The following is a 72,089-nucleotide window of genomic DNA, read 5'->3' on the forward strand; positions in this document are numbered from 1 at the left end:
TTACTAGGCAGGGGAGGACACTACAACTGGCAACGAGATAGGGGATAAGTAAACCCAAGATACTCAGTGCATGCTAAGATAGTTTGCCGTGGTCCAGAAAACTGTGTGTGTGTGTCACATGTGCCTCCATCGAAGTGCGGAATTGATGTTTGGAGTATGTAGACTCAAAGGGCACCCCCAGTTCTGCATGATGCATTTGAAGATAGAGAAAGCGTCACTAAGACATTTACACATTGTTTGCCAAGAACCTGCCTGGAAGGCCGCCAAGAGAGGTACTTGGTTACTATGCAACTCAAAGCTGCATATTCTCACAGAGTGATAATGCTGTGAACAGAAGAGCTGTGAGGCAGAGATCATCCAGGTGGCAGACAGTGCAAAGAGACACTTTCACGCAGCAAAATTAAAATACAAGAAACGGTCATCTGCTCACCAGAACTGAGTGAAGAGAGTCATCGAGTCACAGCACTGGGGGAAGTAACCCCAGAGGAAGAACCTGGGATTGTGCTTGCGGAGCTGTCCATACCCAAAGCAGCACACCACCATAGCTGCTGCGTGGTGGATCAGAACAACTTTCAAGGTCTCCTGAAAGCAAAGGGATCTCATGGAAAATGACCCAGGTGCCAGCACAGTACAGGACCGTAGAGATGGTCTGGATGAAGCAAGCCTTTGGAGACAGCAGATGGTGTAGGGAAGAACTCCACGCTCAGTGTCAGCCACTCTCACAAATGGTTACAAAGCTGCATCCTTTTGAAAGCACCACCGCCATTTGATATCACCAAAAAGCTGAATATTGGCAACAGATGGGGTGCCTGGATTGAGACATTTGATGATTTAATTGATGTGATTGAAGAAGCAAATAAGAAGATTATCAAGTACCTTAAGAATCATGAAGGTGTAAAAAAGTCACAAAGAAAATGATGCAAGCTTACAAAATTACATACAGTCAAATCAAAACAGTCTTCAATCTCAAGTTCAATCCAATGCCAAATATAGATTGCGAAAGGTACATCTTCCGTCAGGAACTACAGAAAGCTGGTGAGAACATACGCAATTTCTTGAGACACTGGATACGTTCATCAAACACTGCAAGTTCAGCTAATTTAATGATGAAGCTATACGCCTCATACTGATGGACGGATGCTTGTCAGATTCATTCAGGTGATGAATACTGAGAGAAACTCATAGTCTGGAGAGAGTTCTCATAGTTGCCAGAGCTGAAGAGTGTTCTGATCGACAAGCTACCGACGTGGAAGCCGGAGGTGTTCAGAGTGAGCCAGTCATGATTGTGAAAAGCAAGCCAAAGCACAAGGCCAAAGGACCATAGTGAATTCCCCACAGAAAAAGAAGTTGTGCTTCAGGTGTGGATTTCGGTTCCCCACCAAGAGAAATGGTCCATCATTAGGCAACTTTGCAAAGGCTGTGGAAAGGAGAACCATTTTGTAATGGCTTGCAAAGCAAACAAAAAAGTGAGTGGATCACGTTGTGAAGACAAAATGGCCACCTAAATGTTCTAGAAGTGACATTCTGTGCAGGCCCTAAGACCAAGTGACCACCTCAGCTGAGGCAAATTTACACAGAGTCGATCGACATCTAAATATCCATCAAACAGTTATTCCTCATCAATATCAAGTGAAAGTGGAGAAGATGGTTCTGTCATGTCGATTTTTACCTCAAAGAAATCTGGGATTCTTGCACTGGCCGCATATGAGGAAAAATACTTGTCCAAGAGAAGTTGAAATGACAAAGCACCAAAGTCATTCAAACATTGTCTGAAATCACATTAAAATTCGATGGTTGTTCCATATTTTTTATTATTGATAGTGGTGCATCAATAAATATTATGCCTGAGTAGAAATAAAATGAACTGTCTCCACTACCTCGACTTACACCATCGTCTATTTGTGTGCTGCATCTATGCCATTAAAAATTCAAGGTTCATGTGTAACAATGATGAAAGATTAAAAATCAAAAGTACAAGCACCTACTCATGTACTTTATGGTACTGTGTCAAGCGCCTGTTTACTCAGCTTCAGCACAGCTGCTGATATGGGGCTGATATCCTTCATCTATAACATAAATGCTCATCACAAAATAGTAAGTCAATTTCCATTGTTGTTTCATGGGTTGGGAAAACTCAAGACTACAAAAATCCAATTACACATTAATGAGGACATCCGTCCTGTTGATCAAAGATTCCGACGAATTGCCTTTCACTTACAGGAAGCTGTTGAAAAAGAACGTGAATCTGTACTTAACATAACATCATTAATCCATTGGTCCAACCCCATGGATTTCTCACATAGTGGTAGTACCCAAAAAGGACAATGAAGGAGCTGTATGCATCTGAGGTGGATATGCGCAAAAGGCAATTGGAAAGAGAACAACATCCAAGTTTGCCCATTTCGAACATGATGACACGATTGAATAGTGAGAAAGATTCTCTAACCTTGATCTGAATAAAGAATATCATCATTTGGAACTCGAGGAAAATTGCATTACATTTCAACCTTTTCTACACATGTTGGACTGTTCCATTACAAAGGGCAAAGTTTTGTCTCTTATCAGCTGCAGAGCTATTTCAAGATGTCCTTCGATGTATCATACAGTCTGTCATGAATGCTTTCAATTATAGTGATGACATATTTGTTTTCGGAGCTACCCAGAAGGAGCAATGGAAAGCTCTCACACAAGAGTGTCAGTTGCTTGCTGATGCCGGTTTAACTTTGAATGCTGAGAAATGTGAGTTCCATATGACAACCTTATTTGGCCATCTCTTTTCTGATGGGAGCATGACACCCGATCCAGTGAAGGCGCAAGCGCTGTCAACTGCCAGTACCCCACAAGATGTTTCCATGCTACATTCATTCCTTGACATGGCTAGCTATTGCTCTAGATACATACAAGACTTTGCCATGGTTATTGCGCCATTAAAGACTTGACGAATAAGAATGTTTCTTTTCTCTGGTCACATGAATGTGAGCAATGATTCCAGGAAAATAAAGAAGCTTTTGAGAATGGTATTGAAATGACATACTTTGATCCAAATCTTCACACTGAGATTGTTGTTGACACTAGCCCTGTCGGGTTAGGCGCTATCTTTGCACAGCACAGCAGATACCCAAATGCTCAAAGAAAAATTGTGACATATGCAAGCTGAAGTTTGCCCCAAACCAAACGTGCTTATTCACAACCTGAGAAAGAAAATTTAGTAGTGGTGTGGGCTTGTGAACATTTGCATCTTTTCTTGTATGGGAAGCTTGCTTCCCATACAGGAAAAGATGCAAATGTCAACCATGCAAAACGTGCAAATGTCAACCATGCTTGTGACGGATCATCAAGCATGGTTGACTATCTTTGACAATCGAAAGGTAAAAATGCCTTTGCGTATTGAACGATGGGGACTACCATTTGCAAGAATACAATTACACCATTGTGCATCATTCAGGGAAAGATCATAACAGTGCTGACTACTCCTCAAGAGTGCCTCTACTGTGCCTTGGAATCCATTCTTAGAGGACTGGAGCCTACATGAATTTCAAAGCGAAATCAAGCAACCCACCTGCCATTTTGTTTGAACCAATAGTCACTGCCATGAGTCACAATAGTGACATGGTAAAACTGGAAGATATTGTCTTGGTACCATCACCCTCAATCCCTTGCCAGTAACAGTAAATACCAAAAGTTTAAAAATGTTGAAGATGAACTGTCCATTACTCAGGAAAGTATTATTCAAAGAGCTTCAAGAATTGTAATTCCAGAGAGTCTGCAACATTAGATAATTGAAGTGGCCCATGAAGGACATCGTGGAGTTGTTGCCACCAAACGAGGTCTCCGAGACCGAGTCTGGTTTTCACATCTTGACAAGAGAGTCGAAAGAGGATTGAAGTCTTGTCATTTATGGAACAGCCTGTCATCTCAAACCACTCTACACACCTTAAGAATGTCAGAGTTGCCAACACATGCATCAGAAAGAATTGCCATTGGCTTCTTTGGTCCTCTGGACAACGGACATCACCTGATAGTGATCGTTGATGAATGCTCCCATTTTCCACTGATAGAAGATCTCTCACTTATCACTCAAGAGTGAGTCATTGACAAATCACACTGCATCTTCACTGCCAGGGGTGTTCTGCAATTTTAAAGTCTGACAACGGCCCACCATTCAACAGTTGAGAATTCACATATTTTCTTAGTCTTCTTAATGTGAGGAATCAGAGGAGCACACCTCTTTGACTACAGGCCAATGGCCTTGTCAAACACTTCATGAGTAATCTTAAGAAAACTGTCCAGCGTGCTGTACTAGAAAAGCTTGACATTTAGACTGTCTTAAAATTCAACTCTTCGAGCTTACTGTTCAACACCTCACTCAACCACAGGCGAAAGCCCGGCAACCTTAATGTACGGGACAGTGATGATGACCAAGTTACCTCAATGAACCAACAGAAGATCACACATTGAGGAAGAGACGAGCATAAAATATTTGGCATGTAAGAGGAATATGAAGTCCTATGCAGACAAGTGATGACATGTCAAAGACATTACGTTCGCTAGAGGAAATCAAGTGCTTTTTCGTCAACAGAGAACAGGAAAGTCTAATGCTCCTTTTGATGCATGGCATTTCATGTTGTGACCAGATAAGGATGCATGGTGAATGCCCAACATCCTAGGAAGTCTATTCCACTAAATGTCTCGCATTTACGGCATGTGGCTCATCGCTCATTAGAAATTGATGTTAATGTAGAGACTGGGTCTAAAAGGTCGAGTGAAGACCCGATTACTGCAGACACAGTCAGGGTGTTTGATCAAAGTGGCACCAAGCCTCATTGAAGAGCTGCGATTGTGTATATACTTCTAAGAAAAGTATTTTTTATTTAACCGAAGGGGAGATTTAATGTTGTGTGAGTTTGTAATGAAGGACGCGTTGTGGATCCTGATGGACTCCATAGAACTGTGACTTAAGCATTTAGAGCTAAGTAAAGTGAATGCAGTTTAAAATGTTGTGTCCACAGTTACACACAGAAGAAAAAAGATGTGTTTTACTAAGCTCCGTGTGTGGTGTAGTCATTGGAAAGTACCCAGGCTGGGGGGTAAAGCTACACAGACGGTCCATGTGACTAATTGGTGATTCTTTGTCTGCCCATCGCCTAGAGGTTGGATCACCCAGGCATAGATTCCATGCGTTCCAATATAATGTATGCAATCTACTACATAAAAATCAGAATGCTGCCGTAAGATAGATGGAAAGATGGCACCCAGATTGAATGATTCACGGTCCCTTGGAAAATGACAGTGAGGAGGCAGATTTTTGTTCTCCCTTGAACTTCCACTTCTTGAATCAATTTGCTGGTCTAGCAGAACTGGTTTACTGCACCTCAAAGGAAAAGAGAAAACTCATTACATACATAGTAGAATCCACTGCTCAGAATCATCCTGGAAGACAAAATCATGATGACCAACAGGTGAATTGTGTAACCTCTTCCTGCTTTCTCATAATAAGAATGCTCTGCAAGATCTTCAAGTGACTCCCAACCAATACATGACGCATGGTGACCAAGGTCCTCATAACCAGCAGGCTGGACTACAGCAATGCAGTCTATGCCGGCATCTCCAACCAATTCACTCAAAGACTCCAGACGACCCAGGTCACAACTTTACACACACCACTCCCCACATCAAAGAACTACACTGGCGACCCATCCAGAAATGGTGCCAATTGAAGTGACTTATACACGTCTAAAAAGCCCTCCACACTAGCCTACCTCAACCACCTCCTTTACTTCTACCATGCAACCAGATAACTACGCTCAGCCTCTCCCTCATTCACTCATATCCCTCTGATTCACAGAAGCAAAACAGGAGGCAGATACTTCTCCTACATCACTGCCAAGTCCTGGAATGACCTTCTAGTGCACACAAGGACCTACCCCTCTCTACTCAACATCCACACAAATGTGGAGACCTGGCAGTTCAATTGGAGCTCCACTTGGCCTACAGCCCTGTTTCAGAGGATGGATACCCTCACGGATGATAAGTTGTGGTCTATAAATTGACAATATAACACAACAAAACTGCTTTAGATTTGTTCCACTGAAGTCTGCGGTAAAAGGAGGGTGTTATGGCATTTCTTTCTTTATGTGAAATCCTACAAGGTGAACTTTGCTATGCAGATTCTTGAGGTACAGAAATCCAAGGTCAGGTCAGTTGGGTCTGGACTCTGCTATTGTCAGCATCTTGTTGGTATTCCTTTTTTATAATAAACTTTGGAACTTTTTCTGTTTGTCAGAATATTTCTTGAAGGGAGAACGAAACAGAGGGTCCTGAACATAACAGGATTCGCTGCTTAAAAGAAAACCATCAAGTCCCGGGAGAATGGTATGTTTGTCTGTCGTCCTGAAGAACGGGCTGAGATGTGTTTTTCCCACAAGAGCTTGTGCCTGTTCTCTTCTTCCCTGAGAAACTGTAACCTTGGGGTCATCAGCTAAGTCGTTATATTTTAACATTATCTTTTAAAACATGGACTCCTTCTGTAATTGGGTAAAACAGTGTTTTGAGGACAGAAGTCATTTTCCTACAAATTGAACTGCTCTAAAAAAAAAGTTTCTAGGGTATTTTTCTTTGTTTCAGGAAGAATCATTTTTAAGAAACAAGCATTGATAGCGGCCATGCAAGGTGCTCATAAGTGTATGATGTATGTATGATTTGGTTCTGCAATAAAAATGGTTTTACAAAAAAAAAAAAAAGAATCATTTTTACCCTCTGTGTTCCCTTTTCAAAAGGCCATCAGAGTCATAGTCGTATTGAAACTTACACAATAGAAGATGCTATAAATGGAAATGAATTTCGAACCCTTCTGTAGCCTATCTTCATCACTACATCATATGTCCCGCATTGTTGCGCTATTCAGCTCAATAAAGTGATCGTTGTTTAACTAAATTATTTTTGGGCCTTTTATCATGTGTATTTCATAACTTTAATATTGTGTTTATATGACCTGGCAGACTAGGTCGCAATCTTTGAAAGCAAGCCTCTCATTTAACTCTGTAACATGTTAATAATTACGTTTTGTGTAACTTAATGGGCACCACACAAAGTAAACGGGGTTTAGAGAATCTTGCCTATGTGTTTGTTAACGTAAGTAACTCGAGGGGCTTTCTAAAATGGTTGCTAATGGGAAATCTACACTGCGCATGTGTCAAACTGCATCTACGCAGTATGACGCGCTATCAATTGGAGGGAAATTCTTGCGCATGAGCAGAAAATGCTAATATGGCTTCTTGGAGACTCATGTGCTTTGCATCTGCTTGCTTGAAACTAAATGAAGCTATTTTTCTAATACTAATGTGGAGAAGTTAATAATAAGCAAAGGGAAATAGAGTAGAGATGGGTAGTATTCAGTGAAACCATTTATTTTTTAAAATAACATTTGTCTTTCTGACTTTATTATTAGTGCGCATTTGGACCTCTCATGTGTGTCTGGGGTGAGCTAAATCATGTGGACTCTGCACATGACCAAATGGAAGTTAGCCCGGAAGGATGACGTGAAGTTCTAGAAGAGTGCATGGCCACAGCCTGCCTAAAGACTGGGAAACCACCAATACAAGACCTGAATGAATAAAGATGACATATTAAAGTTTACATTTGTATTGAATGTAATGTGAATGCGGGTGGGAAAATAAAAATGAATAAAAATTAAGGGGATGGGTCTATTAACAATGTGCTAACTGAAAGGAATGATATTTAAGCATGGTGCGATGATCTTCCCCCCCCTTGCCCGGCCAATCAGAGTTAGTGTTTTTCGATATTGAAACATTACTGGGTGGTACATGAGAAAAGAAAAGGTATAACTGAGGTAGTTTTAGTTAGTTAGAGAGACGTCGATGCTGAGATGCTGTGAGCCAAGGGTGCTGTCGGAGTGACGAGAGATGGTGATGAAGAAACAAATGCAGAGCTTAATATCCTAATTATTAGGCTTAGAAAGAAGATTGCAGAAGAATCTCAAGGAGAAAGAGAGTTTCAGAGTGGGGTGCGACACGACCGACAGTGTTAGAGAGGTCATCAATCCTGTCCTGAATCTTATCCTGAAGTCTTTGTCACCTGATCTATCCCAGGGGGACCCCTACCAGCCCTTTGGCCAGGGGGTTGGTCTTCAGACCATCCTAGGTAAATATACATTTTCTTGAATGTGCATGTGCTCCTTTCTCTCTGTCCTCTCCTTTCTGAGCATAAGTCATTGCAAGTTTGAAGTAAATGTTAGTGATTTGATTAATTGAATCTACTCTTCTATGAGTGACGGTGACTGTATTGTGCTTTGAAGTGGTTCACTAGAAATAATTTAGATAAAGTCTTAAAGCTTCACCGAGTCTGTGGTTATTTATTTTAAATTGTAAAGGTTAGAATTAAGTTACAATTTTCACCATCAACTAGTTAAACTAACGGTCCATTGACCAGAGGAAAGAACTTTTCGATCAGTAAAATGTTGATTAGGAATAAAAGATATTCAATCTTGAAGTATGAAAAATTAATAAACTTTGACTCCAGTGGTTTACTCAGATATTGTGTCTGTTTACGGGCCCAGGTGAGTACATGGTATTGGAGAATCTGTTGCTGGTACGCCGCTGGATCAGTAGCATGGGAACGCCCTTGTACTGCCCATGGATCACCCTCTAGACATCCTCTTGAAGTAGGGTAACTCAAAGGAGAGCTTTGCTCTGGTTTGTGTTAAATTTTCTTGCAAACCAACACATATACGTGTTGGTTTGTAAATCCCCAAAAATATTTTACTTCGGATCTGCGTTAAAAAGTGATGCAAACCTGCGCAAAACCTTTCTAAATCTGGGCCTTAATTTCATGAATTTATGTAGGCAAATAACCAATGAAACAAAAGAGAGGGGCCCCATAAGTCAAGGGGAGGCAGCACCGTATTAAACAGGAAAATAAAATATCCCCTTTTGAAATCAAAGTTTTACACTCATGTTCTACAAACAATTATTCAAGCACTATGCTGGATTACACAACACAACCTGTCTTTTCAAGGAAAACCAATACCACAACTATATATTGTGGTACTTGTTTTTCTTAAAAAGGCTGCAGTGATGTGTAAGTCTGAATGGTGCTTGAATAAGCATTTGTGGAACATGAGTGAAAAACGTTGATTTCCCAAGGGTGCGATATTATTTTACTGGTAAATAAACAATTCAATTTTTCAGATGTAGTGACATTGTACTTTATTAAAACAAACGCGAGAGATCCTGAACTCTTGCGTTTGAAATTTTTCTCATAAGTGATAATGAAGGAAATGAAGGCTCAGTGAAATAACATTTTGCTGCAGGATAGCGCATGAGATTAGACAGTGAGTGACAGACAGAATTCACATGAAAGCTCGTCTGGTTTTGCACTCGAAGGTCCAAGAGAATCCAGTCACGGCCGGCATGGCTCATGGGTGGCAGGGTTGAGGGTGGCAGGTGTCATGCAGGGGCAGGGAGTGGGGATTGGAAATAAAAACATTACAAAAACTTACCTCGAAGCCGGGTCCCGCATCTTCTCAGCTCTTTCTCTCCTGCATCCAACAGGAACAGGAAGCAGGCAGCCAGGCTCCCTCCCCTAAGCCAATCACAATGCTGCAATGCAGCGTTGTGATTAGGTCTGAGCGCTGTGACAGGGCACTTAGCTAGGGGCTTGAGGGGTGTGCATGTTCTCCATGCAGGCTGTAATGTACAGAGAACAAGTGCGCATGAGTGGTTTGGGTGGTCCGAGAGGGCTGACCAAACAGTCATTGCTCACTTAGTAGTGGATAAACCACTCCTCAACTGCCCTGCTCCGAGAACCGAGCAGCCCCGCCCACCTGCCCACTGCAAAGCTGCAGGACAGGAAACATAAAATGACAATAATTCTAAGTTATTGTCATTTTATGTTTCACACTGCTTAAAAGCAGTGGGGCGACGCTCCAACGCCATAGCGGAGGAGCTGCCCCTTGGCTCGAGCCTAGCTCAAGTACCCAGTAGCTCACCCACCTCTGATATGTACACACCAAACTATTGTGCTTTTTTCAATTATACAATCTTTGAACGTTCACACTTTTAGCACATATCATTTTATGTTATGCATGCTTGGTTGTACTGTATTATAATGAACAATGCTATATTATTGCAGAAAACTTGCAACAAGCTCAGGTCCTTCTCTCTGTGAAGGATTGGATACATTCATGAGGTCTCCATTATTTTTGTCTCCCTCCATAAAACCAAAGGAGGCAAATGTCAAATGGGTATTCTTGGTGATTTATTAGCTCCAAGTTGTAATTTTCTTTAAGAGTTTTGTCTACATGAATAAAGGCACCTTACCATGCTGCATGTGTGTCCCATTTTACTCATAAATTGAGAACTGTTATATTCTCAATGTAACACAGGACCACATTTTTACAAAAAGGCCTGGAAGGATACTAGTCCTGAGGAGGGTTGTTCCTCTCTTTTTTTCTTTTATTTAGCACAAACTCGACCCGAAGGTATCAGAGCACTTCACATGAGCATCGTTTGTAGACCTCACTCATTTAGTAGTGCAATCATTTATCAAAACTCCTGTCATTCTAGTGACCCTATATTGAAACTAGCAGCACCGCTGCTCATAACTGATCTAAATATTGACTAAAAAGAGATTGGGACCCTGTCTTCACCAACTGGCCTCTAACATCTTACCAGACCTCCCTGTTGGGTAGACTCTGGCACATCATTAGAGCTTTGAGGTAACTAAATGTGAGTTGCAGTGCTCTGCAAAACACCATTACTAATAAATCATCCTAAAAACATCCTATTGCAAAACGTAGGCTCCAAATGTGTTTTTTGACTCGTTATCATTTGCGAAAATGAAAGGTCTGTCCTAGAACCGTATGCAGAAGGCGCGTTTTTTAGCTCTCCCATATTCTGCACATCTCAGGGCACCTAACATTTTGTCGAATAGACTTCCCCGAAGCGATAAACTAAAATCAAACACCAGATGAGGAGACAGCACCGATGCCAGTAAACAGTGCAGCTAAAAATACACAATGAATATGCATGAAAATCACAGATGAGCAATGCCAGCAGACGCCAGAGACAATAAGACAAGGAAGGTGCACATGACATATAAACCCCTAGAACATCCCACCGGAGCATCTTAGCTTTGGCATCTTCACTTTGGAGGAAGTGTTTCTGAGATAGTCACATAATTACAACACACCATTTACATCTGTAAAGATGGCATCAGGGCTGACTGTGAAGGAGCTATATGACAGACATTTTGATGCAAAAACCGTTCTTTCACAATATTTCGTCCCGGAAGCGGGGTTAAAGCAGGATATAGTCACCGAGCGAGGTGAGCGCTTAGCCAGCTTCTTCAGTTCGGGTAAGTTCAGTGTTTTTCACATTTTTACTGCTTGTGATCAATGATATGATGTGCACAGCAAGTGCCTACACTGTTTGAAATAAAATGATCTGTATTGAAAAATATATTAATGGATAACGTCAATAACTATCAGATATTAAAGCCACAAGTGCTTCTAGTTTTACACCTCAGTGTTCTGCAGACCACGCTTATGGTCTCTCACCTCTGGCCTTGGTTCCTAGAACTACCACAGCAGGCAACACTTTGTTACCGAAGAGTCCTTTTGTGGGCCATCTCATTTTATCTGTTTGCAGTCTCACTAAACCTGTCTTCGGCTCATGTGAGCCTCCCTTCTTATGACAGTGAGCTCCCCTTTGCTGATTGCCATAGCATTTTTACCTCCTTAGCTAGCCATTAACAATTTTTGCTGACTTCAGTCCTGAGTTTCTCGAACCCTTTCAGCATCCTTAACAGACAGCACTCCTTGTCACCCATTGACCTTCCAACCTCTCTACCAAGTTCCAGTCCCTCGCCATATGTCCCACTTTCAAACTACTGTGCCAGCATCAGACAACATCTGCTGTAACTCAAAAGCTACGGCTTTTTATTAAATTTGCATGTACAGATTTTTCAGCAAGTACTTACCAGTTCTATAAATTGAAAAAGGGAAAGGTTTCTAGGGGTTGTCAGTATAAGATGCACGAAAAAGAACAATTTACAAAAGTGATATTCTTATGCATGGGACCTAGAATCATATACATGCCCTCCTGGTCTTTAACCTTCTCCTCCTCATCCTTCTATGCATTATGGTGTTTGTTTTCCACATGGTCCTATATCAAGTACTTCTTGTCCAGGTTGATTTGGACATCTTGGCCTTTATCCTGGCTCTGGTCCAACTAGCTCTGTTCACCCTTGTACTGGTGGTTTTCTGAATCTGGTACTCCTGGTTCTAGTCCTTCCATGTTCTAGGTCTGGCATTCACAGTCCTCTTGGTTAGGCTTATCATGACCATCCTCACCCTGAACCTTTTCCTCAATGTCCACTTGGTACTGCTTCCACTAATCTTGGTCCACCTTACTAGGTCCTCTTGGCCTGGGCCTGGTCAGTTTTGTCCTGCTCTGGTCCAATTCTCATGATTATGGATGGCATGCCATCCCTGGTCCTCATAAACGTGCTATCCCTGTTCCTGGTCCTCCTGCTTCACTTGCTATTTCATGTTTTGGTTACTTTACATCTTGACCCCCTGGTCCTCCTAGCCATGTTCCTGCTTCTCTCAATCCTTTAGTGCACCTTCTCTATCTGGTCCCTGGTTCTAATTACTCTTGTTCATATTCTCCTCATCTGACTAGTTCTACTGCTCCTCTTCCTTTTTCTCACACGTTTGACCCTCTTGCTCCTTGTCATACTGGTTCTGCACTAAGGTTTCCACTTAGCCCTTATCTTCCTTGCTAAGGTCATACTATTCTTAGCTACCCAGCTGGATCAACTCAGCTCCTGTCATCCTGCCCTCTATGTCTGATCTCCTTTTTTCGCCTCGTCCTAATTTTCTGTGCTTTGGTATGTTAGATCTTTATTGTCCTGGTCTCTGTAATTTGATCTTCCAGGTCCATTGGTTGTGGTCCTATTGTTTCTTCTTGAACTGGTCCTCTTAGTTTTAGTTCTCCTGTCTGTGGTTGCCTGGGCATCTGCTCCCAAGCTCAGAGTCCTAGTCCTAGATCCTGATCTTCTTTGGCCCCTTTTTCCTGTTCCAGTGCAGTGGTCATCATCCTTTTAGTACACATGGTCCTTGTTGCTCTGGTCTTCTGTGTACCCTTGGTCCTGGACCCCTGTTCCTCCTAGTTAGTTGCTGGCTTATCCTTGTCTTTTGGTGCTATTGGCATTTGCCATCTTGCTCTTGATCTTCGTAGTCCTCTTCAATCTGGTCCTGATCCTCCTGGCCCTAGTCCTCCAGCACATTTTTCTGATGTTTCAGCAATAACATGTCTTGGTCCACGAAAGATTATACTAGTCTTCCCTAGTTCTGTTGATGCAGGACCTCCAGTTCATGCTAGCTTTAGACCTTCCTGGCCCTGCACATCCTGGTATGTCTGGTCATAATTTTCATCTATTCCTGTCACTTGTCCTTTGGATCCTGAGTCTTCTGTTTCACAGGCTCCCAGTCCTGGACCTTTTCCTCTTCCTCACTCTAACTCTGGGTCCTAATTCTTCTGCTCCTGGTCAACAGTCCATATAATCGCAACTATAGTTCTGGTACTTCCTTGTCTGGTCCTCATGAATTGAGTTTTTGGGTGCTGGTCCCACTGGCTTTGGTTTTCCTAGCCCTCCTAGTCCCTTGGTCCTCTTGTCACATCCCACTTCTACTAGTCCTTCTAGTCTCCTTGTTTGTCTTTTCCTCCTTGGTTTTGTCCATCTGACCCTTTTCCACTCTGTTATTGTACTCCTGGGTCTTGGCTTCATTATCTCTATGGCATTGGTCCTCCTAGTTCCCTTGTTGTGAGTCAACCAGGTTTATGTAGTCCTAGTCACCATGGCTTCTTCCTGTCCAGCTAAATAGGTGTGACCTTCAGGGACCTTCTGACCCTGCTCTTACTTGCCTTGACTTCCAGGTCCTTTATATTCCTCCTTGTCCTGCTGATCTAAGGTCTCCTGTTCCTGCAAGCCCTGATCCTTTCCGATTGTGGTCTTCCCGGTCCATTTGTTTTTGAGCCCTTGGTGCTTCATGATCTTATCTCTGTGGTAATTGTACTCCTGTATCTGGTCCTTCATTCCATTGTTCAACTGGTACTGGTCCTCTTTGGTCTGTCCCCCTAGGTCAGCTTCCTGCCCCTGATCATGTTCGTTCCTTTGGCCCTATTTGGTGCAATTGGGCTCCCCTAAATCTCCACGTCATACTGGTCCAGGGTCTTCTGTTCCTTCAACGCCTGTTCATTCTGTTCCCCAAGTCCTCACCCATTGTGTCCTGATTCGTCTGATCCATATCCTCCTGGCCCTCTTGAACCTGCTCAATCTGGTCCTGCTACCCCTAATCCTGTTTTACCTTCGCCTTTTTCACCTCAACTGCTTGTTCTTGGTCCCCTCTGATCTTGGTAGCATTGCCCCCCGTGAATTAGATCTTCTTTGTCCTCATGGCTCTGCTCATCCTAACCTCCTAGTGGTCCACCTTCTGGTCCTTATTCTTCCTACAGGTCCACTGCCTTTTAACCACCAGCTTCCCTCCACAATGACATGAGTCAGGTAGAGGTTAGAAGCCTGTTTCATTTTTTTTTGGCTTCCAGATTTCTTTTGCTGAGACAACATTGTTAAGAACATAAATGAGGGTAGTGTAGAGACAGGACCTTACACACTTAAAAACACTGCTTAGCATGTTAAAAATTAAACTGCCATTTCCAAGATACATTGGGCGAGTGACTAAAATGTCAGTGTGGCTGTAGGAGCCACTCATGACATGGGACCAATAAGCATCTATGTTTGAAACCCACTCCTCAGGGTGAATTGCATAAGAAAATTGTTTACTAAACTAGTAGCTGAATGCATCCACACGGTATACAACCTTTATAACGCAACTTTTACAACGCACTACCATTACAACGAAACTTTTACAACGCAAAAACTATTACAACGCATGTATTTACAACGCATGTTTTTACAACGTAGGCACCTTTACAACGCATACCATTACAACGTAAGTATTGGTAAGTATATAATTATATTTAAAATGTTATATGTTTGGGTTTTTTAATTTTTAGGGTTCAGGGTCAGTTTTAGGTTTTTGGGTAAAGGGGTATTTTTAGGGTTCAGGCTCAGTTTTGGGTTTTGGGGTAAAGGGTTAATTTTAGGGTTCAGGGTCAGTTTTTGGTTTTTGGGTAAAGGGGTATTTTCAGGGTTCAGGGTCAGTTTTGGGTTTTTAGGTAAAGGGGTATTTTTAGGGTTCAGGGTCAGTTTTGGGTTTTTGGGTAAAGGGGTATTTTTAGGGTTCAGGGTCAGTTTTGGGTTTTTGGGTAAAGGGTTATTTTTAGGGTTCAGGGTCAGTTTTGGGTTTTTGGGTAAAGGGGTATTTTTAGGGTTCAGGGTCAGTTTTGGGTTTTTGGGTAAAGGGGTATTTTTAGGGTTCAGGGTCAGTTTGGGGTTTTTGGGTAAAGGGTTATTTTTAGGGTTCAGGGTCAGTTTTGGGTTTTTGGGTAAAGGGGTATTTTTAGGGTTCAGGGTCAGTTTTGGGTTTTTGGGTAAAGGGTTATTTTTAGGGTTCAGGGTCAGTTTTGGGTTTTTGGGTAAAGGGTATTTTTAGGGTTCAGGGTCAGTTTTGAATTTTTGCGGTACAGGGTAAAAATAAAGTAAAATGTAAATTAAATTAATTAAATGAAATTAAATTAAATTAAATTACATTACATTTAATTATATTAATTTCAATTAATTTACAATTAAAAAATTAATATATACTTACCAATACTTACGTTGTAATGGTATGCATTGTAAAGGTACCTGCGATGTAAAAACATGCGTTGTAAATACATGCGTTGTAACAGTATTTGCGTTGTAAAAATTTCGTTGTAAAGGTATGCGTTGTAAAGGTATGCGTTGTAACGTCATACATCCCATCCACACTCTAGTGAATTATCCAGATGCATTGCATTTCTGTCTCTTCCCTTTACTTTCCTTGCTCCATAGAAGCCCCATTACTGTGTCTCACTCAATTTAGCTCCTGTTAGTGCTCCAAAGCAATGTGCCCCAAAGCACCAGTTGCTTGCTTTAACTGTCCCTCCCTCTGTGGAACAGAGACCACCTCTCTCTGCATTTCCTGTTTGCTGTTGCTTGTCGATTGCTGCTGTGCTGCCAGGTCTGAAATATTAAGCAAGCACAATCTGCCTTAAAAAAATAACGTAGAACCTGCACAAGACCTTTCATAAGAATCCCAAAATTACCCCAACCCTCAAAAAACATCAAAAGGAAGATTGTGACCATTAAAAAACCAATGTATTCACATAAGTGAAGACAACATTTATGTAACATGATTTAAAAACATAATCATTCTTTGCCTAAAGTTGAATACTCTTGTACTGCACTCCAAAGTATTTGTGTGCAATATCCTAAAACATTTGAAACAGACGTTTGAGTTATACATTTCTTATTTTAATATTAGCGTGAATGTTTTTATTTAAAATAAATTTTATTGTTCTTTCATCTGTAAAACATGTACCTTAATTCATACACATACCTTTGTACGTATTTAAGTACATTTATATACGTATTAACTTTCAAATGCTTTGGACATGATGCATGTGCATTGAGTCCCTTTTCTCTCCATGTTTACCTAAATAAGGACCTCTTTCACTCTAATAATCTGGACACTTAACAAATAGTACATGATTTCTACTTTTTAGCCTGTGCCAGATAAAAAGTGAAGCTTCAGATATTTAGCTGGCCTCTGGCTAAATAGCAGAGAATATATACTATGTGTCCATTGGTCTGAGACATAACTACAGCACAGACACTGGCATGATATATAACAACTTTTAATGCTTACTCATCAGCTACCCTTAAAAGCAAACATCAGCACCAAAATTACAGCAGTAGAATACCAACATAGCCCATATAAACCCTCAGATGTAGCATTGATTACAACACTCTATGACAGTGTTATACACATGAAGTCACAAGTTACCTTGATATGATTGTATAAAAATATGCACATTGATGTTCTGCTGAGCTTAAATACTTATAAAGATGGCAGTCGAGATGAGAACATTTTCCAACGAGAAAGTGGGAGATTTTGAAAACATATCATGGATTGTATTTTCTCCATTAGCCTATATTGAGACAAAAGCAGTTTTATGCAGGAGATAGCTGAAATAAAGCCATTTTTGTTTAAAAGTCAGGAGTATACCATATGAATCAGATATATTGGCATATATGAGTATTTCCAAAATCCTTGAATAAAAGCCAAAGTTTAAAATGAATTTTGTTTTGTTCCATTTTATGTGATTGAAGCATTGACAATGGTGCCTACTATGTATGCATTCAGGGATATTTTTTTCTGTCCGTGGTCACTTTAAAAGCACTGTTATAAAATAAATATTAAAGACAAAAATGCAACATATTCAATCTGTTGTGTTTTACTTTTAATCAGGTAACGTGAAAGGGGATATCATGATCAAGTATGGTGGATCATTCGTACCTTCTTCACTTTTACCAGCCTGTGAATCCTTCAACACATTCATCATAATTGATTTTGTGGACAGTAATCTAAAGATTTTTGATCAATGGTATAAACAGGAGCCTGGATCTTTCATTCCATGTGAACTTGAAAAGTACAGGTATGATTACTGTGTGAACAGTGTTTGTTTCTGGCTTTCTTCTGGGTTTACTTAACTTAGTTGCAGAATACGGTGGGCTGCTATGAGTCCAATGTAGCAATCCTGGGAAGTATTACTGCTGTTTACTATTTATACTTTCTCTCATCAACTTCCGGTATTTATGGAGAAAATACAAAAAACAAAGATTACACAGCTTATTTCCCAAGGTGGGCTTTCACATGAAAATCAGGACTTTCAGAAGCAATTTTTAAGGAAAGTGTTAATTATGTTGCGTTACTCACTACTAAAGCATAAGGAAGTTGTGTACTCACATGCAAAATGTTTGAGATCACAAAGCACCAACTATTGCTCACAGAAGCAAATATTGCAACAGCACATGAGATTAGTAAAATGGAAAGCTCCATGAACTATGGTTAAACCAATAATTTGGAAATACATGGGAATATGTTTACATAATGAAAACTTCACACATCCAAATACACGAACAATAATGGTAAACCAATAGAGCATACGTTTTTGGGAAAATTTTATAAAAATAATCTTAACCCCTTAAGTGTGAACAGTCTGCACATAAGGCTGCATTTCTCTGTTGTATACTTATTTAACCCATTAGTTTGCTTAATTGACCCAAATAGAGTGCCTTGGAGGTAGCGAACCTCAAGACTTTTTCCTAAATTCGAACTGGTTAGGCCTGGTTACATGATTGCTGACACATTTATAGGAGACCCATACCTCCAGTTTTAGATTCAGCTGATTTACTGCTCTAATATAACCAGTCAGTCATTTAAAACCTCACTGCAAATCTCCTGCAAGATGTAAAAATCAACATTACTAAGCCTGAATTCGCAGGAGTTGTTTCACGATCAGTCAAATAAAACGTAAAAAACATCATCAAGAGAATGGAGGAAGAAACAATTTGAATGAAGTCAGGATAGGGGAATGCAGCAGAAAGTTTAAGTGAGTATATTTTTAATATGAATCTTGTGATTTAATGTTTTCCCATTGGGTAGGTGTTTGAATCTTCCTGTACATATCCCATTTCCTGTGTGTTTTCAAGCCAGCCTCTCCTGTTTTTTTGCTCCCCTTTTCTCTTTCACATTGTTAAGTGTTGGAAAGACCATCTTTTGTGTGAATTTCCCCCTGATTTTTGCATTGATAGTTTTTATTGGGCATACAGCTCTGTGCACTTTACCCCTGCTAACTCGTGGCAAAGTGCTCTGCATCCCCTTTAAACATAATGAAATTGGCATACACCTGATTGGTAAATTTGACTTAGGTATAAGTCCCAGGTATTTGGTACTGTAAGTTAAATGTCACACAGGGTTAGCCTTGGGAACCTTTACTCCATTGGTTAGTGAATCCCCAGAGCTCTGTCACAACCTACACTATAGCTCGTGTACATAGCGCTAAACCCCATCATGTTCCTGGAGATTGGACTACATAGAAGCATGCCTGGAAAAACTGCGCATATAAAGGAACACTATTTTCACTTAGAAGCATAGATGTGGTGTAGACTTTTGGTGCACCACATCTGTTGGAGGAAAGTGCTTTGTGTGCCACATCTGTTATACGAGGAGCTTCATTCTCCACATAAAGAGAGCCCAAAGACAAAGAGAAAACCAAATCACGCAGGAAGCAGCCTTTTTGGAACGAACTCTATAAAGGCCATGCCCTGTGGACTGCATCTTGCTTGGCAACAGCCTCCAATCCTTCAGCAGCTGCCAGCCAGATCTTCTATGCTTACTTCTGAGTATCCAAAGAATCCATGTCCGGTTCTTCATCTGTGGCTTCATCACTCCTCAGTACAGAAGACTCTCTTCCCAACGCATCCATCACAATGTTCGGTAACCTAGAAGACAAAATGAGAAAAAGCCCAGCAGATGAGAACAAATTTGGGTGATTGACACAAAGTTATTTCATTTGAAGACACACAGCAAAAAAAGCATTGTGACTCGAGGAGAAAGACCAGCTCAGTGCTTAGGAACTTAAAGAGAATATGAACTGTGCGAAGTTCACTCTGAGTGTCAGCTATTGAGCTGGAGCCTAAGCCAAAGGTTGTCCAAAACAACTGCCAAAAACAATCCCACTTGCAAGGCAACAGGATCCTACAAAAAGGTATATTTTTGACCTTGTTTGATGTTATGTTTAGTCTTCGGAGAATTATTAGATATGCCAGAGTAATTGGAGTAATTCCAGTAATTACGCAATACTCTTCTGATGCAATATCACACTAGTACTCCAGCTTGATTAATTAAGTGTAATTTGGGGCACAAATCCTACAGCAGGAGTAGAGGCACTACAAACTATAAGAGAGGGAGTGGCTGCTGGCTACTGCTGTACGTGTAGTGTAGCATTGAGTGCAATTTTCTTCGCACAAAAGGCATCCTCAGGCCCATTTTGGACACAAGGATGCATTTTGCACTAGGAAAATAATGCTAAATGCTGGATTACACTTCTCACACAATTATGCATAATTACATGTAACTTTGCGGTAATTGCAAGTAATTAAGCTAGAGAGAATTATGCAAGTAACACACACAACAAGTTTAAAAACGTGTGAATAAACAATCTAGATTCCTTATTCCTCCCGTAGAACCCCCAGTACGGAAGATGTCTTTTTTCTTTCTCATCCCATTACCCTCTATCACGTTATACTTTTCTTTGAGCAACTGTATCAATATTCACCTGCTCGCAGCCATCGCTCCTCCTGGGCCAGAAACTTAAGGTTAGTGGAATTGTTTCCGTCATAGTCTGACAGGCTCATTCCCACCTGTTGTGAGGTTACGGTTCACTGATAGAATATCAATGTAACAAACATCGATGTTCTAAATATCCAAGTGAAGCTATAGAATACAACATTTTGACTCCCTATATTTAAACAGGTAAATCGAATAAAAAATATCGAAGTAAAAAATATGGATGTACAAAATATAGAGTAGAAAATATATATGATATAAAATAAATGTATTAAATATTATTAATATTTTTAACAAAATAAATTACATTTAATATACATGTTAACTAAATATAACATATAAACTTAATTAAAAAAATATAAACACACAAACATAAAAATGTGTACATATACATATATTTACTAATGTATTATTAATGCATTATTTAATGTATTAACTATTATCTTTATTACATTTTTAAACTTTTTTAATATATAAAATTAAATATATAAGTATAAGTATAAGTATAAACCATTTTATAACACGCTCCGTTACTGGAGAGTATCCTGGCGCGGGGAAAATAAAAGCAGATAGCAGAGCATGGGAAAGAATCTTAGTTTACACTATTGAACAGATGTGTTTTCAAGTGTTTTTTAAAAGCAGCAACTGTAGGTGTGGAGCGCAGATGAAAAGGAAGAGCGTTCCAGGCGCGAGCCACCACCACCGAGATCGACTGGCCACCAAGTCTGGCACGTTTAAAGCGGGGGAGGGTCAGTTTAAACAGAGTAGAGGATCTCAGGGTGCGTGCAGGGGCATAGCTAATAAATCTTTTTCTCAGATACTGGGGGCCGAGATTATGGGTAGCACCAAACGCCAGAACCAGAGATTTAAACAAGATGCGCTGTGCAACAGGGAGCCAGTGGAGTGTGCGCATCTCAGCGCGAACGCTCTTCCATCTAGGGATGTTAAATAGTAGACGGACAGCCGCGTTCTGGATAATTTGCAGGCGTTTTACCAGGTAAGCAGGGATACCACTGAACAATGCGTTTGCATAGTCTAGCCTGGCCAGTATGAGCGCTCGAGCAACAGACTCCCTGGCCTCTTTTGGGAGCAGGGGAAAAAATTTGCGAAGCATTTTTAAAGTAGAAAAGCAGGTGCCAGTAAGTTTTTTAATGTGATGTTCAAATTTTAAATCCTCTGCGAACCAGATGCCCACATTTTTTGCAGGTCTCCCCATCTCCTTCGGGCTGGGAATGTCGGGAGGCCATAAGGAGCTCTTGAACGAGGGGGGAAAGGAACCATAAAAAAGCACTTCCGATTTGTCCTCATTGCACTTCAACTGTGCCTTGGCCAGCCAGCGAAATACAGAGGACAAACACAAATGGACCGTAGATGTATCAAGGTTATCATCTGGCCAGGTGAACAGCAGTTGGGTATGATCTGCATACCCTATGATCTTAGCCCCGAACTGTTCCGCTAGATAGACCTGGGGGGTGATGTAAACGTTGAACAGTAGGGGGCTGAGAGTTGATCCCTGCGGGACACCTGTAAGCAGCGGTTTAGGCTCAGAGGCATGGGGAGGCAGCCAGACCTGCTGAGTCCTGTCAGAAAGGAAGGAGGACAGCCAGTCTAACACAGTCCCCCCAATGCCTATGTCAGCCAGCCGGCCAAGGAGGAGCTCATGCGGGACGGTATCGAATGCGGCAGAGAGGTCCAATAAAATTAGGACCGCTCTGCCACCTCCGTCTAGACAGTCCCGGATGGCCTCGCTCATCTCCAGCAGGGCCGTCTCGGTGCTGTAAGTAGCCCTAAAGCCCGATTGGGCAGGATGGAGGGCATTGGAAGTTTCGACAAAGCTCTCTAATTGTCGAAATGCCACCTTTTCACAAATTTTCGTCAGTGCCGGCAAAAGGGAAATGGGTCGATAATTCCCAGGGGCCGCCCAGTCCAGTCCGGGTTTCTTCAGAAGTGGCAGAAGCTTAGCCTGCTTCCAGACAGGCGGAACCTCGCCCGTAGCCAGAGAGAGGTTCACTATCTGCGTAATTTCAGTGCAGACTATTTCTGCCACATCCGAAAGCACCCGGGCCGGGCATGGATCGGCTGGAGAGCCAGATTTCAGGGACTGGAGTAAAGGAAGAGTAACATCCTCCCAAATATGCTCAAAGTTCGTGAGCTGCTGTTCAGGACTAGGGCATAGGGAGGGACACAAATCAGCTATTAGACAATCGGCGGGGAGAGCTGCTAAGAGGTCTTGTTGGATCCTTGTTATTTTAGTAACAAAAAAGGAAGACAGCTCCTCGCACCATTGCATCGAGGATGGGTGGGAGACTGCCTCAGCGACGGGTGCCACAAAGCTTTTAACAATGGCAAAGATCTCTCTGCTGTTATTGTCTGCCATGGCAATTCGCCCAGCATAGTAGTTCCCCTTAGCAATCTTGATAGCTGCGTAGTAATTTTTTTGGGCAAGCCGTAGCGTGGATTTAGCCTCAGGGCTGTAACTGCGTCTCCACTCACGTTCATGCTTTTTACACCCCAGTTTTAATTCCCTCAATTCAGGGGAAAACCAAGGTTGGGAGGGAAAACGTCTGGATCTGGTCATCGTGGTCTGCTTAGTGGAGGCGGTAACCGCCTGCTGTACCCACTCATTAAATTCGCACACCGCATCGGCCAGAGGCAGCTTAGAATTTGGGCGAGTTTTAGCCAAAGCCTGTCTAAACGCTGGCAGATTGATCTTTTGGGATTGACATATAGATGACGGTGGACAGCGCTCCGCAATCTCCCACTTAAATCTGATCAAATCATGGTCAGACCAGGTCGTTTTTTCAATAGCCACGGACTGGATGGGGAAATTGGAGCATACCAGATCAAGCAGATGGTCACCCGTATGCGTCGGGGCAGTCACCCATTGCTTGAGCTGAGCAAGCTCCAGAATTTCACCAAGCCTGTGGGCTTCAGGGGAGTCAGGAACATCCATGTGAATATTTAGGTCCCCAACCAATAGAAACCTAGGAAACCTAGGGCCCTCGGGACCAAATATTCTTCTAGGGAGTCCAAAAAGTGGGTGGCCGGACCCGGGGGTCTGTAAATCAGAGAACCTCCTAAGGTAAAATGAGGAGAAGTTTTAATAGAAAAGTGGAGAACTTCACCCCCTACATCCGCGATCGGAGGCTCAGAAGCAAAGCTCCACTCTTCCTTAAAAACAATTGCTAATCCACCCCCTCTACCCAAGGCTCGGTCCACTCTGACGATCTTAAATCCCCTGGGGACAGCGAGTTCTACGCTAGGTGCGGAGGTGCTGGTCATCCATGTCTCCGTGAGGAACAGCACCTCCAGCTGGCCGTCCACCAGAAGTTCAAAGATCTCAGCGGCATGCCTAACCGCAGATCTAGCGTTGATCAGTCCCGCCCGGATGTTAGCAACCGAGACGTTGCTAACAGAGCGGGGGGGGGGAGTGGTTGGGGCAGAAAATCACAGGTGGGGCATTTGAGCATATCACAGTTCAAATCCGCACGTGTGCAAAGCACACTATTGTCTGGGGGAGCAAGTCTCAAGAGGTCTACATATATCAATAATTAAAAATTAAAAAATAACCATCTTACAATTAATTCAAACATTTAACAACAAAAAATGTAAACATACATTTTGTAATAAAATAAATACAACGGTAGGGAAAGTGCAGGATAGCGGAGGGGTAAAAAACTAAAACTCACTATTCCCACTCCAGTGAGTGCCACAAGAGGGAAAGTGCCAGATAGAGGATGAGTAAACTCTTACTATTCTCACTCCAGTTAATGCAAATGTAGGGAAAGTGCTGGATAGCGGAGGGGTCAAAATTACTATTCCCACTCTAGTGAGTGCAACAGTAGGGAAAGTGCAGGATAGTGGATGAGTAAAAATTACTATTCTCACTCCAGTTAATACAACAGTAGGGAAAGAGCTGGATAGTGGAGGGGTAAAAATTACTATTCCCACTCCAGTGAGTGCAACAGTAGGGAAAGTGCTGGATAGCGGAGGGGTAAAAATTATTATTCCAACTCCTGTGAGTGCAACAGTAGGGAAAGTGCTGGATAGCGGAGGGGTAAAAATTACTATTCCCACTCTAGTGAATGCAACAGTAGGGAAAGTGCAGGATAGTGGAGGGTTCAAAATTACTATTCCCACTCCAGTGAGTGTTACAGTAAGGAAATTGTTGGATAGCAGAGAAACAAAAATGTATAATTACATTTAAATATTCAAAAAAATGTAAACAATATAAAAATAAATAAACAATATTTAATAAATAGCTGATTAAATATATTAAACATTAACAATAAAAATAGTATTGAGTGCAACAGCAGGGAAAGTGCTGGATAGCAGAGGGGTACATTTACTATTCCCACTCCAGTGAGTGCAACAGTAGGGAAAGTGCTGGATAGCGGAGGGGTAAAAATTACAATTCCCACTCCAGTGGATGCAACAGTAGGAAATTGCAGGATAGTGGATAGTGGAGGGCTCAAAATTACTATTCACACTCCAGAGAGTGTAACCGTAAGGAAATAGTTGAATAGCAGAGAAACAACAATTAATATTCACATTTAAATATTTGATTTTTTTAAAATAGAAATAAAAATAAACTAACAATATTTGAAATATAGAAGATTAAATATATAAAAACTTAACAATAACAATAATATATACAGATATTAAGAAGGTAGAACTATTATCTAAAATAAATAAATGTATAAACAGTATTTATTTAAAATAAGCAAATATTAACAAACATTTTTTTAAACAATATTATATTTATTTATTTTCCTAGCCTATAACACCACACCAATAAAAATAAACGCCTACATTTTCATTATAATGTATTTCCATACTTAACATAATTATTAATCATTTGGCAAATTATTCATAATAAAAATAATTAATAAACATTGATTTAATATGCATCTTTAACACTATAATATTCACAACACACACCTAAAATGAAGAACACAAATACCATAATTAATTACTAATTCATAATTTGTAATTATGTAGCTAATATTTATTATTAAATTACTTCCCACCATTTTAACCTATAAACACCAGAACACACCTATAATTGTTGCACAATTAACATAATTAATTGGCAATTAATTAATTTTAAAAAATCAGCAACTAACTATTAAATCATCAACTAAAAACTAAGGGCCCCATTAGGATGGCGGGCGGACTTTAGTCTGCCTGCCTCCCTAGCAGTGTTGGGACCGGCTGCCAACAGTGCAGCAATCCCGTATCGCAAATTAGGATGCGACCGCCACCGTTGCAGTCGCAGTCCCTATCTCTGACATTGCGGCGGGTGCTGCTGTAAGCAGCACACACCGCAATGCCAAAGAGGCACGTCATGCATTGCCATGCACAAAGTGGAAGGCACCGGGAGGTGACTGCCACCTTGAGCATGGCAATGTGGGGGGTACCATAGGTACCCTCCAAGTGCAGCCCCCCACCCCTCGGGGGCCCACAACGGGCACCCAAAGAAATTCCCGCCAGCCTTTCGGAAAGGCCTTTGCATTCTCCCATGCACATATGGATGGCGGTGCCTGGTATGCACTGCCACCATATTAGTGTCCCATTCTGCCCAGCCGACAATTGTAATGATTGCCGGCGGGCGGAAAAGTGGGAGACTAATGGTCCGTCTGCCGCGAACCCCACGCCATTGTAATATAGCGGGGGTTTCACTCGTTACGATGTAGTAATGAGCCCCTTAATTACTTCCCACCATTTTCACCATTTTCACCTATAAACAGCACAATACAGACATGAAAATATTTACACAATTAATATAATTAATTGCCAATTAATTAAAATTAATGAACAATTAATTATGACATAATTGATCAAAAATAATTTACACATTTACCACTATAACATCTCAATTCAACAATTATTAACACATTAAAATTATTCTATACATTTTATATAATTAAATTACTAACCACCCTATTCCCCAATAAACCCACAACCAGCTACTGTACTAAAAACACAAAATTCAAATAAAAAAAATTAATAACTACTCAGAAAATTCAATACATTTTATATAATTAAATTACTTCCCACCCTCTTACCCTATAAACCCACAACCTACTACGGAACTAAAAACATAAAATTCTTTATAATAACTACTAAAAAATGTACACATATAATAAAAATATAAAAAATAATGCACCACACACATATAAAATATATACTAACATACATACCATTAATACAAAATTTATATTTTCAACATCTATATTTTTGCAAACTGTATTAAACACTTCGATATTTTTTACATCGATATTACTCACCCAAAGTTGATATTCTGCACCACAATAAACTGTCGATATTCTTGAGCTACAAGACTCAGGCAAGTCGATATTTGTGATTCGATATTTAGTCTCTGCACCGTTATGCACATTACACAATAATGTACTTAGAAATAATTCAGCATGAAGCACATTTCTTAGTAAGCTTTATTAACACGTTACATGTACACTCTGTCCAAGGCTAGGAACATTGTAATCCGTGCCCTTGCATTTGGTGTCCATTGCAGACAGCTCTAAGGTTCAAGACTAACCATCACATCAGCTCTGCAACATTGACACAGTGCCATTAGAACAGTGCTTCTATTCTATAAATTGCATCTGAGCCAAATGGATCAGAAGGACACTTTTTCTGACATTATCCTGGAACACAGTGCACTGTGACAGAGATGCGACAGAGATGCAGCTCTGCTGACTCTATCCTTCATCTTGAAAAGGATGATAGCCTACTCTACACCAGATCGGCTTCCTGACACATCATACACAGATATGGGGAGTTAGGGTATCCCAAAGGATCTGGCAGAGGGTATTCACACTATGCTCTCACTAAGGGTGGGCGTAGTTCGTGAAGTAGCGCTACGCGAAGCTACGCGAAGTGCACTTCGCACTATGCGAACTTCACGTAGCACTACGTGAGCTGCGTAGTAGCATGTTCGCACTGTGCAAGATGCATTTTTAATGATTGCACAGTGCGAACAAGCATCGGGCACTGTGCAATCATTGAAAACTGCATCTTGCACAGTGCGAGCTGTAGTTTTCTGCCGCTCGAGTAGATTTTTACTCGAGCGGCAGCTTTCTCAACGCGAACTGGTAGTTTCTCATCACGAGCGGTCGCGAGCATGCACGACCACTCGCAATGAGAAACCTGACGTCCCCGCGTTGAGAGTCTTGCCGGGATGTTATTTTGCTTGCTCGCGGTCGCGAACATGACGTTGAGGACCGCGAACAAGCAAAAAATGACCGCTGCACTACGCTACGCTGTGCTACGCGTGTTCGCACTGTGCTACGTGCAGCTCGCGTAGTGCGAAGTTGCGCAAACTTCGCAAACTACACGAGCGTAGCGTAGTACTTCACCCACGGTTAGCTCTCACTAGTGTAGGTAATATTATATAGGAGTATAAGTATAGTCATAAACACATTAAAAAAAATGTTAAATGTCTTTGCATATCTTTCTTGTGTTTCCCTTGGGCATGCAAAAGTAAACAAATAAAGAGTAGATCTGTGTTAGACCTGTCAGCCTTAGGGTGGTCTTCCCTCAAACATTTTGCCTGATTACCTACTCTGTTTGCTTATTTTTTTTATTGGCCTTAGGACTCTGAGCACTTTACCGCTGCTGACCAGTGCATGTATTTCTCCCCTAAACATGGAAACATTGCTCTGTGTACAATTGGCATATTTCATTTACTTGTAAGTCATTTTTCAAGTGGTATAGCATATGCCCAGGATATGTAAATTAAATGCTACCAGTGGGCCTGCAGCTCTGATTATGCCACCCACACAAGTAGCCTTTCTAACTTGTCTCAGGCCTGTCACTGCACAGCCTGTGTGTGCAGTCTTACTGCCACTTTGACATGGAATTTAAAATCCTTTGCCAAGCCTTAAACTTCCATTGCGTTACCCCTAAGGTAGGCCCTAAGTAGCCCATAGGACAGGGTGCTTAGTAAGTAAAAAGCAGGACTTGTACTTTTAAGCTTTACATGTCCTAGTGGTGAAAAACACCTACATTTTTTTCACTACTGTGAGGCCTACTTCCCTCGTTGGTTACCATTTGGAATTCTTCAACAAACTTCTAAGCTGTAATTCCTGATTAGAAAGGAGGAGCTGTGTCATGTTGCATAACTTTGGATTGGTAATGATGAATCCTCTTAACTGGTAAAGTTTGATTTAGAATTACTATTTCAGAAATGTCACTTTTAGCATTTCTCTGCTCTTACAGCTCTGTGAGTCTGCAGCCTGTCTCCAATACACATCTGTGGTGGGTGGCAGCTACACTTTGTGTATTCCTTCTAGACATCCACACACACGGTCAGTCAGTCAGTCAAATATCTTTATTTTGGTTAATAAAAACCATAAAAGCCACACACACAGGAAGGCTAGGTGTCTCTGAGTACTCATCTGCATGTTGATGGCTCTTCTTGGGTAGCAATGGGGGGGAGGGCTGACACTTACACCTGACTAAGCAGTCCAGTGTCCCCACACAAAGGGCTGATTACTTCCTACTGATAGTCTGGAGCCAGGGCTGGGAAGAAAGGACCTTTTTTGCACTTCAAAGGCCCTTCTTTGAAGTCACCCCCACTTCAAAGGCAGAGCTGGGTATAAGTATTGGGTCTCTGACCTCACCAAATCAGACACTTCTGGACCTGTAACTGAACTCTGTCAGTTGAATTGCTGTGCTGAATCAAGGATTGACACTCGGGCCATTGAACTCAGTACTGCTGCATTACATCTGCTGCCACTGCATGGGGAAGATCAACGCATTGATTCTTCAGTATGGATTAACCTGGTGCATTGCATTCGACCACCGCACTTAGAACCGTTGCTTCACTCAACAGACCTGATGCATCGCCAGCACTGCGGGAAGAAAATTGATGCATCATCTCAACCGAGGGCTTGACATCGATGCATCGCTTATCTGCACCCTGCATCTTGCTGTTATCCAGAATCAAGGTACTCTGTTCACTGGGCCTGCCTAGCTCTTGTCCCCGGCCCGCACTCCATCGTGGTCGGCTTGAACTGTTGACCTTGTCCAGGTCTAGTATGTTCATATAACCCCCATAGGCTCCTAATGGTCTAAGCACTAGAAGCACTATTATTCTTTTAAAATTCATAACCCCAGTTCAACTTATTGGATTTTTGTTGGTTTGGTCTTATTTTATTTATAAAATCATGATCTATTTTTTCATCCTTACTACACAGGAGTCTTTTTGTGGTGTTTTAATTGTGTTACTGTGTGCTGCACGAATAATTTACACATTGCCTCTTAAATTCAGCCTAATTACTCTATGCCAATTTACCCGAAGGGGAGCACAGGTTAAATTTTAGTGTGCATCTTACATACCCTGATTAGGATTGTGGTTCCTGCTTGGACAGAGTGCATACCTCTGCCCATCAGAAACCCAATTTCTAATAATCCATTTTGACCATTTCCCTGGGGAATTAGAGTCGCCATGTTCTGAGGTTGCAGGTACCACTAGCCTGGTAAGGTTAGGGGTTCAGATGGGGCACTGTGAGCTAGCTATGATTTGGGCCAACATACTATGATAAGATGTGTGAACTCACTCCCCATATTTTGAGGGTTATGTACACAGTCCTACTTAATTCATGGTCCAGTCTTTTAATGAATATTTACATTATTTGCACTTGAATGGATTCAAGCACTCCAAAGGAAACACTATCAAGCATAAATTGCTTTGCAGAAAGGTTGCACATCTTAAAGAATGCTTGCCACAAGCTCATATAATTCATACTTTGAGTCACCAGCATATTGGAATACACATGGCGGTGAATTCACTGGGTAATGAAGCCGCAATAGCAGAAGTTCATTTTTCTGTAGTAGCTGCAATTACTCATTCACATACGAGTGTGAATGGTGACATCATGGTTGCTGTCAATGCTTCACTCAGTTTATGAAAAAAGCAAGGACCCCCTGTTATGGATAAATATCCTGGGACAGGGCAAACAATATATGTGAGATAACAATCCCAGGCATACAATATAAAAAAAAGTGGCACACTAGATTAAGGCAAACACACAACTAATTCAATATGAAAAAATACATGTTTAATATGATAGAGACATATAATAAAAATCAATACATTGATCCAAATTGATAAAGTAACATTGTATTAATACATATGTTGTCACAATAAAAAATTGTTATTAGAAGAATTGATGGTTTCCTGTCGACGCGTTTCGACATACACACTATGCCTTCATCAGGACTCTAACCATCATATTTCTTATATTAAAAAGATTTTTTGTATGATGAACATGTTATTAGGCTGGTATAGGGTAAGATGAACAAAATTCAAACTTCCAAAAATGGTCTCTTGAACATCATTATTTTCAAGTCGGTTCTTATTAATGTGGGAAAGCGGAAGACCGATATCTTCAAGTTTAAAATATAATTGTCCTCGACGATTTCTAAAAAATGAAATATTTTTTCGTGATGGTTTCAATTCAGGCTAAAGGCATCCAGCTCAGACGACTTAATCGTTCGCTCAAGCACAAAGGGCTTGTGCACGATGTCTCGATAGTATCGCGCAAAATGGATGTGTCAGAGCCGGTGATTACTTTGTTAGTTTTCCGCAGCTACCAACACCTACATATGGCGCATCGTGGAAAGCGGAAGCGATAGATGATATACGTGGACACGCCGCATCTTTATACTTTGACCGATGCGCCATATGTAGGTGTTGGTAGCTGCGGAAAACTAACAAAGTAATCACCGAAGTGAAGGTACAACCAGCAACTTCTGGCGGCTGGATTCCTTAAGTTGGGGATCTAGTTTGAGAGAAGATTACTGAAGACAAGGAGTTTGGCCAATCATACAGAGCACCAGTGCCAGTCCTTGGCATTCAAGAACCAGAACTGTGAATTTTCCACTGCTTGCTAGTTGTAGAAACAAACTGTTTGTTTCCATAGATCTCATCAAATCACTGTGGCCAGTCCTACACAGTGGCCCAAAAGGACTCCTGGGTAGTTACCTGTCTCTTCTCACTACAGTACAGGGAATTCCTTTGCTAGCATTAAATTATACAGAAATTGCTACTCCCCGGCTCAGGAGTTCGATGCTGATGTTTTACCACTTAATGTTACTACTACATACACAAAATGCACTCTGACTGTGAGTTTACAGTCTTTTACTGCTATTCTAACAAATACATTTTTTATTATCAACCACTTTTGGAGGTGTCTACATGCTACTTTACCATGTTATGTTATGTTAGGTTGGTTTTATAAGGTGCACAGCTACCCAACAAGGGTTTCCCATCGCCGGCCTGAAAGGACAGAAAGGAACAGAAAAGTGAAGAATATTTGTTAAACAAGCAATTTTTTAAAAGTTTACGAAAGTTTGCATATATTGTTTCACTGTGAAGCTCAAAGGGGAGAGAGTTCCATAGGGAAGGACCCACGTATCAAACAAGGGACCTCCCATTCTAGTAAGTTTGACTCTGGGAACCGTGAATTTTTCTTGGGTAGTGGAGCGTAACAAACGGGAGGGTAGATAGGGATGAACGAGATTTCGCAGATATTGAGGAGCAGTGCCAGCCTTGATCTTGAACATATATACCAAGGATTTAAACTTGGTACGGCTTTCACCCCTAAGCCAATGCAGATCTCTCAGGGCTCTAGAGGTGAAAGATGTTTTAGGAATCTGGCAAAGCAATCTTGCGGTTGAATTTTGAACCATCTGTAGCTTCCGTATTACTTCCTTATTTGCCCCCAGATAAAGGCTGTTCCCGTAATCCAGTCTGGAGGTCACAAGTGCCTGGACTACGTTTTTTTGGGTATGGCTGGGGAGCATCCAGATTATTTTTTTTAACCATTTCAGGATTTGATTTTAGATTTATAAAGCGCAGTGATTGCCCAAGGGCGTCTTGGCGCTGAGGGCTTGGCCGGACGTATGTAAAAATGGATACGCTTTCACTAGCAGGTCTTATCGGTCAGTTTGAAAAAAGCCATGTTTTTAATGATTTTCTAAAGAGACTAAGTGACATGCTTTTTTGATCGTCAGTGGCAGGAGGTACCAGATTTTCACAGTTCCCTGCAAAAAACTTCTGTATCTGGTGAATTTGAAGCAGTTTTAACTGAGCGGATCTCAAGTTTCTAGAAGGCACATAGTATTTCAGAGTTGGTTTTCAATACAAAGGGCCTGTGCCCTGGACCGCTGTGAATGCAATACATTGTGATTTGAAAATTATTATTTTTCTTACTGGCAGCCAGTGAAGCGCTCCTAATTGGTGTGAGACTGATTCGTATTTGGGAATGTCCAATATCAGTCTGGCTGCTGTGTTCTGCAAGCATTGCAGTTTCTGTAGATATTGGGTCTGAATCCCCACGTAAAGGGCATTGCAATAATCCAATCTAGATATCTCAAGGGTACTTACTAGTGTTTTTAGAGCATCCGGGGGAATAAAGGAGCGAATCTTCCAAATCATTTTAAAAATGCCCCAAAAACTAGCTGAGAGATTATTGATTTGGCTGTCAAAAGTCAGTCTATTATCAAAAATCACCCCTAAGTTTTTTGCTTTGGTAACTGGTGTTGGACATTGTTGGCGTTGGACCAGGATGGTGAAGCACGTGGCTGCTAATTTGTCATCGATAATAAACCCAAATTGCGAACTTGATGGGTGGGCTAGGGTAGGGTACCCATTTCTATAGGCCAGGGCTGGGGGCCCAAGATGTTAAGGACCTCAGTCCGTTAAGTTTGATTACATTAGCCTACATCTAAGATGCAATGCTACTCAAACCGGCCTGAAGAATTGATGGTCCGGGCAACGTTTCAGATGAAAGGAAAAAGATAATTTGGGTATCGTCCGCGTAAGAAAAAAGGGACAGCCCAGCCTCTTCTGCGATCACTGCCAGAGGTTTAATACATATATATTAAACAGAAGGGGGCTTAAAATGGAGCCCTGGGGTACCCCGTGCGGAGAGAAATAGATTTTAGAAGTCGCCTTTGATGAGAAGTCTTGAAATGTCCGCTTGGCGAGAAAACATGAAAACCAACCAAGTGTCGGGCCAGAAATGCCAAGGACTGAAGGGATTTATTTAACACGGTGTGAGATACCGTGTCAAACACTGTGCTCAAATTGAGCAATATAAGAGACACCCTGTCCCCAGAATCCAGACGTTGTCGTACCATTTTTTTAACTCCAAGGAGAGTTGTCTCGGTCGAAAAACTGGCTCTAACGCCGGATTGAGAGGGATGGAAATAGTTGGAGGATTCAATAAACTGAGTTAGTTGTAGGTTTATGTGCTTTTCAAGAATTTTAGAGTAAATAGGGAGCAAAGAAATTGGCCTAAAATTTGATGGCTTGGCAGAATTGGCATTAGCCTTCTTCAAGAGGGGAGAGCCATGGCATGATTCCAGGCGGATGCAACCGTAGCCTCTTGTAAGGAAGCATTGAGTAGTTTTACGATTAATATCATTGATGGTAAATCAAGCTGCTGTAGTATTGAAACAGGAAGAAGATCACATGGGAAACCTGATTTAATACTGCCTAGGATCTTTTTAAAAGAATTAATATCAAGAGGCACCCAGGATTCTAACTTAGTGATCGGTTCAACCGTACAGGTTAATGCTCTGACAGAGGTCAGTGGAAAAGGGACTGTTAACTGGGTTTTGCAAAGTGACAAATGTATTTGTTCGACTTTATTTACAAAAATGTTGGCAAGATTGTCGCCATGTGAGGTTTCTTTTATTGCAGATAGTGCCTCAGACTACTTTGCAGACATTGATGATTTTTCTTCAGATTTGTCACATGCTTCACTCCACGGGATTAGTGCATTTTACAGAACAATCTGCTGTTGAACTGGTAGCTGAGACACTGAAGCCTCGTTATTCTACACATTATGGGGTCTATTACAATGTCGGGCAGATGGCCACTGCCCGCATCACAGTGGCGATCTACCCTACATTATTCCCTCCCCGCCTCCCATTTCCCTCGCCATATTATGATGGAAGGGGGTATCACGGCAGACGGGAAAACCGTCCACCGCTTTTCTGCCCGGTTGATGAGTCGGCCTAGCTGAAAAGGGTTGAATATGGTGGCGTCTGCTAGACACCGACATCCATATTACTATGCATGCGGGATTCAGCCTCAACGCCACTACAGAAAGGCATGCAGATTTTGCAGTTGGGACCCAGGATATTGGGTACATGGGGGGGGAACATGGGGGGTACCTATGGTACCCCCTGCATTTGCATGCACAACCTGGTAGGCACCGCTCGGTGCCTGCTACGTTGTGCATGCAAATGCGCAGTGTGCAGCCACAGCAATGCGTCGGGCGGTGCTGTGTGCACCGCCAGCTACAATGATGTGGATATGGGATGCCACTGCCACTATTGCGGTGGCCTCCTAATTGCCGGTACCGGACCGACACACCACTGGTGGCCGGTCCCAGCACTCCTAGGGCGGTGGGTGGACATAAGTCCGCCCGCCATCTAATAGGCCCCAAAGTGTGAAGAGACCTGTCCCTTGTGAAAATTTCTGCATTTCCTGTCCCTAATGTAGTTGTTTGGGATAAGGTCCCATTTGATATTTTTGGTCCTCCAGAAACATTACAGATTCGTTGTGTGCTAAAAGTATCTATGGATGACATCATCCATCCTTGTAGTATTTCTGATAGCTGGGATAGGACCACTGTCAAAATCATGCTTTCTTACACAGTATTGCAAAACTGAAGATTTGTAGTTAAATTCTGCAAAATATGGTGACATTTATTGTTATTTTCTCTATGCACACCATTAGTTACACAGAGGTAGTACTCCACGTGCAGTTTTCAATTGCACACAGTGGGAACATTGCTCAAAGCCACCAGTGGGTAGTTCAAAAGACATTCTTGAAAAAGTTTGCACATTTTTCTATTAATGAACCTTTAGAGCTAGTTTCATATTACTATAAGCTTACCCCTTCCACAGTGAAAAAAAAATATGTGACACAACAAAATTACTCTATTCAAAGTCATTTATTTCCCAGATGGCCATGCACTGCAATGAATATTGGAAGTAAAACATTGAGTTAAAATCAATTTGTGGAACCATACACTGGCAAGTCCAGTGCAATGATGCTTTATTTAGAGTTTGTGTAATCCCTAGACAAATGATTTTTCTGAACAAGACAGTGAAGCAAACTACATGCTTGGGTTTAGCTAAAATCAAAAACATGAATACACCTAATGTTCCCTATTTTGCACGTTTTTCAAATTAGCAATACCTTTCAAAATTTATAGAACAAACAGCTAAATAATATGGTTCGTAATGGTACATATAATTCTCCACTTTCAGGGTCAGTCAGGTGCTTAGTGTGGCCAGTTGACACTAATGGCTGTCATACACGTTTTTACACACCTCATTGGGTTTTAAAGCCAGCAGATCAGATCCCCGACATGTGCAGACAGAACAATCAGGAGTGGTTGCTACATACAGCATAGGAAAGTAATACTGTCAATGTTTACAGCATTCACCTTTATCTGCAGTTAAGGAACATCTGTCTCTCCTTTCTGACAACATGCATATACAATATTTCTTGCTGGGTCCTAGGGCAGCATGTTCGAAACTATTCATTAAGCATGAGCGTAAAATCCGTTCCGCTCGCAGATTTTGCGGATTTTCGGTAAATTCGCAATCCGCGAACTCTCGCGAACTTGCCGAAAATCCGTAAATCAGTGTGAAGCGGATTTTTTGCTTGGTCGCACTTGCCAACTAGAATACTATACCATTTCGCGGGAGTAAACACTTGCGAACACGTAGATGCGGCGAGCAGCGACAATCTCGCAATTGCGAGATTGCAAAATTTGCAATTTCGCACAAGAAATCCACCAGCAGGCAGCATAAACCTTGAAAATTATGATTTTTATCAGAATAACTCCTCAGGTTGACATTTGCCTGCACTTTCTTTTGCAAGAGTCCATTTTGGGGGGGGGGGTGGGAGGAAGGGAGTGCCCCACAGTCTCCAACTTCCTGTTCCTGTCCAGCAGGCTCCTCCCAGTGCTTTCTTCATGTGCTGGTCCCTTTGATTTGGATCTTGACCTGGAAGGATTACTTTTTGTGGATGCTGCTGGATATTTGGATTTTTGCAAAACTGAAAGCACTCAGCAGGTGCAAAAGTTCAATCTTATCATTAGTAACCATTCCCTGTAGTGCTTCCTGAGGGGCCCCTTCAGAGTTCAGTTGCCTACTTGCAACTATTCTATGACCCTGCTCTGACCCTCACAGAAGGCTCAGAGAATAGCTACAAGTATACCACGAAGGTCCTGTTAAAAAAATTACACTGCAACAGAAAGCAATTACAGATAAGGAAGCAGGTGCCAGCCTGGAAGTTCAAATTCAGTGACACATTAATCAGCCCCTAATTCATTCATGTCAGTTGAGAAAGGGCAGGTGTGCTTTTCCACCCATAATCTACAGTGATGAACTAGAGGGTGGCATGGGTGAGCCAGAGGGTGGCATGGGTGAGCCAGAGGGTGGCAGTGGTGAAACAGAGGGTGGCAGTGGTGAAACAGAGGGTGCTGTGATGAACCAGACGTAGAAACAACATGTTCGCGACCATTGCTACCCGACAAGTAAGTTCGCGTTTGCGAACTGGTAAAAAACCCTCGCGAAATGGCAAAAACACTTGCGAACACAAAAAAAAAAAGGAATCCGCAAAACTCGCGAGAGTTCACGGATTTTGCGGATTGCGAATCCGTAAATACGCAATTTCGCGGATTGCCAATTCGCAAAATCCGCCCATGCTTACTATTCATATGCGCCCAAAAAAAAAGGAATCCGCAAAACTCGCGAGAGTTCGCGGATTTTGCGGATTGCGAATCCGTAAATACGCAATTTCGCGGATTGCCAATTCGCAATATCCGCCCATGCTTACTATTCATATACGCCATATACAAGGAACTTTGAACATCTTATTAGCAGGATGCTGCTGAACTCATGAGAGAAAATGACAGGGCAAATTAGGGAAAAGCATGGCTGATGTAGATAACACTACATTGTTCACTCAAATGTATTCATTAAATAATATTTATCATCTGCATTCAAATTCCAGCATGGGCAAAGTCAGCTGAGATTGAATATGCAATTGAGCTGGACATTGCAGGTTTTGAAATCAAACAATGAGTCATGGAGATATGTAAGTGCAACTGAGTTGTTTTTGCATTATAATTTAACACAAAGACTAATGGCAAAGAAACATGCAATTTCCATAATGTTAAACATAGAACATTTAGAAGAAATACCCTTTACAGTAGCGGAAACACCATCAGCTGTATGGTGGATCCATGGGTTTATTTCTTTGTCCATATCAAAGTTTCATTTTACATCCTATTTGAAACACTTTTAACTTTTCAAAAGATGTAGCCTTACGGCTAGAGCAGTCGACCTCGAAGCTGGGGAACCAGGGCCAGAAATGCCAAGGACTGAAGGGATTTATTTAACACGGTGTGAGATACCGTGTAAAACACTGTGCTCAAATTGAGCAATATAAGAGACACCCTGTCCCCAGAATCCAGACGTTGTCGTACCATTTTTTTAACTCCAAGGAGAGTTGTCTCGGTCGAAAAACTGGCTCTAACGCCGGATTGAGAGGGATGGAAATAGTTGGAGGATTCAATAAACTGAGTTAGTTGTAGGTTTATGTGCTTTTCAAGAATTTTAGAGTAAATAGGGAGCAAAGAAATTGGCCTAAAATTTGATGGCTTGGCAGAATAGGCATTAGCCTTCTTCAAGAGGGGAGAGCCATGGCATGATTCCAGGCGGATGCAACCGTAGCCTCTTGTAAGGAAGCATTGAGTAGTTTTACGATTAATATCATTGATGGTAAATCAAGCTGCTGTAGTATTGAAACAGGAAGAATATCACATGGGAAACCTGATTTAATACTGCCTAGGATCTTTTTAAAAGAATTAATATCAAGAGGCACCCAGGATTCTAACTTAGTGATCGGTTCAACCGTACAGGTTAATGCTCTGACAGAGGTCAGTGGAAAAGGGACTGTTAACTGGGTTTTGCAAAGTGACAAATGTATTTGTTCGACTTTATTTACAAAAATGTTGGCAAGATTGTCGCCATGTGAGGTTTCTTTTATTGCAGATAGTGCCTCAGACTACTTTGCAGACATTGATGATTTTTCTTCAGATTTGTCACATGCTTCACTCCACGGGATTAGTGCATTTTACAGAACAATCTGCTGTTGAACTGGTAGCTGAGGCACTGAAGCCTCGTTATTCTACACATTATGGGGTCTATTACAATGTCGGGCAGATGGCCACTGCCCGCATCACAGTGGCGATCTACCCTACATTATTCCCTCCCCGCCTCCCATTTCCCTCGCCATATTATGATGGAAGGGGGTATCACGGCAGACGGGAAAACCGTCCACCGCTTTTCTGCCCGGTTGATGAGTCGGCCTAGCTGAAAAGGGTTGAATATGGTGGCGTCTGCTAGACACCGACATCCATATTACTATGCATGCGGGATTCAGCCTCAACGCCACTACAGAAAGGCATGCAGATTTTGCAGTTGGGACCCAGGATATTGGGTACATGGGGGGGGGAACATGGGGGGTACCTATGGTACCCCCTGCATTTGCATGCACAACCTGGTAGGCACCGCTCGGTGCCTGCTACGTTGTGCATGCAAATGCGCAGTGTGCAGCCACAGCAATGCGTCGGGCGGTGCTGTGTGCACCGCCAGCTACAATGATGTGGATATGGGATGCCACTGCCACTATTGCGGTGGCCTCCTAATTGCCGGTACCGGACCGACACACCACTGGTGGCCGGTCCCAGCACTCCTAGGGCGGTGGGTGGACATAAGTCCGCCCGCCATCTAATAGGCCCCAAAGTGTGAAGAGACCTGTCCCTTGTGAAAATTTCTGCATTTCCTGTCCCTAATGTAGTTGTTTGGGATAAGGTCCCATTTGATATTTTTGGTCCTCCAGAAACATTACAGATTCGTTGTGTGCTAAAAGTATCTATGGATGACATCATCCATCCTTGTAGTATTTCTGATAGCTGGGATAGGACCACTGTCAAAATCATGCTTTCTTACACAGTATTGCAAAACTGAAGATTTGTAGTTAAATTCTGCAAAATATGGTGACATTTATTGTTATTTTCTCTATGCACACCATTAGTTACACAGAGGTAGTACTCCACGTGCAGTTTTCAATTGCACACAGTGGGAACATTGCTCAAAGCCACCAGTGGGTAGTTCAAAAGACATTCTTGAAAAAGTTTGCACATTTTTCTATTAATGAACCTTTAGAGCTAGTTTCATATTACTATAAGCTTACCCCTTCCACAGTGAAAAAAAAATATGTGACACAACAAAATTACTCTATTCAAAGTCATTTATTTCCCAGATGGTCATGCACTGCAATGAATATTGGAAGTAAAACATTGAGTTAAAATCAATTTGTGGAACCATACACTGGCAAGTCCAGTGCAATGATGCTTTATTTAGAGTTTGTGTAATCCCTAGACAAATGATTTTTCTGAACAAGACAGTGAAGCAAACTACATGCTTGGGTTTAGCTAAAATCAAAAACATGAATACACCTAATGTTCCCTATTTTGCACGTTTTTCAAATTAGCAATACCTTTCAAAATTTATAGAACAAACAGCTAAATAATATGGTTCGTAATGGTACATATAATTCTCCACTTTCAGGGTCAGTCAGGTGCTTAGTGTGGCCAGTTGACACTAATGGCTGTCATACACGTTTTTACACACCTCATTGGGTTTTAAAGCCAGCAGATCAGATCCCCGACATGTGCAGACAGAACAATCAGGAGTGGTTGCTACATACAGCATAGGAAAGTAATACTGTCAATGTTTACAGCATTCACCTTTATCTGCAGTTAAGGAACATCTGTCTCTCCTTTCTGACAACATGCATATACAATATTTCTTGCTGGGTCCTAGGGCAGCATGTTCGAAACTATTCATTAAGCATGAGCGTAAAATCCGTTCCGCTCGCGGATTTTGCGGATTTTCGGTAAATTCGCAATCCGCGAACTCTCGCGAACTTGCCGAAAATCCGTAAATCAGTGTGAAGCGGATTTTTTGCTTGGTCGCACTTGCCAACTAGAATACTATACCATTTCGCGGGAGTAAACACTTGCGAACACGTAGATGCGGCGAGCAGCGACAATCTCGCAATTGCGAGATTGCAAAATTTGCAATTTCGCACAAGCAATCCACCAGCAGGCAGCATAAACCTTGAAAATTATGATTTTTATCAGAATAACTCCTCAGGTTGACATTTGCCTGCACTTTCTTTTGCAAGAGTCCATTTTGGGGGGGGGGGGGTGGGAGGAAGGGAGTGCCCCACAGTCTCCAACTTCCTGTTCCTGTCCAGCAGGCTCCTCCCAGTGCTTTCTTCATGTGCTGGTCCCTTTGATTTGGATCTTGACCTGGAAGGATTACTTTTTGTGGATGCTGCTGGATATTTGGATTTTTGCAAAACTGAAAGCACTCAGCAGGTGCAAAAGTTCAATCTTATCATTAGTAACCATTCCCTGTAGTGCTTCCTGAGGGGCCCCTTCAGAGTTCAGTTGCCTACTTGCAACTATTCTATGACCCTGCTCTGACCCTCACAGAAGGCTCAGAGAATAGCTACAAGTATACCACGAAGGTCCTGTTAAAAAAATTACACTGCAACAGAAAGCAATTACAGATAAGGAAGCAGGTGCCAGCCTGGAAGTTCAAATTCAGTGACACATTAATCAGCCCCTAATTCATTCATGTCAGTTGAGAAAGGGCAGGTGTGCTTTTCCACCCATAATCTACAGTGATGAACTAGAGGGTGGCATGGGTGAGCCAGAGGGTGGCATGGGTGAGCCAGAGGGTGGCAGTGGTGAAACAGAGGGTGGCAGTGGTGAAACAGAGGGTGCTGTGATGAACCAGACGTAGAAACAACATGTTCGCGACCATTGCTACCCGACAAGTAAGTTCGCGTTTGCGAACTGGTAAAAAACCCTCGCGAAATGGCAAAAACACTTGCGAACACAAAAAAAAAAGGAATCCGCAAAACTCGCGAGATTTCGCGGATTTTGCGGATTGGGAATCCGTAAATACGCAATTTCGCGGATTGCCAATTCGCAAAATCCACCCATGCTTACTATTCATATGCGCCCAAAAAAAAAAGGAATCCGCAAAACTCGCGAGAGTTCGCGGATTTTGCGGATTGCGAATCCGTAAATACGCAATTTCGCGGATTGCCAATTCGCAATATCCGCCCATGCTTACTATTCATATACGCCATATACAAGGAACTTTGAACATCTTATTAGCAGGATGCTGCTGAACTCATGAGAGAAAATGACAGGGCAAATTAGGGAAAAGCATGGCTGATGTAGATAACACTACATTGTTCACTCAAATGTATTCATTAAATAATATTTATCATCTGCATTCAAATTCCAGCATGGGCAAAGTCAGCTGAGATTGAATATGCAATTGAGCTGGACATTGCAGGTTTTGAAATCAAACAATGAGTCATGGAGATATGTAAGTGCAACTGAGTTGTTTTTGCATTATAATTTAACACAAAGACTAATGGCAAAGAAACATGCAATTTCCATAATGTTAAACATAGAACATTTAGAAGAAATACCCTTTACAGTAGCGGAAACACCATCAGCTGTATGGTGGATCCATGGGTTTATTTCTTTGTCCATATCAAAGTTTCATTTTACATCCTATTTGAAACACTTTTAACTTTTCAAAAGATGTAGCCTTACGGCTAGAGCAGTCGACCTCGAAGCTGGGGAACCATGTTCGAGTCTTGGCAACGACGGTTAACATCCTGTGATTCTGGGAAAATCACTTAAACTTCCTGTGCCTAACAAAAATGAATATGTCCTCGTGTAACGAAACTGGTGCTATGTAAAGCGCTCTGATAACTGAGATCTTTGGGTCTAGTTCACACTGTATAAAACTCTACAAAAAATAAATAAATCAAAAACTATGCAGATATGAAGCTTTGGGGAGAGTGTTCACATAAGACATGATTTTTGCCTTTTGATTACAGGTGTCTGGGTAGGGAAACCAAAGCCTTTTGAAGCTGAAATGAATGTGAAGCTTCGATTGGCCATTTATTAGTCTGAAAAGAGGTGACACTTCATGGGCTTGCAATGCATTCATGGCCAATTTGGCATGTTATCTGAAGGGTGTCAAAGCTGCCTTGGTTCGGCCAATGTACAGATTGCTTTCAAATGGAAGTTATTTGATCCTGAATGACCAAGGTAGTTGTGGAATGATACCCCGAGTGCCATATGTGGTGACAGTTTCCAGGGTCATTACCTATTGTAATAACATGTTATTTTTATCCACACACACACACACACACGACTAGGAACATTACCTTCTGGCCTTCAATTCCTATTTTTAACATCAACTTTAATAAGCTAAGCTGACTAAAAGCCTTATTGCTTCAAAAGGACGCAGCATTAACATCTGCCCATGAAACTTTTGATCTTCAAGTTGCAAGGTCTTGTTCTGAAATACAATCACTCCTGTGCTCAAACCTGCTGCAGAATTTTGGAGAACTTGTGAACTGAGTATTTAATTCTTCAAATACCGCAGGAGTGGTACACTTTTTAAGGCAATTAGGTTTGACTTTGATAGCATGTTGTAGACTGTATTCAGAGTGATTACCTCCTTTTTATATTATTTGGTTTCCAATGTATTCTGAGGCATAACACTAGTATTATTCCAGATTGAAAGAATGTTGGTACTATTTTTGCTACTCCGCAATGGATGATGGATGTTCAACCTCAAGGCCGAATGGTGATGGAATCGCCACATGTCCTGCTATGTTGTGAATGTATGATACAGTACTTTGGAGTGTATCTTACACTAAGGGTCCAGGGGCAGCATGCACTAGCCAATCTGTACTGTGCCACTTACGAAATATCTATACTCACACCTTATACAGGGTTACAAAGAATGGCAGTGTGAGAAGTTGGCCTGATAGGTGATGTTTCCAATTCTGGAACCACCTGTTATCAGACCAAACAATCCCTTATTGTGTCTGGTTGTAAGTCAACCTTATTAGACAAGCTATCCTAGGGGTAGCATGGACTAAGCAGCCTAAAGGCTTAACTTAAGAGGTTGTGTTAAGCGAGCTGTTTTACCACATACAATCCTGTAATATCAAATGAAAGGACACCACACAAGTATATATTATAAAAATATATGTATTTATTACTAAAAACAATCCCCAGTATTCTTTATGAATAAAGGGGCACAAGCGTTAAATCAAAAGCACAGTTTAAACATACAAAGTTGCACAATTATGGATGAGGGCGGGGGGCCACTCAAACCATATACTAAACAAGTGGTATAAGAGATACCAATCGAACAGTGGTTAGGCCTAGGGCCTAGGGAATCGCTGGGAGCAGTCAGGACAAGCAGTGCTGAAGTCGGGAAAAGCCCGCGGGATTCGGGTGCAGTGCGGAAAGCGCACGCATGCACCAATGTTAACCAATGGTGCGTAAAAGTTGTAAAGTTAAAGTTTAAGGACACTTCCGCTGAACCTAGAGGAACAAAACTTAAGACACAGACCCTAGAGATGTGTACCAGTGTGGGAACACCGGCGGAGCAAAGTTACCTCACCCACAGGAAGCGGGTGCACAGGGTCGAAGTTGAGTCGGGTTTCGTCACGCAGGCTCTTGGTGCTTGAAGCTGAAAGGGCTGCAGGCGGGGTGAAAGAGAAGTGTCCAGTGGAGTCCAAGGGTGGACTCAAGTCGAAAAGTACCTGAAAGCAGAGGGGACAGAGTCTGGGTTACTCAGCAGTGACCAGGGTGGAACCAGGACGGAACCAGGCAATGTCGGGCGCAATCAGGTGGTCATCGAGGAGCTTCTCTCTGCTGTCACGTGGGCTCTGGGGCATCTGCGACGTCCAGGAGCGGGTCACAATCTGTCCCACGAGGGCTCTCACCGTCGGCGCAGTCGGCTTCAAGTTTGGAGCAAACAACACTTGGCAAGAGCAATCCACGCGGAACCGGGAGATTGCTTCTCACTCGAACCAGGAGGGTCAGAGTGGGGGCTCCTTTTCAGGGGAGCTGGTGCAAATCTGGAGCAACCAGAATCACAAGTTGTATTTGTAGTTTCGTCGGCACAGGGACCACTAGCCAGCTGGCAAGTGACCGGGCCAATGCGTTGAGCCAAATGGAGCAGAAGGGCCCCACGCAGCACTCGTCGAGTGTGGAGGGCTGAACTTCGGTGCAAGAGTGGCTCAGGGTGGGGGCTTCTCAAACCCCGGTGTGCAGCTTCAAGGGTCACTTGTGGGCTGCACGGTCAGCGTCTCGTGGTCAATTCAAGATGGCGTGCCCCACGCTTCCGGTCGCCTCCACGGGTCTCAGCTCTGCAGGGACTGTGGATCGGGCTGTTGGAAGGCAGGCAAGCTTGATCTCGTTGATCTCTGTCGCTCGAGTTCCGGCGGGAACTGCAACAAAGCAGACGTTGATGGCTGGATGGTGCCTGTTTGCACAGGGTGGTCACTCCTTGACCACAAGGGAGATTCTTCAGTCTTCTATGTTGAGTAGGATGTCGAAGGGTCCAGAGTTTCATTTCTTATGTTTCATCAGGAAATCTGAAGTGCATTGGCACTGCTCCCAGTCTTATACTAATTTTGGGGGCTGGATTACCTGCTAGGTCCCCTCCTATGGGTGGGACCCAGGAAGTGGGTGGATACACCCCCTTCCTTTGATCCAGGCCGCCCTGGCACGAGGGCTGGAGTGCCCCAGAACCGGTTTGGCCGGATTATGCAAGGGGCAGCCTTGTGCGCCCCAAGCAGTGTCTGGTTTCTTTCAAACCTCCCTGCTACAATCCACTATCTCCTGTCTGGAGGGTGATAACACCCCCCTGCGACAGGAAACCCTTTGTCCAGGCCCCATTTGGCTGAGTTTCGGTCAGCTGCAGGGGGTCAGACTCTTGTCTGTGGCAGAGGCATCCATTTTGTGGATCTAAGGCCTTTTTAGAAATTAACCGCATTTAAGTAAAGTAACATGTCTTACCCCTCTAGAGGGGTGGAATTCTATCCCCGTCGCCAGAACTGGCGAGGGGATAGTATTCCAAATCGTATGACACCTTACACGACATGTTTTGATAAAGCCAAACCAAAGTTGCTATATAACCGCGAGGATTATAAGGCACTTAAGAGTATATGGCATGGCCTTATCCTGAAACAGCTTAGGGAGTTGTTCCCGACGGCTGTAGACAGGCTCAGCTCATGCTAGAGCTCCATCTCACATAAAACCAAGCACTCTGCCTCCAGGATTGATGATGCCTTCCATAGGAGTGGCTCACAGGTTTATATGTGTCCAGATATAGGTTTAGATATAGGTATACTATACCTAAGCAAGGGGTGATTACACCACCTTACCCCAGCTGAGTGATCAGCCAGTTGTGTCAATTTAAGAACCAGCCAGGGGTGGCAAAAGATATGCTGCAGCCCCTGGTAGGCCTTGGTGGCCCCTATGCCCTGGGCACCTATAGTGCATTATACAGGGGCTGACAAGGAGTCCATTTCCAATTGGGGTATGTACCTAGGGTACATGGAATCCATTTTACAGAGAGAGCAGATGGCCTGGGGCCCTGATTAGCAGGGAACCAGGTCAACTAAGTCAAAAAACCAGCTAAACACAGGCAAAAAATCTGGGGTAACCATAGTCAGGTAGCCACCTTCCTACAGGCAGAGAAAAGGGAAAAGGGACAGGTGGGGCACTGCATGTGTTTGGATGAGAACCTTCACTCACCCTATGGTGACATGCTTCATCCTCGGGTCCCCTCCGCACACTGGGACTGCAAGGTATGCGTTATTACCACGTTGCCTGAATGCTCTGTCCAAGGCTAGGAACATTGTACTTGATGCCCTTGCATTTGGTTGTCTAGTTGGAAAGAGCTCTAAGGCTCCAGGCTAACAGTCATACCAGCTCTTTACCTTTGACACAGTGTGATTGGAACAGTGCTTGTAATCTATAAACTGCTTGTGAGCCAAATTCAGCAGAGGAGCCGTTTGCTGGGATTGTCTTAGAGCGTTGTGCACTGTGACGAAGATGCAGCCCTGCTGACTCTAACCTTCATCCTGTAAGCCTACTCTACAGAAGATTGTCTTCTTGACATATCATACACAGGTATGGGAGTTGGCCTGTCCAAAAGTATCTGGCAGACGGTACTCCCACTATGCACTCAGTGTAGATAGTATTAGATAGGGTGTATGCGTATAATCATAATCACACAACAGGAACTGTTTATCCTGGTCATCATTCTTGTAATGCTGGCTATAATGCTGTTTCATCCTACTCATAATTGCAGCTAACACTTTTTATACAAGAATACTATTGTTTAAATACATGTTTGAAAAGCCAATTCATATCTTTCTTGTGTTCTTGGGCATGCAAAAGTAGACAACAAAAGATCAGATCTATTTCGACGATATCCTTGGGGAATTAGAATGGTCGTATTCTGAGGTTGCAGATATCATCTGGTGCCCTGGTAAGGTTAGGGGTTCAGATAGGGCACTTTGAACTAGCTAGGAATTGGGCCAACATACTTTGATAGTATGTGTGACCTCAAACTCCAAATTCTGATAGTTATGTGGTACAGATACACAGCCCTCCTTAATTTGTAGAAATCATATGACACACTCACTAGCTCTTGCCAGGCATAATGTGGTATCTCCAGACACCAACTTTATAAGACTCCTGGGCCAGTGGAAGATCAGAAGAGGACTGAACCTCCTGTCTGAGATCTGAGAAGATAATTGAAATTGGACATGCTCTCTAGCTTGTTCCCAGGACAAAGAGGTGACCTGAAAGGGCCATACGGCTGACCTTCTGTTTAAGGTACAAGGACACACCAAGCTACAAGAGGCTTTTTATGCAACTGTCCAGCTGATCATTGGCAAGTGGACATGGACTGGACCTTCCTGTTGGCACATGCCAGACACCCTATGAGTGAGTGCATCCCTGAAGTACTGGGAGGCTTTAAAAGTCTACTTCTGTTGTGGATTGGGTTTTAAAGGACTAAAATCAGATGATAAAATCTTTGAGCAGGATGTACCTGGTTTGTGTATCCAACCCACACTGCATCACAGTCATTGTCAAATTGGACTAGACCTTGTTCTACAGCGACTATCAGCTATCATTGGCACTTTGTGCTTCTTGGTGCTATTCCTACTTAACAATTTAAAAAATCATAATGCTAGCTCCTCTTATTGTATTTTTATCATTTGTGTGTAATTTTGTTAATTCAATGTTATGATACATTTCTAATTCATGTACAGATTGTTATTGTTTTGCATTTCAACATTATTTGTTTTAGTACTGCATAAATACGTTACCTCTAAGTTACACCTGTATGGTCTGTGCCATAGCTACCTGGGGATTGAGCTCCAGATTAATATAGTGTCTTTAAGGGTTTACCATGACAAAGATTTTGGTTATTATTTGAGGTAAAACTAATTTCTTACATTATATAATTTACAGTACACATCCTTTTATGGGGATCTTCTCTGAACTCATGCTCAGAACCTTGAGTGTTAATCATCCAGATTAGAAGGTTGGTGATGGCATCTAGTGGCTATGGTTTTACATCAGGGTCCATGTGCCTAATCAGAATTCCTTTTTGGTTCACTGGCTACTTGCTTTATTTAATTTCTATATATAATAGCTAAGTGAGTTTAGGGATATTATCTTGTCTCTTTATGATCCCAAAAGTTATGGACTGGCAAAGCTTTATTCACTATGTTCATGAGAGTTTCTGCATTGAAAAAAAAAGAAAAGGCTAAGAGAAAGTACGATGCTATTAAGAAGGTAAGAACTTCTCACTTTGGGGTAGGTGATTGGGTCAGCTTTAGAATCAAAGTTGCAGGATTTGCAGACAAGTATGGCTTTAACTTCATTAATTACAAAAAGGTGATGGGTTTTAATTAGGGAATTGTCCACACAGTGGATGGTAAATTTTGAAATGTAAGGAGAGTTGCAAAATGCCCTGTATTAAGGAAGAAGAATGTACCAGACAGAGTTAATGGTAATGATTATTGGCACATTTTTACAGCTTTTACCTGAATTCCTCTCATGCCATTGATAGAAGTTTGAAGCCTCCTCAATCAGACTCAAATTTGGAAGAACACTACTTTTGCTCGCAGATTTTCTGGAGCAATATCAGTGAGCAAGCAGAAGGCTTACACAATGAGCATGATTGTGCACAGTAATTTTGTAATATTTTGATATAATGTCCAAGAGGCAAACTTGTTCTCTACTATTGCATATAAGGCAAACATTTCTGTATTGGATGCTTATAATATGGAGAAATTCTAAATGGTTAATTTTGTATTACAGGTTAAAATAAAAAGTTAATTTCTTGCACCTAAACCGCGAATGTCAGCAGGCAAGATGCATGTATTTAATGTTTTCAATGAATTGATCTTCTGAAGAGCTGCAACTGGTGGTTCACTAAAACGCTCCAGAAGTAGGATCATCTATAGAATGTATTTTTGTGGCTGTGCAGGAGAGCTATTATTAACATAAAACTGATGGGGCAACTAGCAGTCTCTCTCTCTCTCGCGCGCTCTCTCTCTCTTTCCTCAATCTCTCTCTCTACATCAGCTCCTTACTGGAACGTTTTTATGTCATCCATCAAGCAGGCACTGAAAAAAGAGGGGTCCTAAAATGTAATCTACCTATTTCTTTTTTCCATAGGAAACAGCTGTTCAGGGAAAGCGTCTAAATGAAATTACACCTAAATTGTCAGAAAGCTAGATCTTGGCCCAGAAAGCATGATTTGATTAGAATATGTTAAGATGTTTTTGAGAAATTAAGGTTTAAAAACTTTGTATATCTGGAGCAAAGGGTTTTCACAAACAGGTGGTTTTCCGAATGGCCTTCAGCCTTGCACAGCAAAGCATTTGGTGTCTGCAGTCAATTCCCACACCACCCACACCTGAAGGCCATTCCTGGCGGGGGGAGTTGGCTGCCCATAGGTGGTTGGATGTAAGGCCTGGCAGTTAATCAGCTCTGCGGACAAACCCACACAGTGCACGGCCTAAGGTCATGAATGATGGGGGACAGGCTGCCCACGGGGGGTTGGCTGCCTGCCTGGGGGTTGGACATAGGGCCTGACCACATCTACTGGTTGGCATGATGCCTATTACAAAAAACTGCAGCAGTGAAACAGAACAACCAGCACTAAACCCCTTAACAAATTGTGGTCAATAAGTGAACTTCTCATTTGCTACACTAGACAACACTCCTGCTGCAAAATAGTGCAGAATTGGACATTACCCAAAAACAATGCCATACACACAACATCCAAAACCAGTCTGGAGCACCCAAAAATTTTGAATTGTGTAATATAACTTTCTGTCATCAAAGTGCCTATTAAAAACACTATTTCATTAGACATAAATGACTATAAGAATGGCAGTACATATATCATCTTAGCCACGTCTAGTGTGTTTTCACATGAACAAGACAAAGATGTTAACAGTATGTTGTTCAATCCAAACACAGCCTTGTACAGTATGTAATTAAATCCGAGCACAGACAGCTAATTTAGCTGCCCTATCAAACATTGTAGTAATTTGTCCACACGGATTGATGTCAATACGATTATTGAAGCCATTCGACTTAACAACCTGTGTGCGGATATATCCAGGTTAAAAGTTCACAAATTTAAGGTTCTACAAGACATTTACAATACACTAATTTTAAATAGGGCTGCTGGGCAAGCTCGGTAGGCTTCCGGTGGGGTGAGTCAATGGCCGATACAGTGCATATATTCAACACGTAATGAGATCGCTCTTTACTGGAAAATGGTATTTGGGGAAATGTCCATGGTAATCCAAGGATCAATATATCCTAATCCACAAATAATTATTTTTGGCACTTAAGGCCAGTTCCCATAGAGTTTAGGGGTATAGGGCCATATGTATCAAGGATTTTTCGATTCGCAAAGGCCGGAATTCGGCGAATTCCGGCCTTTGCGAATCGCAAAAGGCTGTTTTGCATTTATTGATATGTATTAAAAAATCGCATCGTAAGGAATCGCATAAATCTGAGATTTCTTATTTTGCTATAGCATTTAAGGAATCGCATTTTTGCGATTACTTAAATGCTATGTATGAAGCATTTTACTATAGCGAATTAAGCTTAAGAAATCGCAATTTACCACCAACTTTCAATTGGTGGTAATTTGTGATTTCTTTTAAAAATGCACAAATTGGCATTTGTGAATGTGGCATGTGACGCACATACATGCCCATAGGGCATGTATGTGCGCCATATGCACACACATGCTGATTTCAGGGGTGCAGCAGGGTGTCCTTGAGACACCCCTGCACCCTTAAAATCAATCTCATTTTGCGAATAGCAGTTTGCGAATCGCAAAATGAAATGCATTTCACAATCATTCCTATGGGCCTCCTGGCCCATAGGAATGAATGGGAAATTATTCCTTATTTGCGAATTCGCAACTTGCGAATCCGCAAATAAAGAAGATTAAGGAATCGCAAAAAAAATACGATTTTTTACATACATACCGTTTTGCGAATTCTAAATAGCGATTCCTTAAAAATCGCTATTTAGAATTCGCAAAACGGAACTATGATACATATGGCCCATAGTGTTTTTCATGATGATCAACGCTAGGATACAGGCAGCACGGTTCTGGCTTGCACCAAATCCTCCATGGGCAGCTAAGTGGTAGGAAGAGTATATAGATATTAGTACGTTAGGGCTATATCTTCTCATGGGAAATCTGGAAAAAAGATATATTTGTGACAAGCGTGGACTCCAGTTTAGTAGGATCGGGCCTTATGTTTTTGAAAGGTTGCTGTATTGGCTTATGGGGTCAAATATGAATTTTGAAGTTTGACTTTGGGTTGATCGCAACGTAACTGCTATTATTAACAACAATATAGAGCATGGTGGGGTTCGCGAGTTATAGTTTTTGAAATCCACTAGCCTTCACCATTATCCATAAAAGAAAAATATTAAAGAAAGAAAAATAACCAATATATAACGTTTCTAATTCCAATCAGTGTCTCTTTTTAGCTGTACTTTGAAAAAATATGTGTTACCACATATCATGGTCCAGTATTGTCATCGCTGTTTTATGTATTATACAGGTTCAATGTATATTCTTATATATTGTTTCTATTTATCATTTTTTTTGGTTCATGTTTATATCCATTTTCTGAATTATTTAGAGTTTTATGTATTATGGTCCTGTATTGCCATCTTAGTTTTCTTTTGACCTTAATGGACCACTTGGTCTTCAGCCCTGTGTATACTCATACCAAAGAATTCAGATAGACAGATAGATAGATAGATAGATAGATAGATAGATAGATAGATAGATAGATAGATAGATAGATAGATAGATAGATAGATAGATAGATAGATAGATAGATAGATAGCTAGATAGATAGATAGATAGATAGATAGATAGATGGATTTCCCTACAGATGACTACTTTGCATCAATGAGGCTTCATGTTCAAGATATATACAATTCCAAGCTGCGACTAAGGTGCTTCTTTCACAACAATGTTTGGAAGCTTGTGTATGAATGCAAGCATTTAGCAGGATAAATTATTTGCTTCAGAATTGTGCATGACTAAAGACAAATTTCTTCTCCTGAAGGTACATTGTTAACCAGTGCTTCGTACCCTGAAAGCAGCCAGGGTTTTAAAGGACAGCCTGTGAATATAGCCTTTCAGCCTGCCGTAGCAGGCTATACCGGGTCATTAAAGGCCCGCTCCAGCATTATGAAGCCAAAGGCGGGACCTTTAGCAAGGGGGAAGGCCTTACCTGGCCAGTATAGCCCATCTACAGTGGGCTATATGGCTATTAGAAAATTCTACCACTAGAGGGCAGAATGTTCTAACAAATAAAAGAAAGGCCTCAGTGAGCCCGAGGGGATTTAAATCCTCCTGGTCTCCATGAGACCGTTGTTCACAACAACAGCTGTGAATGACAAAAATTAGAATACTGGGAGCTCTGGGCTTTTACCAGCCATTAGAAGCCTGGAGCAATTCATTGTCTTCAATGGAGGCCCAGGCTCCAAAAGCCCCATCTGGTAACATTATAGTGGGATGAGGCCGTAGTCTGTACATGGCGACTCTCCTCGGTGGCCTTAATGAAAAAAACAATAACTCTGGTGTAAATTATGAATAAACAATGGCATGACTATATTGATAGCATGTATTTGTTTTTTTGCAGGAAAATGTGGATTGAGAAAGAAGGAAAGATAAGAAAAGCTATAAAAGAAGTTATCACAGCCGAAATTTGCGAACCTCACTTGGTAGCCCCAGTACTTCCTGCTCAAGCTGACTGCATTTTGAGTGAATTTTGTCTGGAGTTTCTGAACAAGGATCAAGAGTGCTACGGCAAGGCCCTGAAAAGTATGGCATCACTGCTAAAACCAGGTGGTTGTCTCATAATACATGCTTTTCTTGATTGCACCTTTTACAAACTTGGCAGTCTCAAGTTCCCAGTCATACGCTTGAGTGAGGAATGTGTGAGAAAGGCTGTAATAAGCTCAGGCTTCACCATTAAAGAATTACATGTCACTCAAAGAGCTAATAAAACTTTATATTCGATGGCTGATTTTTCTAGCACGTTGTTGCTTATTGCATTTAAAGAAAAAGACTAACAGCCTGATTCATGTACGGGCCGTTTTGCGTGACCCTAATAGCGAATCATAGCGACTCGCTATTGAGGACACGCAAAACGGCATTCATGTAGGAATTGCTAAATAAATAGCGATTCCTACATGTTCTCTATTTGCGAGTAGAAATTTCCTACTCGCAAAAAAAGGAATAACTCCCCATTCATTCCTATGGGCCAAAAGGCCCATAGGAATGAATGGGGAGTATCCCTTATTTGCGAGTAGCAATTTACTACTCGCAAATAAGATAGCGATTTTAAGGGTGCCAGGGGTGTCCAAAGGACACCCTGTAGCACCCCTAAAATGCACATTTGAACAGGTGTTGCGCACACACATGTCCAAAGGACATGTGTGTGTGCAACATGCAACTTAGAAAAATGCTTTTAAAAGCATTTTTCTGAGTTTTTGCTATTTACCGAGAGGTCTGACCTCTCGGTAAATAGCGGCCCAAATTAGCAAAATCGCAATTTTTGAAAGTGTCATGAATAGCATTTAAGGAATCTCTAATAGAGATTCCTTAAATGCTAATCCTCGCATATTAGCTAATTCTTCATTAGCGATTTTTGCATTTGGGATTGTGAATCCCAAATGCCAAAATTGCACTCGCAAAAGGCAAGATTCTGAGAATCTTACCCTTTGCGAGTGCAATTTAGCTTCATGAATCAGGCTGAAAGAGTAGTTCCATAGGGACCTACAATGGAAATGCAGGTTGAAGCGAGCTGGCAAATTCTTTAGTGGTTTTGTTGAGTTGTGTTCAGTGAATTGTGTCAGAGATCTACTTTTAATATCCACAAGGATTTTTGTAGTTTATCTAACATCAAGACAAATGCCATCATTATGATGGCGGTCAGTCGGACTGCGGATTGCCATCACAGCGGGCAGGACCCCGTCCTATAATCAGTCAGTGGTCCCACTACCCAATTAGGATTTAACAGCTACACTAGTGGCTTGTGTTGTGGCCGAGGAAAAAGGCCACAGCACAAGCCACAGTGGAAAAGGGCACTTTGTGCATATCCCTGCTTTGTGGGCCAGGCACCATGTGGTACCTGCCACAGGGTGCAGGAATGTGTGGGGGGACTATATGTGGCTCCATGTGGAATGGGGATCCTGCTTGGAGCCCCCAAAATCCTTTTCTAGCTGCCTTTTCATGGAGGTTGGACAGCCATGAAAAGGCAGTCGGAAAGGGACATCATAGTCGTAATCCCTACAGTGGTGCCTGCGCAGGCCCAGCCCTCATTGTAGAGATACGCGTCTGACCGTTGCCTCAATGGGATCATGGATCCTGTCAGAGGTGGTAGTCTTTCTCTCAACCTCTGCGGTCCGACTGCCTGCATTGTAATGCGGCAATCTGACCAATGGCTTGTATGTCAGTGGGACTGCCACCGCCATAATCAAGCCCTAAAAGGCAGCTCATATGATTTGATATGGCTGTAATTTGTTTTAAAACAGAAAATGTATTAATATACTTTGTTAAATGTCATGAGCTATACGATTAATGTGTTCCCTAGATAACACAATGTGGAGGTTGAGAATTTGGGGCAGGTTTTTGAGTAAATGTGGCAATGCATTTCAGATATCATGGGTGCTGTCCTGCATTGTACATGGGGGAAACACACATTACAGAGCAATAGCTACAAAGATATAGCACTGTTTCTGTCATTCCCTTCTCTGGAACTCAAACAGATTTCCTAGTGCTATGCATACACCTTTGCAACACAGTGTGCAAGTCTAGCATAGTCTCTATATCTGAAGGGTAACCTTTCGGTTCAACATACTATGATTAGACTAGATTCAAAACGTTTCCTACATTGTGTGTATGCTGTATAATGAAGCCCCTACGCAATGTGGGAAATGTTTGGAGTTATTAAAAGATTTCTTCAATTTAACTCCTACATTGATGAGGAGTTATTTTATGTGCAGAACCCTACGTACATTTATTATTAGACGTGTCCTTGTTAAAACATTATGGGTGGTAGCGTTGTAACACCTATGTACCAAATATGGACACCCCCTCAACAAACTAGCACAAAGTACTGCAAATTAGTGCAAAGCATGATTTATGTAACTTTAAGCCTATGTTTCAGCATAAATAACATTTTGCGCTGGACAATGACATAAAACCATCCATCACTGTATAGAGAGGTAACACCCCTCTCCTCCAGCTCTTCATATACCTATGATATCCATCAGCTGCAAACTACAGCAGAGAGAAAACCTTAAATTTGATGTATTTGTTATCCTGTATTTTGCTTCTCCTAATTCATCACCTACCTTATATGGCTAAATGTATTATAATTTCGCCTGTGAAATATCAAGAATGCAGAATGATCTATCCAGATATAGTGTTTGAAGTTATTTCATCTTCACTGATGTCTAGTAAAAGTAATTATGCTTTTGTCATGCAAGAGAAAATACATTTGCCCAGTAACATACATTATTTGGAGCAAGTGTAATAATAAAATAAATGCCCATCTATTACCTAAGTGTAACTGTTAAATCAATGTTATCGCTATTGTGCAAAATAAAAGTTTTGAGAAAACACTGCCATATCACTGTTTTTTTTAATATTATAATGACTTTTAAAAGGAAAGCAAATCTTCTAACAGCCTCATGGCATATGCAGTATGATTTTAACTCAATGCATAGATTTAACCCTTTTGTATCCCATTTCTGGTTAATAATTTCTCTGTATATCTTATGGTCTATTTTGTCTTTCATCTCCTGTTTGCTCCAGGCGTTGGTTATAACACAGCTGGCTGATTACACATAATCCCTGCACAAATCCTTTATAAATAACGTTTGAAAATGCATTCCTGCATGAGCTGGCCCACATTTGAATACTTTTTTTCCTTAAATCCATGTACTCCTTTATTGAGTTTGACACTGCTTTGCGGGCATATTCGATTAAGCATTCCTAAATAGGTAAATCTAACAGCAGCCATGAATGCGTACGTGCAGAAAATCCGATAATGATTAAGGTAAGTTAAATTTTGGATTTAGGATTAAACTTTGACTAAGGAATAGCATAGATTTAACGGCTAGATTTTGGTTTAAGTAAGTTTTGGTTAAAGATTGTGTCAAAAATGGTGTTCCTTTCTCGTTGGCTAGGGTTTGCACCTAAGCCAGGCATAACCCACCACTCTAGTCAGGGAAAGTCAGATACATATATGAGATAACCTGTGCTCACCCTCTAGTAGCTTGGTGCAGACCAGGCAAGCTTATCAAAGAGGCAATGTGTAACTCATGTGTGCAACCTCTTTGTGCAGCAAAACGGTGAATGAGTCCACAAAAGACTCCACACCAATAAAAAAATAGATAAAATGTTATGTTACATAATCATGACCAAAAAACAAAAATCCAATTGGTACTTTTTAGGTGGAACCATACAATATTAATTAGTACTAAGATTTCCTCACAGAAAAGATGCGTGCATTAGGATTAATTCTGTCAAGGCTGGTAGTGCTAGCACATGCTCCATAAAGGAACCGATAGGCACTCAAACCCCTCCTCACGAAGGGAATACTACGACATTAAAGACAGCAATAATTCAAGTAAGGGTATGCAAATTATTCACCTTTTGATATTTCCCAAATTGTACTTTTGAGTGGGGCTCCTTCTAGAATGTTTATGGTAGTTCAAACATGCTTAGTATTAAGGGACATGTAGGTTGTTAATGCAGAGGGAGCACAATGTAAGATGCTGGGTCCGCATGGGGCCATAGAGAAAGTACACCAGTCTGTCCCGATAAATTAATTAGGCAATCTGGGCTAGCAGGGGAGTGCCTTTGAGTTATAGCCCGCAATCAATCCGATACATGTGGGGAGAAGTGTTGTTCAGCTGGGGGATGGATGACGTGGTGTATTTAGCTGACACTTCTCCACTACTCATGATGATGAAGCAAGGTTTCTACTGGGAGTTGATGGTCCTCGGTGCTCCCACCTGGGGTTTGATAGACCGGGATAACTAGGGCCAACAGCTATGACCAGAAGTGGCTCAGTACATCTAGTGTGGTTCAGGACTCTTAGAAGCACCGCACTGGATTGTAGACAGTAATCGCTGAGGGTCGGGTGGTTAAGGGCTCAACTGAAGCACCGCACTTGAGTCCCTTGTGGTGACCAAACATGTCCCTGCAACGTTGAGTGCACAGCTTAAAATCAGTTGAAGCAAAAGGTATTTGATGTTCCTGAGACCTCTATAAGAATCGAGGGCAAGCCAACAAGCCCTTGGAGTTCTTGGGTACAAAAGCGGATTTAGAGGGCAAGCAGGCGAACACACCAGAGCACAATGCAAAGTGGCAGTCTCTCCTGGCAGCACAGCGATCAGCATGCAGTAGGCCAACACAGCAAATCAGCAGTAAAGTGGCAGTCCCTCCTAGCAGTGTAGCTCCTCTTAGTTGCAGAGTCTCCTCAGGACACCAAGTTAACCTGTTTTGTGGTGGCAGAGGTCCAGTATTCATAAAAAAGTATGTCTGTGAAATGGGGGAGCCAACAAAATAGGCCTCTGATCCTCACAACGTCCCTGCCCTTCCTTCCCTTGCTCCAGATGAACGACAAGAGAGTATGCAGCTCTTTGTGTGGGGACAGGCACAGCCCTATTCAGGTTCAGGTGTTAGCCTCGCCCTCCTAATCTACCTGAGGAAGGCCCATTAGCCTGGTGATGGCCCATCAGGATGCAAATGTCACAGACCAGCTCCCTTTGCCTGACAGTCTATAGGGAACACACAAAGCCGAGCTGTCCCCCTAACCAAGACGTGTATTAGGAGAGAGGCAGAGGCACAGAATGGTTAAAGTAAGTAAATGCCAACTTTCTAAATATGGCATTCTCAAACCTGCAATTTAAAAACTAACTTTATCAAAATATGTATTTTAGATTGTGAGTCCAGAGACACCAAACTCCAATTTTCTATCTTCTCCCAATGGGAAGTTACACTTAAAATATGTTTTAAGGCAATCCCGATGTTAATCTATGGGAGAGATAGGCCTTGCAGTAGTGAAAAACAAATGTAGCAGTTTTTCACTACCAGGACATGTAAAACTCACAAGTACATGTCCTATCTTTTAAATGCACTACTCCCTGCACTTGGGGCTGCCTAGGGCCTACTTTAAGGGTAGTTCTATCTTCTCCCAATGGGAAGTTACACTTAAAATATGTTTTAAGGCAATCCCGATGTTAATCTATGGGAGAGATAGGCCTTGCAATAGTGAAAAACAAATGCAGCAGTTTTTCACTACCAGGACATGTAAAATTCACACCTACATGTCCTATCTTTTAAATGCACTACTCCCTGCACTTGGGGCTGCCTAGGGCCTACTTTAAGGGTGACATGTAATAAAAGGAAAGGTTTGAGACTGGTAAGTAGTTTAACGGATTAGCCGCCCACCTACTGAGTGGTGGCTCATCCGTGCTGCTGTCTCACTAGTAGCTTTTAATGTACAGCCCCTGGGTAAATATAGTGTACTTTACTAGGCACTTACAAGTGAATTAAATATGCCAATTGTGCATATGACAATATTACCATGTTTAGAGTGCAGAGTATATGCTGGTTAGCTGTCTTAAAGTGTCCAGCATCCTAATATCAATACAAAAAGGGTCAGAAAAATAGGAGCAGGAAGGTCAAATGTTTGGGGATAACCCTGCAGAAAGGACCAAGATCAACAAAACCCCCCATCTAGCCGAAAGCTAGGGTATTCTAATCAGTACCTTGATGGACTTTGTTGCTTAAGGTGATAGAACTGGGACAATGGCCCACTCTGCAGGGGCACTTGTCAGTTCTACACCTCTCTGAGCTCAGTTGTATCCCTTAGCTTAAACCCTCAGGGCCCACTGAACTGACCCATGGGGGACCATTCTTCTCACCTGTGGACCCCATCTGTGCAGCACCTAGCCTTACTTTGTTCACAGATGCATCCCAGCAGGTACCACTATGGCCAACATTGTGTGTGGCCCATTCCACCCTTTGGGTCTGGCTTTTGTCCTGAACCAAGTAAAAACTCTGACCACAAGGACAACACCCCACAGGGCAACTGACAACTGTCAGTGACACAAGACAGTCCCAGGCTATCCAGGGCTCTTTGACTGCTGAAGCTCCTCAAAGTAGAGGGCAGTAGCCCAAAGCTCTTGCACTCTTTTTCCACTTCACCACCTACCAGTTCAGGGGTGGTATCCTGAGCCTGGTCTTTCAACTCATGGTCAGTACCCTTAGGCTGAACCTGTGCCTGGTGAGCCACGACCTCCTGGGGAGTACCCCTAACCCCCTCAAGGAAACACCCTCTGGTTTTGTCAAACTCTACCTGGTGCAGGTACACAGCCCTCTGTACCAGTGACAGTGCATTAAGACCCCTCTAGCATGAAGTGGCCTCACCAGGGTCAGTCTTGGGGTCCTCTGATCTCAGAGCTGGCAACCCCTGACTCGCTGGTCCTCCTATTGTAGACTGTTTCTACCTCCTGTTCCTTCATCTGGGCATCTGTACCCTCCACTGTGGAGTGGTACCCCTAGAAACCAGAATTGGTGGGATGCTTGTTGCAGCCACCACCCCAAGTTCTCCTGGCACTATGGGACTCCCTTCAGTGGATGGTCTTGTCAGAATCAGTGATTATGATGTCAATTAATCTCATGATATGTGCAGGACTAACAATGGCAATATCAGTAAATGCAATGTGAACATATGCCACTGCTCATACCCGCACAATGCAATGTCAATATATACCGTACCTTGTCCCAGCACAGCAACGCCGATATCTGCAATAATGATAGCAATGTATTCCATGATCCATGCTCATAAGAAAATAAGAATAATTTCAACATATGTTCAGACCAGAGCAAACATAACCTCGTTAATACCAGTACAAACTATGTCAATTTACAAAATGACATGACATGATACCAGTGGCTATCGTATTATTTTTAGACGTTTCGATGAACTCACATAATTGTTGTCGGATTCAGCCAAGGTGACCACTCCATCGACCCCAAGTCAGAGTTAAGTGGTCAGGCAAGTTCTGTGACCCATGCCTATTGAGTAACAGGTTACAGGTGGGGTCACCCATAAACCAAAGACAAACATGCACCAGGGGAAAACCCTGATCGATTCCACAGATAGATAGTTGCACCACAAACAAGTCCAAGATAATTGGCCCGATAAAACTCAATTGGCCAAAGGCTTGCATTCCTCAGAATACAACAAAACTAAATATCACATGTAGATACGCATACTCAACCAATCAGGACAGGGCAGACACACCACAGGTGGTGATCACACACTCGTCATGCCGGATGGCTAGACACACATACACATTGTCCCACACATGCTCTCCTTGAGGTCGAGAGCCATCTTTGTCCCTAACAGATGGCCGCATTTGTTGATTTACAACTCAGATGCTTTTTTGTAATGTAGAAAATTGTTTTATGTATGAACTGTATAAATTGGTGGCCAAAACTTTGTACATCAATGATTTTCAGCAAAAGCATTTTGCCTAGGCTCAGTAGGCCACAGCGTTTAATTATACCTACTTGTTCTTGTTTTACCAAACACCTCTTATCTTTTCATTGTTTTAATATAATTTCATATCTGAACAACAGTCTCCTGGTAGAGACCAGTTACCCCTGCTTGTGCACCCCACAGAGCAATCCAAGTGGTTCTGAAAATAGGGTACCCTAGGCCTCTTCTCACCCCCATTCCTTTCCCTACTTTTGGAAAGGACATGGGGCCCTTTCCCCCCACTACACTGGGACGTGTCCGGGTCACTATGACCCTCTCCCTCATTCTAATGTGGAGAACCCAAGCCACCTTCCTTAGGATATCCCCCCAGTGATATTCCAGACACTCTGGTACTCACCCAGAGGCCTGCCTCCTTTGCAAGATCCCTGGGGTCAGAGAACTTACAATCCCTTGATGGGATTCCCTGCTTGGGGAGATAGAACTTGGACCCTGGGTCACTACTGCAGGGGTACATGCTAGTTCTACGCCTCTCTGAACCCAGTTGGAGCCCTCTGTATAACAGGGCCTACTAAGCTAACCTATGGGTAATCCTTCTCCTCACCTGCGAAATTAATCTGCGGAACTTTAGGTTGTTCACAGTTGCATCCCAGTCGGTGGACAGTACCACCATGCCCAACATTGTGATGTATCCCACTCCACCCCTTTGGTCTGTCTTTTGCCCCCAACTCAAGGACAGCTCTTTCCATAAGGACAGCAACCAACAGAGGCTACTGACAGCTGTCAGTGCCCAGAGCCAGGCCCCAGGCCATCCAGGAGTCTATGTCCTCTGAGGTTTCTCAGATTGGGGCAAGGTAGCCCCAGATGCATTGCATCCTTTCACCAGTCCTGGGGTAGTATCTTGATACAGGTCCTCCAGCCCAGGGTCTGTATCCTTGGGCTGGATAGGAGTCAGGGGTAAGCCCTTCCTCCCCCTGCCCCTCATTTTAAATTTCAGTACCCTTCTTTTGGGAGTGGCACCCCCAGAATTCAGAACTGTTAGCCGTCCTGCACAATTCTCCCATCAGGTCAGGTGTTTCTATCCTGCAATTGGTCTTCTAATCCTCGGTCTGTATCCTTAGGTAGAGCAGGAGTTAGGGGAAAGTCGTTCGTCCCTCTCAAATTCCTCCATCTAGGCTCCTGTATCCTCCTCTGTGTAGTGGTACTGCCAGATATCAGAACTTGTTGGATGTTTGTGTCAGCCACCCTCACAAGTTCTCCTGACACTATGTGACTCCCTCAAGGGATGGTCTCCAAGTACAGACAGGATTTCTCTTCTGGTGCCCCCTCAGGGCAGTCCATTGGGCACCCTGGGACTTAACCTACCCCCACCTCTCCTCCTACTCTGAGAAGGGACAGGGGACCCTTTTCCCACCCTGTTTCACTGAGAACTGTCTGGGTTCCCATGAACCGCCCACCCCCATATGGGGGTAGCCTGAGCCACTCCCTTTAGGATCCCTCCCATATGCCTTTTTAGACCCTCTTGTAATCACCCAGAGGTCTTCCTCCTTTGCATGGTCCCTGGGATCAGAGAACTTACACGGCAACAGGTGTTTGCGTAGCCCTGGAGAACAACAATGGATCATGTGCTCTCTCACTATCAGATTGTACAGCCTTCACAAAAAAATTCTGTGCTACCCTTCACCCATCCAACCAGTGCTTTGCAAAAATCCTCCACAAATCCCTCCCAAGACTGGTGAGACAGCTTCCTGGTGGCCCTGAACCTCAACCTACACTCTTCAGGGGTGACTCCATGCTTTCCTATCAGGGTCTCCTTCATATGGGTGATCTTCTGCCTATCATTTCCTTCTAGGGCCAGTAGGGCATCTCTCTCATCATCTGGAACATTACTCCCCAGGCCATTTCCCTTATCCTCATGTATCCTGCATGCTGCCAGAGCTCTCTCATACTCCTGCAACTACTGATGTGTGTCATCCCCCTCCTTGTAGCTAGGCACCAAGTCTGTGGGTATGCACATGGTATTTTCAACACTAGACTCAATATTGCTGCTTCCACTGGACTCTACCTGCAGCGCTGGCAGTCCCCTTGGAAATGTGCAAAATGTAGAGCAAGAAGTGTCTGGTTACAAGTTGACGTAATGCAAAATAAATCACCTATGGAGCTGTACTTACCCCAGCTCACCCAATACGTTCACTAGTTAAATAATCAGTCAATTGGCAGTGAAGAAAGTTCAATCGTTTATTAAACAGAATACTCTATAGAGGAGCCTCTCCCGACCTCATCCCTCGAGGTGCGCAGAGAAGACTGCTGGTTTTAGATCAATACAGGTTATATATACTTTTCAAACACACATTCAATCACTCTAGATGAAAAAATACAGGATGCTTCTAGGGCCTCGATGAAGGACCATATTAGGCACACAGAATTGGCTTAGAATAACTCTATTCATTATAGTAAGGTCAAAGAGGTTGACTCCCCTTGCCCCGGCACTCGAAGTACAAGCACGGCGCCTTCAGGAATGTGCTTTATCGCATCCAAACCCAGATGTAACCTTGGACCTTCAGACAGAGGGAGAGACAGTTCACCTTCAGCTGCTCCTCCATAACTCAGAGAGAAAGAGGTCTGCCGATCAAGAAGGAGAACACGTGACTTCGGCTCAACACAGAACTGACCCAACAAAATGGCGTCTACATGGCTTCTCGGCCTAGTTCACTTAATATAAGGGAAACACTAAAACACTTGTATCTAACACAAAGAAAAGTATACAAAACAATATGCGTATATAATATATATCATAGAGTATATGGGTACATCATGCTAACAACTATATAACTAGGTCTAATGCTAAAGACTGGGAGAGAAAACAAGTTTTCATCCTTCAAATCCACCCTTTTAGCATGATGTAGCTAACTAACTGGAACTCAATCTTTAAAAATGCCTTCATTAATCCCCATTATTTTGTTTATTTCTTGCTGAATCATTTGCTTCTTCACAGCTGAATGAGAAGGAACGGTTGCAGAAGAAATTGTTGTGGCACAATAGGAACAGCATGCTGGCCCACAGTATATGCAAAGGCAGCAGGTAAATATAACCCCAGGTATGCCTACGAAGATCATCAATAGCTTCCAACCCCAAGTGGACAATAATCCCCAGAACCACCCTGAGAAAGACCAGGTGCCATTTTCTGCATGAATTTCTGAAGCTAAACAATGCAATTTCTGGAAAACTAAATGGACAGTAGGGGCCGAATCAGGGATATACACACAGCAGGAGCTGACGATCACGCGACAAACTCCTCCTCGATCGGCCAAGATAACATCTAACACCATTCGATTCTGAAGCGAGACAAGTCTCGTAGCCTGAAGCTCCACTTTCATATTAGTGAAGATATCCGTAGTAATATTAATAACTCACTCAAGTACTCTAGACCAGTGTTTCCCAAACTGTGGTCCGCGGACCCCCAGGGGTCCGTGACACATTCCCAGGGGGTCCGCAGGAGGAAGTCTTAAAAGCACTGCAAGGTTCCTTGTCTAATTAGCAGCTTTCGAGCAGCAATAAAAGTGTCAAAATAAAGCCAGTGATTAATGCACCTGCTCGAGAGATGAAAGTTTTCTCCAGTGGCAGCTTTGAGTTTTCTAATGTAGCACAGACGGTTAATATGCCTACTGCAAAGAACGTGTACCAAGCATTTTAAAAAACAGTATTTTTGTGTGCATAGGGGAATGTGTTACACTGCTTTTGTCACAGAGATTATTTTGTTACTGTGCAGTTCATAAGTGACAACCGTAATCTAGCACAGTGACATATAAACTGTCATCAAAGAGCTGCTTGCAAACTGCATGGTTCACGTTAGTAACTTATGCTTTTAGCAGGCTTTCATTATCCTGATGCTGCTAAAAAGGTTAATTTGGGTGGAAATAATTTGTTATTGTGAAAGTCAATGCTAACCACTGGGTGATGTTCTGAATCCCTAGTTTGTGCTTCTCCAGACCAAGCACTCTTTAAAAATGCTTACCAGTATGAATGACATGTGAATCCTACACCTTGTGGAACCCTTTGTCTTATGTAACATTTTCTATACACTGATTTACACGTATGATTCATTGGGGCAGATTTATGAAGGCCTTGCGCCGCCGGTGCGTCACTTTTAACATGGGATAAAGTGACGCACCGACGGCGCAGGGCCTTCATAAATCTGCCCCATTGTCCCTATATGTGTGTGATGTAAAGTGCTCTGACATCCTACAGTGGTATGAGAGATGCTATAAAACAAATGAAATACATGTGGCGGAGAGGCTATGGAGAGATGAGAGGCACTGTTGGGTGATAATAAGGGAATCATTGAAGAACCCCAACAAAGATTGTCGTATCCTAGTGCATAGTAAGGTCTTCATTTACTATTTATTAAGCTAATACAATTTAATATATAATGATAAATGTGTTTTAGAATGCACCACTGTTTCCTAAATTTCTTGGGGGAGAGCCTCCCAAAGCCCCCTTTGTAGTGGTCAGGCTCACTCACTGCACTTGGTGCGCACCGTATGGCGACTGGTTTGAAAACATTTGCCAGGGCTGCCTTGGGTTTCCAGTCTGGCCCTGGCAGGAGCAGGATCCTCGTACTGCGAAATAAAACCAACCAATTAAAAGTTAGTCACAGAGTTCCAGGACCAACCTTCCCATTAAATCGCTTTGTTTTTTGCTAATTCTTTGAATATAAAATACTAAGGGGGATATTTACAACAGAAGTGGTGTGTAGTTAGCCTCCTTGGCGTAACAATAGGCTCCGTCACTTCAGAAACGCAGGGCTGCACCATATTTACAAGAATATGGTGCAGTCCTGCATTTCCCCCAGTGCTGGCGCTACACTTAGCAGTGTAGCTCCAACGCAGGGACCATTGCACCATGGTGCAAGGGTGTGTGCATGCAGGGGAAGATTCTTTATGTACAAGAAGGTCCCCCTTTCTGCACATAAACAATCTTGAAATGCTGTTTTGTCACTTCTATGTAGGCTGCTTAATGCAGCACACATTGAAGTTACAAAATGGCATTTAAAAAAAATATTGTTTATGGGAAGGGTCACCATCCTGAGCATAAACAATCCAAGGCGTGTTGCTTTTTCTATGTGTGCTGTACAAGGCAAGCCACATGGAAAAAGAAAAATGAGGAGAAATAAAGGATTTCTCCTTGTTTGCCAAGTTAAGACCTGACTTTCCCTGGTCTTAATTTTGGTGCTGCCTCCTATTTATGCTGCCCTTGTAAATAGGGGGCAGTGTCAAAATCAATGGGTGTTGCGGTGAAAAGCCCACTCCAACACCCAATGCCCACCCCTTTTATGCTAAGCATTGAGTGACAGGGCGCTTATTTAAATTGGCAACATTAAGCCATGTTATGAGGCTTAACGTTGCCTTGTAAAGAATACTAACGTCGCAAAAAGTGTGCACATGTGTTTTTTTTGGGGGAATTACTGTTTTAATGTTTGAAATCTAAATCATGAAAATTGCTTGGGGGTCCTCGGCTTCTACTGGTGACTCAATGGGGGTCCTCAGGAGTCAAAAGTTTGGGAACCACTGCTCTAGACAACTGTCGCACTTCTCTACTCGTTATTATTGGACCCCATATGGGAAATATTCCCTTTGCAATATCAGAAAACAGTTGCAGAGGAGTATCAGTTTGATCTTCATCAGAAGTTTCTATCTGTCTCCGATTCCTAGTAAGTGACAGGCTTGGATCATCCAGACGATGATTTTTATGATAATTGGAGGGGGCTATATATACTGGTGGATTCAAAAAGGACAAATAACAACGTCCTGACCAGCCACGTGGGAGCCATGTATACGCATTTTCTCCACACACAAAATATACATTTGGGGGAGTCAAAAGTGGGGGGCTACTAAAAGTTTTTAATGGATAAGTGTAATTACACTCACTTTCTCCTACCAGGACATGTCCTGCTCCCTGTACGCAAAATGCAGAAGTGCTATTCAAAATAGGTATAGGCAGTGTTTTATCGTCAGTAACATTTCTTTTGATAAACTGCTGAAAGTATGATTAAACTCAACAAAATCAAGAATTTCATTCTGGAGCCAAGTAACATTCTCATAGGTAGTGTACAGATTCATGCAAGCATTAGGGTCTAGTGATCCTTCTCCATCTCCACCTTCTGGGTCAAAACCATGATGTACTTCTATATATGCTAAAATCGTAGAATAGCCCTTTTAAGAATATCGTTTGGGGTCTACAGTATAATGCAAGTACATGGCAGACAATAATTCGAACCAGGCCTCACAACTTCCTAAGTAAGACAAGGGCAAGAATATAAACAAATCGTGCTTATGCATCACTGAAGGTAAAAGGCCCCATACCCAACAATTTGTAGTGTTAGTTGCTCTATGAGTTTGGTGAAGCATTTGAACGAATACATTTTTAATATAGTTTTGACAATGTCGTTCCTTGTGAGGGGCCAAAGTAAAAAAACACATGTTCTGGAGGCGAGGGAGTAGTTCCTAGAACAGTATGCATTGGGTGATGAAATTATAAATATACAAAAACACTCATCATTATTATAAAAAAAATCGTAATGGTAACTACAAAAGCTATTTTTACATGAAGGGTCCAACTAGAGAAAACTGGTATATATTCGGGGTAACGACGGGGTACAAAAGGTCGCTCCTCCTCAGGGACAAAACGGGCAAAGGGATACATACTGGCTAAAAGTCCAAAACTAAACTCGGGCAATGCAGTCCAACCTGCCCGAGGGTTCTTCTTTCCTGTGTCCGTCTAGAGCCTCACAGGCAGGCTCCTATCGTTCATCTCAAAGCAATCCAAACAGATCCTCTCGTTGGGGTCATTCTTTCTGAACAGAGCAATACCAGTGTTCCCAGCTCTCAATGAGTTCAGTCCAGTGTCTCGCTCAGTACCCCAGAGAGGGTTCTAACAAACCCTGTCACTCAAGTCTTTCCCTATCTCCTACCAGCTTCATTTGTGGTACCGCGCCGTTTTCTGGGCCACAGGTTGTAGCGAACATGGCCAGGCGTTTCCTGATCAGCAAGCAAAACAGGAGAAGATGCATCCGTCACCACTGGAATATCAAGAGCTTGTCGATCAAATGTAGAAACAACAGATTCCGGGGCAATTGCTGAAGCAGATGGCAATACCCCGTTTACTCCTGGAACGCCTTCTTCTTGCCCTCTTTCAACTTCCTGGGCGTCGGAAAAAGGAACAAAACAAGTAGCTCGCTCACTCTCCTGGGTCAAAATTCCTTCTGGAGGCTGCTGATCACCAGGAAGCGGCAGCAGTATCCGTTTTACATGGGAGACATGGATCCAATGCCTCTTGCCATCCACTTTCACCGCTGTTCGCGTGGCCAGAAGAACTTGGTGTGGCTTAGACCATCTGGGAGCCAGGCTGGAGTCTCGCTGACAGTTCTTGACCAGTACCCACTGGCCAGGTTCCAAACGATGTCCTGGACCCTCCGGCAGGGGCTGCAGCACTGCTGATACCTGCTGATGAATGGAACGAAGATCTTTAGTCAACGCATACAAATAATCTGTCAACATAGGATACTCAATGTCTCTAAATGACCTAGGTCTTGGCACCCTCCAAAGACAACCTCATAAGGTGACAGTCCTGATCGGGAATGAGGGGTAACTCTTACTGACATCAAAGCTAATGGCAGGGTGTCAGGCCATTTTAGTTAAGTTGTTTCCTATATTTTAGCCATTTTCAATTTCAGTATTCCTATTGTACTTTTCCACTAACCCTGCAGATTGTGGATGTCGAGCTGCATGGAATTTCTGTTTAATCTGTAACCCATTACAAACATGTTTTAAGAGTTCTGCATTAACTCTGGTCCTTGTTTTACTTGTGACTACATTAGGACCTCTCACCAGCACCTCTCGGTCCATCGAGAAGCCTGAAGCCCCCCTAATTGGGTAAGTGCTAACAAGGGTACTAACGCTTGTATGGCACGTATGAATGAATGCATGGACGAATGAACTGCACTTTTTTTAAAAATATCAATGTGTCTTTTTACATCTGCAATTGAGACCGGTTCTCTTTGGTTTTAATTAATACCTCTTGCTACCCCACTACTTAAATAAGTTTAGAGGGTAGAACCCGGCACTAAAATTGGGTGTCACCTAAAAAACGAGTGTTACTATATATGAGAATGAGTGACACTGAGTGGGGACACAATTTCTCCTCTCTCACAGCATGCACACAGGACGTCAAGCATGCAGCTTTATGGATTGAGCACTTACAGTATATAAGATCATGTCTATAATAGCATCTCATAATATTTTTCCACAGATGGAGCCTTGCATTACAGAGATACCTTGAAGCATACACGAGGAGAAGCTACTCTTCCCTCGCTACATTGGTAAATTCCCTACACATAGAGGGGGATTGATCCCAGCCCTGAAGAAAGTCCTGGACCTTTATGGCCCTCTGCATGGACTGAAACATGTTGGCACTAGGGTCATAGGACCATTAAAATCCAAACAAGACCCGTTTTTAAATAATTTTTAATGACCCAACCAGACCCACGAATAAAGGGAAACCAGGGGTCTGATTGAGGTATTTTATCTTATAATCCCCCATCCTTCATCTATCAAAGAGCTACCTAACACTGTGGTTGAGCCCACCTTGACTTTTAGGGGTCGGGGTGACCCAATGATGAAGCATGACACCACTAAGGTGTGTGAGGGTAACTAAACAGAACTAGTGTTTTCCCTCCATACATGTGGACATGACTATCAGGTCCAACACACCATTAGTGGTCAGGTGTTCAGCCCCCACTACCGCATACAAGGCCTAAGTTCCTCGTGTGTTACACCACCTGAAACTCACTCTCAGGCTTAGTACTAATGCATATTGCTGCATCACAGGCTCATAATCTCTCATGGTACTCCACATGTCAGTGACTGTGTATATAGGATTCCGCATCCACTGGGACGCTTGATTCGTAACCAATTCTTTCTCATCAAACCCTACTGATGCCCATGTTTTTAAACCTCCGTGCGCCAAGATCCCCGGGAGCACGGAAAGGAGTCAAATCTATCGAAGCAGGCGTTGTACTTGCAGATTGAGAAGTTAAAACTGGAGTCGGAGGGGATAAGATAACAGAGGACCTAATAGAGGGAGAAAATGCATCAGAAATCAGAGTATCCGTTTCCCCAGCTGAGGTAGATGGAACGAGAGAAGTTCCCGTAGGGGCGGAGGGAAGGGTTACTGCAGAGGCTCGGGCCAACAGAACTGCGTCTGAAATTAAAGGGACAGCAGGATACACGCGCTGAGGGGCATACGGAGGAGGGGGCCTAGTATCGAGCAAATCTTTCAATTCATCCTCCGGCTCTTTCCGAGTTACGTAGCTTTTATCTACTTGTAGCCTAAACTGTCTGTTCATGCAATCAATATTCTGCTCAGTCTCACTTTTATCATATGCAATAGCTTTCTGTGTAATCGTCTGTCCTGCTTTGGCCTTACATAATTTCTCTTCCCTAATGCGTCTAAGCTTCGTTTCCTTCTGACACATATTTAGGGTATCGAACATTGCTTGTTGGCTACGTTTAGAAAACAACCGCTCCTGCATATACTGTATCTTTTTCTCATCAAAAGACCCTGTTAAGGGCCACTGCAATTCCACATTATCCTTTGTATGCTTGTGCCATAATGTATTTAACAAAAGGGTGTAATACTGTCCTTACAATACATATCATGACTTGGACTTCCTTCCGGAGGAGCAGGCTGACTTTCATCCAATCGCGTGCCTTTTCGGCAACCACATCCAAAACACAATTTGCTAAAACACAGTATTTTGTCGTACTCACTCACTGTCAAATTTTTCACTTATAAAAACAATCTCCCAAACATGGCCATGTTCACACTTGCAGTCTCATTCATTCAAAGGTACAGACAAGACGATACAAGGCAATACAAACAGGAACATACAACGAAAAATGTTCAATTTGACATGTCTTTTCCAAACCAAAAGAACGGAGCCCGTCGACTCCCGTTCATGGAGAACTTTAATCAACTCTGATTTCCAGACCACCAGATACCAAAGTCAGGCAGTCCAGAGACTACCAAGAGATCACCGCACAGGAATTAACCACAGACCGACCTACGGACCACCCTGCAGCCCCCCTGGTTCACCCTTTGGACTATTCTGACTAAGCCCTCTGTCTTAGCGTCGCTCCAGATGTGTCCAGGGGCTACCCAGGCGTAACTACTGGCATTTCCGAGAGCAGCCCGGCTGGGTGTCCACCACCCGGTGCCACACCAAGCCGTCCGGTCGATATCTCTATTATACACCAAGCAAACCCCTGGAGCGTCTACCCGTGCAGCTGCAATGCTGCCCCGTCAGACCTCCAAAAGTTCTCCGTGGTCCACCGACACCACATCCAAAAAAACAGTTAACTGTTCCAAAAAACACTGATCCAACCAACAACAAGATGATTCACTCACCTGGTGCGCTCAGGTATGATTGCGGTTTCTCCACTACCAACTCCCGTAGACTGACACGGTCAGCTTCCTGGGTTACGCCCGTACGACTCCGGCGAGGGGCCACTAGCAGCAGAAGCTCTGCGATCGCGAGAGCGAAGCAACTCCAAATCTCTGGTCAGTATACCCCCTCGACCAAAGACACTCCTTTCGGTGTCCTTTTCTACCCGGTTACGGGAGGACGACCCCAACACGGAGTCCCACCAGAGTCGCCAACTGACGTAATGCAAAATAAATCACCTATGGAGCTGTACTTATCCCAGCTCACCCAATACGTTCACTAGTTAAATAATCAGTTGGTTGGCAGTGAAGAAAGTTCAATCGTTTATTAAACAGAATACTCTATAGAGGAGCCTCTCCCAACCTCATCCCTCGAGGTGCGCAGAGAAGACTGCTGGCTTAAGATCAAGACAGGTCAAATATACTTTTCAAACACACATTCAATCACTCTAGATGGAAAAATACAGGATGCTTCTAGGGCCTCGAGGAAGGACCATATTAGGCACACAGAATTTGCTTAGAATAACGTTATAGTAAGGTCAAAGAGGTTGACTCCCCTCGCCCCGGCACTCGGGAGTACAGGCACAGCGCCTTCAGGAATGTGCTTTATCGCATCCAAACTCAGATGTAACCTTGGACCTTCAGACAGAGGGAGAGACAGTCCACCTCCAGCTGCTCCTCCATAACTCTGAGAGAAATCGTTCTGCCGATCAAGAAGGAGAACATGTGACTTCGGCTCAACACAGAACCGAGCCAACAAAATGGTGTCTACCTGGTTTCTCGGCCTAGTTCACTTAATATAAGGGAAACACTAAAACACTCGTATCTAATACAAGGAAAAGTATACAAAACAATACGCGTATATAATATATATCGTAGAGTATGTTTGTAACATCAAATAATTTGAAAACCTCATTTGCTATGTGTAGTTTTACTTAGACATTTGTATAAGTTTTTGTGTACCCTTTGAAAGGTTTTGCATTATAAATTCAAGTCTTTAATAAACATTTACACCCGTGTAAGATCTTTTCCTACCAGATTAATTCAATTACAAATGAGATAAATTGAATTTCTAAATAATTTAATGCA

At 42.5% G+C, this 72,089-nt stretch overlaps 1 protein-coding gene across 1 annotated transcript; it reads left to right on the forward strand.

Annotated features, from left to right (window-relative positions):
- The first annotated feature begins 11,146 nt into the window (after positions 1-11,146).
- LOC144825053 (nicotinamide N-methyltransferase-like) lies at positions 11,147-53,049 on the forward strand. Its single transcript, XM_078683963.1, has 3 exons — positions 11,147-11,373; positions 17,477-17,663; positions 52,617-53,049. The coding sequence occupies exons 1-3, from the start codon at positions 11,226-11,228 to the stop codon at positions 53,047-53,049; spliced, it is 768 nt and encodes a 255-aa protein (XP_078540089.1). The 5' UTR covers positions 11,147-11,225.
- Positions 53,050-72,089: the final 19,040 nt, after the last annotated feature.

Source organism: Lissotriton helveticus, chromosome 3_1, assembly GCF_964261635.1.
Source record: "Lissotriton helveticus chromosome 3_1, aLisHel1.1, whole genome shotgun sequence".
NCBI lineage: Eukaryota > Metazoa > Chordata > Amphibia > Caudata > Salamandridae > Lissotriton > Lissotriton helveticus.

Excerpts from the sequence above, each read along its gene's own strand:
- LOC144825053 (XM_078683963.1), top strand. The coding sequence starts at position 11,226 with ATGGCATCAGGGCTGACTGTGAAGGAGCTATATGACAGACATTTTGAT. Across the intron at positions 11,374-17,476 it reads AGCCAGCTTCTTCAGTTCGG|GTAACGTGAAAGGGGATATC; the intron begins GTAAGTTCAGTG and ends ACTTTTAATCAG. Across the intron at positions 17,664-52,616 it reads TGTGAACTTGAAAAGTACAG|GAAAATGTGGATTGAGAAAG; the intron begins GTATGATTACTG and ends GTTTTTTTGCAG.